Source organism: Salmo salar, chromosome ssa09, assembly GCF_905237065.1.
Source record: "Salmo salar chromosome ssa09, Ssal_v3.1, whole genome shotgun sequence".
Classification (NCBI taxonomy): Eukaryota; Metazoa; Chordata; class Actinopteri; order Salmoniformes; family Salmonidae; genus Salmo; species Salmo salar.
Window position 1 is genome coordinate 140,149,731 of NC_059450.1, and position 60,948 is coordinate 140,210,678.

Consider the following 60,948-nt stretch of genomic DNA (forward strand, 5'->3'; position numbering starts at 1 on the left):
GTCTAACCCAGTGTGTTGGTCTGTCTCTAACCCAGTGAGTTGGTCTGTCTCTAACCCAGTGTGTTGGTCTGTCTCTAACCAAGTATGTTGGTCTGTCTCTAACCCAGTGAGTTGGTCTGTCTCTAACCCAGTGTGTTGGTCTGTGTCTATAACCCAGTGTGTTGGTCTGCCTACAACCCAGTGTGTTGGTCTGTGTCTATAACCCAGTGTGTTTGTCTGTCTCTAACCAAGTATGTTGGTCTGTCTCTAACCCAGTGTGTTGGTCTGTCTCTAACCAAGTATGTTGGTCTGTCTCTAACCCAGTGAGTTGGTCTGTGTCTATAACCCAGTGTGTTGGTCTGTCTCTAACCAAGTATGTTGGTCTGTCTCTAACCCAGTGTGTTGGTCTGTGTCTATAACCCAGTGTGTTGGTCTGTCTCTAACCAAGTGTGTTGGTCTGTCTATAACCCAGTGTGTTGGTCTGTGTCTATAACCCAGTGTGTTGGTCTGTCTCTAACCCAGTGTGTTGGTCTGTGTCTATAACCCAGTGTGTTGGTCTGTCTCTAACCCAGCGTGTCAGTCTCTGTCTCTAACCAAGTGTGTTTGTCTGTTTCTGAACCAATGTGTTTGTCTTTTTCTTACCCATTGTGTTGATCTGTCTCTAACCCAGTGTGTAGGTCTGTGTCTCTCTGGCCCTACTCTGCATCTCACACTGATAACAGTGGGTATAGTACAGACCCCAGATCCACAACGTTCATCATATTTACCTCTCCTCTCTCTCCCACACATAAACTCCTCTTTCCCACTCTTCCTGTCCCTTCTTGATTTCTTCCTATACCTCCTAATATCATATCTACACATGTTCAGATGTGCATGTGTTCTCTCACCTTGAGTCTGGTCTCCAGTAGCTCTCTGCTGGTTATGATGTGACTAACCTCTGTCTCGTTCAGACCGTGAGTGATGGCCGGACCCCCCAGGGTAGAGTACAGAGTGACCACTGCAACACACACACACACACACACACACACACACACACACACACACACACACACACACACACACACACACACACACACACACACACACACACACACACACACACACACACACACACACACACACACACACACACACACACACAAGGTAAGGTAAGACCAATGAGGTATCATCAGATAATACTGCTGATGATAAGATGTCGTATGGATAGAGTTAGATCTAAGGGGTGTATTTCTGGTCCTGTTTGGGAGTGAGGCCACATGGTAAAGCCCTCATGATTCGTATATTCTGTTTGCTTCAGGGCTGTGGTAATGTCACACTGTGTTAGTGTAACGCTGCAGCGATGGCATCATGTCTGCTCTGGCTCTGTCACTGGCGTGAGTGAGTGGCCTGGGACTGGGCTAAACCAGACTGAACTGGGCTGGGCCCAGGCTACATTACATTACTATATGTCTGACTGGTTGAGATGGGTATCACTCACTTCAGGGACCAGGGGCACGTGCAGAGATGAGGGTGTGTGAGTGTGTGTGAGTGTGTACGTGTACACGTGCAAGCATCCCCAATCCCCAAACCAGTGGTGTGAAGTACTTAAGTAAAAATACTTTAAAGTACTACTTAAGTAGTTTTTTTGGGTATCTGTACTTTACTATTTATATTTTTGACAACTTTTACTTCTACTTCACTAGATTCCTAAAGAAAATAATGTACTTTTTACTCCATACATTTTCCCTGACACCCAAAAGTACTCGTTACATTTTGAATGCTTAAAATGGTCCAATTCACGCTGTCACGTCCTGACCAGTAAAAAGGGTAATTTGCCGTTGTAGTATGGTCAGGGCGTGGCAGAGGGTGTTGTTTTTGTGTGTTTTGGGGTTGGTTTGTTTCATAGGGGTTTGTTCTAGTTGTAATTTTCTATGTTTAATTTTTCCATGTGTGGCCGAGTATGGTTTCCAATCAGAGGCAGGTGTCTTTCGTTGTCTCTGATTGGAAGCCATACTTAGGCAGCCTGTTTTTTCCTGTGGGTTTGTGGGTGGTTGTTTTTCGTATAGTCCGTGTACCTTACGGATTGTTTAAGTGTCCACTTTACTCTAATAAATGAAGATGAGCACTCAACACGCTGCGCTTTGGTCCAATCCTTCCGACAGCTGTGACACACGCACTTATCAAGAGAACATTCCTGGTCATCTCTACTGCCTCTGATCTGCTTCCATTGGTATATTATGTCTGGCTGTTGGAGTGTGCCCCTGGCTGTTGGAGTGTGCCCCAGGCTATCCGTAAATTTAAAAAACAAGAAAATGGTGTCGTCTGGTTTGCTTTATATAAGGAATTTGAAATGATTTATACTTATACTTTTGATACATACAGTTGAAGTTGGAAGTTTACATATACTTAGGTTGGAGTCATTAAAACTTGTTTTTCAACCAATCCACACATTTCTTGTTAACAAACTATAGTTTTGGCAAGTCGGTTAGGACATCTACTTTGTGCATGACACAAGTTATTTTTCCAACAATTGTTTACAGACAGATTTTTCACTTATAATTCAGTGTATCACAATTCCAGTGGGTCAGAAGTTTACGTACACTAAGTTGACTGTGCCTAAGAACAGCTGGGAAAATTCCAGAAAATGATGTCATGGCTTTAGAAGCTTCTGATAAGCTAATTGACATCATTTCAGTCAATTGGAGGTGTACCTGTGGATGTATTTCAAGGCCTACCTTCAAACTCAGTGCCTCTTTGCTTGACATCATGGGAAAATCAAAAGAAATCAGCCAAGACCTCGTAAAAAATATTGTAGACCTCTGGTTCATCCTTGGGAGAAATTTCCAAACGCCTGAAGGTACCACGTTCATCTGTACAAACAATAGTACGCAAGTATAAACACCATGGGATCACACAGCCGTCATATCACTCAGGAAGGAGACGCATTCTGTCTCCTAGAGATGAACGTGCTTTGGTGCGAAAAATGCAAATCAATCCCAGAACAACAGCAAAGGACCTTGTGAAGATGCTGGAAGAAACAGGTACAAAAGTATCTATATCCAGGTAAAACAAGTCTGATATCGACATAACCTGAATGGCCACTCAGCAAGGAAGAAGCCACTGCTCCAAAACCGCCATAAAAAAGACAGACTACGGTTTGCAACTGTACATGGGGACAAAGATCGTACTTCTGGAGAAATGTCCTCTGGTCTGATGAAACAAAAATAGAACTGTTTGGCCATAATGACCATCGTTATGTTTGGAGGAAAAAGGGGGAGGCTTGCAAGCCGAAGAACACCATCCCAACCATGAAGCACGGGGGTGGCAGCATCATGGTGTGGGGGTGCTTTGCTGCAGGAGGGACTGGTGCACTTCACAAAATAGATGGCATCATGAGGAGGAGAATTATGTGGATATATTGAAGCAACATCTCAAAGATCAGTCAGGAAGTTAAAGCTTGGTTGCAAATGGGTCTTCCAAATGGACAATGACCCCAAACATACTTCCAAAGTTGTGGCAAAATGACTTAAGGACAACAAAGTCAAGGTATTGGAGTGGCCATCACAAAGCCCTGACGTCAATCCTATAGAAAATTTGTGGGCAGAACTGAAAACGTGTGTGTGAGCAAGGAAGCCTACAAACCTAACTCAGTTACACCAGCTCTGTCAGGAGGAATGGGCCAAAATTCACCCAACTTATTGTGGGAAGCACCCAACTTATTGTGGGAAACATTTGACCCAAGTTAAACAATTTGAAGGCAATGCTACCAAATACTAATTGAGTGTATGTAAACGTCTGACCCACTGGGAATGTGATGAAATAAATAAAAGCAGAAATAAATCATTCTCTCTACTGTTATTCTGACATTTCACATTCTTAAAATAAAGTGGTGATCCTAACTGACCTAAAACAGGGAATTTTTGCTAGGATTAAATGTCAGGAATTGGGAAAAACTGAGTTTAAATGTATTTGACTAAGGTGTATGTAAACCTCCGACTTCAACTGTAAGAATATTTTAGCAATTACATTTACTTTTGATACTTAAGTATATTTAAAACTAAATACTTTTAGACTTTTACTCAAGTATTATTTTACTGGATGACTCACTTTTACTCGAGTCATTTTCTATTAAGGTATCTTTATTTTTACTACAGTATGACAATTGGGTACTTTTTTACACTCCTCCACACAGACATACATACTTATCTTCTACAGAAAAACATGACCAGCCCCTGTCTGTTTCTCTGGCTAGATAAGTGTGTTGTACATCAGCCTTTCTTGATAGCAGTTGGATTTTTAGGTTCTTGGAATACTGTGGGCCAGACAGATGACAAACTCATATGAAGCAGAGTAAAGGCAGTGGAATTTGTACACATGCCTATCTACTCTGAGTTAGGACTCTGACAGTAGGACTCAATGGGACCCAGGTCCAGGCTCCCCCGTGTCCAGGCTCCCCCATGTCCAGGCTCCCCCATGTCCAGGCTCCCCCAGGTCCAGGCTCCCCCATGTCCAGGCTCCCCCAGGTCCAGGCTCCCCCGTGTCCAGGCTCCCCCAGGTCCAGGCTCCCCCGTGTCCAGGCTCCCCCAGGTCCAGGCTCCCCCATGTCCAGGCTCCCCCAGGTCCAGGCTCCCCCGGGTCCAGGCTCCCCCGGGTCCAGGCTCCCCCGGGTCCAGGCTCCCCCGGGTCCCGGCTCCCCCGGGTCCAGGCTCCCCCGGGTCCAGGCTCCCCCAGGTCCAGGCTCCCCCGTGTCCAGGCTCCCCCGGGTCCAGGCTACCCCGGGTCCCGGCTCCCCCGGGTCCAGGCTCCCCCCGGGTCCAGGCTCCCCCAGGTCCAGGCTCCCCCAGGTCCCGGCTCCCCCAGGTCCAGGCTCCCCCAGGTCCAGGCTCCCCCGGGTCCCGGCTCCCCCGGGTCCCGGCTCCCCCGGGTCCAGGCTCCCCCGGGTCCAGGCTCCCCCGGGTCCAGGCTCCCCCAGGTCCCGGCTCCCCCAGGTCCCGTCTCCCCGGGTCCAGGCTACCCCGGGTCCAGGCTCCCCCGGGTCCAGGCTCCCCCGGGTCCAGGCTACCCCGGGTCCAGGCTCCCCCAGGTCCCGGCTCCCCCAGGTCCCGTTCCCCCAGGTCCCGTTCCCCCAGGTCCAGGCTACCCCATCATTCACAGGCAGTAGAGGAGAAAGTGAGGGGTAAGTGCTCTCTGTCTGTGTCTACACAGCTCACCAGCCATGTCCAACTCAGATGACATCCCCACCCACCATCAGTGGGCTCAACATGGACTCTATCCAATCAGATGAAGATTCTGGCTCTTGGGGATGTGGTGGAATTTGTATAGAATGTGTATGTGTGTACGTGTGTGTGTGTGTGTGTGTGTGTGTGTGTGTGTGTGTGTGTGTGTGTGTGTGTGTGTGTGTGTGTGTGTGTGTGTGTGTGTGTGTGTGTGGTGGACAGTATCAGCAGCAGGGCTCATGCAGGGCTGTGAAGGGGTCACACCAGAAGCTTGCAAGGGTCCAGACACCCTGGCCAAAATCCACACTCATAACCCCGCTCTGACAGGACAAAAAGAGGAGGAGGGAGAGAGGGGAGGTCTGGCTGACAGAGAAAGGGCTTATGGGACAGGGCCAGTGACATCACTGCCATGCGTCATGGACGGCTGAGACTTCCTGTTGTGTATGTGAGGACACAGGGTGTGACATCTCCATCCGTGAGATACTAACACACTGTCAGGTCCTGTCACGTTCACACATACATTCTCTCCCCTCTTCTTTTATAAAACATTTATACAATTATGAGGTGATTGAATAGCTCATACTCTGCAACCATCCTATTCCTTCTGAGGTTTAGAACCAAGAAACAAACACAAACAAATTCCTGGCAAGGCCAACCAATCAGGTTGAGTCAGACTCAACTTGACATTACAAACACAGAGTGAACAAAGAAGAAAGAAGAGGTGGAGGAGGAAGAATGAGAGATGGATGAATAGAGAGCCTATGGAGAGAGGAGGAAGGCTGAGAGATGGATGAATAGAGAACCTATGGAGAGAGGAGGAAGGCTGAGAGATGGATGAATAGAGAACCTATGGAGAGAGGAGGAAGGCTGAGAGATGGATGAATAGAGAACCTATGGAGAGAGGAGGAAGGCTGAGAGATGGATGAATAGAGAACCTATGGAGAGAGGAGGAAGGCTGAGAGATGGATGAATAGAGAACCTATGGAGAGAGGAGGAAGGCTGAGAGATGGATGAATAGAGAACCTATGGAGAGAGGAGGAAGGCTGAGAGATGGATGAATAGAGAACCTATGGAGAGAGGAGGAAGGCTGAGAGATGGATGAATAGAGAACCTATGGAGAGAGGAGGAAGGCTGAGAGATGGATGAATAGAGAGCCTATGGAGAGAGGAGGAAGGCTGAGAGATGGATGAATAGAGAACCTATGGAGAGAGGAGGAAGGCTGAGAGATGGATGAATAGAGAACCTATGGAGAGAGGAGGAAGGCTGAGAGATGGATGAATAGAGAACCTATGGAGAGAGGAGGAAGGCTGAGAGATGGATGAATAGAGAGCCTATGGAGAGCCTATGGAGAGGCTCTCACTACGCAGTCAAGCCTGTGTATGGAGAGTACTCACAGGGGAGGTTGTACATGAACCAGACTTGGGGTGTGTGCATGTGGACACTCACAGGGGAAGTTTTGCATGAAGCAGGCCTGTGCGGCTATTACCCACTCGGCCCTGGTCTCACAGAAGATGGCAATATTGTTGTGGGCCCTCTGGCCAAGTGCTGCCAGACCAATGCCAAAGCAGGCTGCTGCCCTATGGGTCTCAGCATAGGACAGCCAGCGGTACTGCCCAAGGATCACCTACAAGGGGGCACAGAGAGCACACAGGATGTCAGAGAGGGAGGGAGGGAAAGAGAGAGAAAGAGAGACACAGAGAAAAATAGAGAGAATGAGAAAGAGCGAGAAGTACCAGTGGGGAAAAGCAGAGAGGTGGAAAATAGTAGAGACACACAGAGAAACAGAGATTTAGAAAGAGTTTTAGAGAAACAGAATGCGTGGGAGAGATGCAGGAGGGCAGAATAGTTCACAGTGTTTGTTTTATGCGAGGGAGAGATGCAGGAGGGCAGAATAGTTCACAGTGTTTGTTTTATGCGTGGGAGAGATGCAGGAGGGCAGAATAGTTCACAGTGTTTGTTTTATGCGTGGGAGAGATGCAGGAGGGCAGAATAGTTCACAGTGTTTGTTTTATGCGAGGGAGAGATGCAGGAGGGCAGAATAGTTCACAGTGTTTGTTTTATGCGAGGGAGAGATGCAGGAGGGCAGAATAGTTCACAGTGTTTGTTTTATGCGTGGGAGAGATGCAGGAGGGCAGAATAGTTCACAGTGTTTGTTTTATGCGAGGGAGAGATGCAGGAGGGCAGAATAGTTCACAGTGTTTGTTTTATGCGTGGGAGAGATGCAGGAGGGCAGAATAGTTCACAGTGTTTGTTTTATGCGAGGGAGAGATGCAGGAGGGCAGAATAGTTCACAGTGTTTGTTTTATGCGAGGGAGAGATGCAGGAGGGCAGAATAGTTCACAGTGTTTGTTTTATGCGAGGGAGAGATGCAGGAGGGCAGAATAGTTCACAGTGTTTGTTTTATGCGTGGGAGAGATGCAGGAGGGCAGAATAGTTCACAGTGTTTGTTTTATGCGAGGGAGAGATGCAGGAGGGCAGAATAGTTCACAGTGTTTGTTTTATGCGTGGGAGGGAACCAGGAGGGCAGAATATTTCACAGTGTTTGTTTTATCCACAGTAAAGCTTACAGCTTGAGGTTGTGTGATTTTTAACTTTTGGAATTTGAATCACAACACCCATAATAAACAGTGGTGATACTGTCCTCTACTGGTATAACAGTGGTACTGCACACACCCAGACCTGGCACAGGCCAGGCTAATGCACATTCACACAGTGTCAGTGAAACAATGACAACATTTAAATACATTTATTCAACGTGTTTTTCACTGTAAGTCTCATTGTTTAGGAAGTCAAGAGGTGGCCAAGCACACTCCATTGTTTTATTACAGCAACATGAGTTTCAACAGCACTGTGATTAGACTAGTGGGATTAGCCTGAGGATTGCTGTGTAATTAAGTCACACACACACAGCGACAGTGTTTTAGATTGGCCTATATTCTGTATGTTGGTGAGCTGTGTGAGGTGACGTGAGGCCTTTCTGTTGGGCAAGAGAGGTGTGTTTTGTATGAGTGACTGTTCTCTCCTGTTTTGGCTAGACTGACTTGGCAGAACAAGGTCTTGTGTTTTCACTGCAAACAGAAAACACACCTGAGTTTCTTGCCCAACAGAAAGTCCTCACGCTGTCCTTCCTGTCCTCACCTTCTTGAAGAACTTTCCGTTGCTCTGCCTCTCATCCTCCTCCATGACTACCTCTCTGGTGCCCAGGCAGTCTCTGTCATGGAACCTTCTAGATGCGTCCTCAAACACCTTATCCAGTGTGTCCACCCCAGGGTGCAGGGACGACACCAGCCTCTTGGTGGCGCCCATGGCCCTGTAGGGCCCCGCGGGGCGACCCGTCACAGACCGGGCCTTGAGTCTCTGAGCCCGCTCCTGTTCTGAGCCGAGGCCTGCGTCTGATTCTGACACAGAGCTGAAGAGGTAGGAGGGGATGAAGGCTAGGACAGAGTACAGCCACACCGTCACCTGGAAGAGCAGCAGCAGCACTGGGTTCAGATCCTCTTTCAGCTTCATCCTGACTGGGTGTGTGTGAGTGAGTGGGGAGGGGGGTGGAAGGTGGGGGTGGGTTGCAAGGCTTATGCTCTGAGCAGGTAGTTTATCACTGAGACAGCTCCTCTAACCCTGAGATGTGAATGGTAGGAGAGAGAATGATGGGTCGTAATCCTGCTACCACTGACGGGGGAAGTTATTCATTTCCTGGTCCTTCTTCTTCTGCTCTTTTGTGTGATGACAATGGCAGCAGCACCTTACGCCTAGACAAGAGACGACAAAAAAACAACATTCGAACATAGTACGAGAATATGCTATTTATAACATGTCTATCGTATGTTAGCTACAATTCCTTTGACAGCATCTGAGCTTTTTAACCCAACAGTCAGCAGACTCCATACTCTAAGATAATAGGTTTTAATGGATTCTTCTCATGTTTTAGTGGGGGTTTCTCAAGCATCCACCAATGGTAATGCATAGCATGATGGCTTGGCCTACATAATAAGACAGACAGCTGTGTGCTGTAGGCTACAGCTCTGCCTGAATGCTCTTCACTCACTCACTGTCCCCCTGCAGCCAGCCAGAATGCTGGAGCTCAGAGCTCCCTATCTAACCCCATCTCCCACACAGCACTGTACAGCATGCTCTCTCTATCACTAACCATCAAGGCATAGACACAGACAGACAGACAGCAGACTGACTATGACAGGAAAAAGAGATAGAAAGAAAGAGAGAAAGTGTGACAGCGTGAGAGGGAAGGGAAAGAGAGAAAGAGAAAATATATTGTGTGAGAGGGAAAGAGATGGAGGGAGAGTGAAGGGAGGGGTTGGGTTATGTGTGAGAGAAAGGCCTAAGGAACATGCGTCTTTTACCCCCATGTACCCATTACAACCCACGATGCAATGACAGATGACAGGGGGAGAGAGAGAGAGAGAGAGAGAGAGAGAGAGAGAGAAAGAAAGAGAGAGACTGAGAGAGAGACAGACACAGAGAGAGACAGAGAAAGAGAGACAGAGAAAGAGAGACAGAGAAAGAGAGTGATAGAGAGACAGAGAGAGAGTGATAGAGATACAGAGAGAGAGAGACAGAGAGAGAGAAAGAGGGAGAGAGAGAGACTAAAGAGAGGGAGAGAGAGAAATAGAGTGATAGAGACAGAGAGAGAGACAGAGAAAGAGAGGGAGAGAGAGAGAGAAAGAAAGGGAGAGAGAGGGAGAAAGAGAGAGAAAGAAAGAAAGAAAGAAAGAAAGAAAGAAAGAAAGAAAGAAAGAAAGAAAGAAAGAAAGAAAGAAAGAAAGAAAGAAAGAAAGGAGAGAGAGAGAGAGAGAGAGGGCTGTGGGGGTGAGGAAGAAAGAAAAGAGGGGGCTGACACTGAGTCATGGTAACTCAGAATGGATTTCAACACAAATCCTCAACTGAGTGAAAGGTGCGTTACTACTGTATATCAGATTTAAAACAAATGTGTGTTAAAATTTCACTGAAAGGGATTCTGTGTGTGACATGTGAGGATTATGTCTGTGAAATAGGGTATGTGTGTGTGTGTGTGTTAACAGGGATGACGATAGCTACCTCCAACTCGTGAGGATAGTAGAGATGGGTAACTGTCCATGGCACTGGAAGCCATGCTCCTCCTCCCTCTCCATGGCCATCTTTGATGGTTCCCCCAAAGAGGCTAAAGACATTGAGCTACAAATTACAGCGATGATATGCTATCCTGCATGGTTGGGCGCTAATGCTGTGCCATGTCTGTCCCTGTTGCACATTTTCTAGGTAATTTCCCTAGCCACTGATCAATAGCATTGTCCTGCTGCTCAAACTCACTCTGTAACTCTCTGTCCTTCAGACATGAGCTTCAACTGAGAAATACTAACAAACAATAAATCCTACCAACACACACACTTCCACTGAATTAAACCTAGACCACAGCAGACTATTTTAGCAGCAGTCATCCATTATTCATATGAGAGAGCTGCTCATCTTCAACTCCTCTCCAGCAGCACGACATTCTTCTCCCATCCTTCCAAAACACACCCACACCCTATCCCCTCTCCAAAACGCTCCCTAAAGGCTCAGGAATAACCCAGAGTGAGACAGCAGAGCTCTGCCAGCAACTCCCATTATCATCTCTCGGTGCTGTACAATTACCCAGCACACCTAGCAGTGTCAGAGGTCACTTACAGTCACTGTACTGGACCGATACACTGCTGAAGTTAATGACCGGGTCTCAGTTTCCTGTTCTTTCTCTATGGACATGTGGGAACACACACAATCTGGGTTTGTTGGAGTTTGTTTAAGTAGTCTTTTGTTTTCTTGGAGCTTATAGGAGTAGCCTTTGGGTTTCTTGGAGTTTGTTGGAGTAGTCTTGGAGTTTGTTGGAGTAGTCTTGGGTTTTGTTGGAGTAGTCTTGGGGTTTGTTGGAGTAGTCTTGGGGTTTCTTGGAGTTGTCTTGGGGTTTGTTGGGGTAGTTGTTGGGTTTCTTTGAGTTTGTTAGAATAGTCTTGGTGTTTCTTGGAGTAGTCTTGGGGTTTGTTGGAGTAGTCTTGGGGTTTCTTGGAGTAGTCATTGGGTTTCTTTGAGTTTGTTAGAATAGTCTTGGTGTTTCTTGGAGTAGTCTTTGGGTTTGTTGGAGTTTGTTGGTGTAGTCTTGGTGTTTCTTGGAGTAGTCTTTGGGTTTGTTGGAGTTTGTTGGAGTAGTCTTTGGGTTTGTTGGAGTTTGTTGGTGTAGTCTTTGGGTTTGATGGAGTTTGTTGGAGTAGTCTTGGGGTTTCTTGGCCTAGTCTTGTGGTTTGTTGGAGTAGTCTTTGGGTTTGTTGGAGTAGTCTTGGGGTTTCTAGGAGTAGTCTTGGGGTTTCTTGGGGTAGTCTTTTATAGACTTGGGGTTTGTTAGAGTAATCTAATGGGTTTGTTGGAGTTTGTTGGAGTAGTCTTGGGGTTTCTTAAAGTTTGTTGGAGTAGTCTTGGGGTTTGTTGGGGTAGTCATTGGGTTTCTTGGAGTTTGCTGGAGTAGTCTTGGGGTTTCTTGGAGTAGTCTTTGGGTTTGTTGGAGTAGTCTTTGGGTTTCTTGGAGTAGTCTTGGGGTTTCTTGGAGTAGTCTTTGGGTTTGTTGGAGTGGTCTTTGGGTTTCTTGGAGTAGTCTTGGGGTTTCTTGGGATAGTCTTTTTGTATAGTCTTGGGGTTTGTTAGAGTAGTCTAATGGGTTTGTTGGAGTAGTGTTTGGGTTTCTTGGAGTAGTCTTTGGTTTTCTTGGAATTTGTTGGAGTAGCCTTTGGGTTTCTTGGAGTTTGTTGGAGTAGTCTTGGAGTTTGTTGGAGTAGTCTTGGGGTTTGTTGGGGTAGTCGTTGGGTTTCTTTGACTTTGTTAGAATAGTCTTGGTGTTTCTTGGAGTAGTCTTTGGGTTTGTTGGAGTAGTCTTGGGGTTTGTTGGAGTAGTCTTGGGTTTTGTTGGAGTAGTCTTGGGGTTTGTTGGGGTAGTCTTGGGGTTTCTTGGCGTAGTCTTGGGGTTTGTTGGGGTAGTCGTTGGGTTTCTTTGAGTTTGTTAGAATAGTCTTGGTGTTTCTTGGAGTAGTCTTTGGGTTTTTTGGAGTAGTCTTGGGGTTTGTTGGAGTAGTCTTTGGGTTTCTTGGAGTTGTCTTGGGGTTTGTTGGGGTAGTCGTTGGGTTTCTTTGAGTTTGTTAGAATAGTCTTGGTGTTTCTTGGAGTAGTCTTTGGGTTTGTTGGAGTAGTCTTGGGTTTTGTTGGAGTAGTCTTGGGTTTTGTTGGAGTAGTCTTGGGGTTTGTTGGAGTAGTCTTGGGGTTTCTTGGAGTAGTCTTGGGGTTTGTTGGGGTAGTCGTTGGGTTTCTTTGAGTTTGTTAGAATAGTCTTGGTGTTTCTTGGAGTAGTCTTTGGGTTTGTTGGAGTTTGTTGGAGTCATCTTGGGGTTTCTTGGCCTAGTCTTGTGGTTTGTTGGAGTAGTCTTTGGGTTTGTTGGAGTAGTCTTGGGGTTTCTAGGAGTAGTCTTTGGGTTTGTTGGAGTAGTCTTGTGGTTTGTTGGAGTAGTCTTTGGGTTTGTTGGAGTAGTCTTGGGTTTTTTTGGAGTTTGTTGGAGTCGTCTTGGGGTTTCTAGGAGTAGTCTTTGGGTTTCTTGGCCTAGTCTTGTGGTTTGTTGGAGTAGTCTTTGGGTTTGTTGGAGTAGTCTTGGGGTTTCTAGGAGTAGTCTTTGGGTTTGTTGGAGTAGTCTTGTGGTTTGTTGGAGTAGTCTTTGGGTTTGTTGGAGTAGTCTTGGGGTTTCTAGGAGTAGTCTTTGGGTTTGTTGGAGTAGTCTTGGGGTTTGTTGGAAAAGTCTTTGGGTTTGTTGGAGTAGTCTTGGTGTTTCTTGGAGTAGTCTTTGGGTTTGTTGGAGTAGTCTTGGGGTTTGTTGGAGTAGTCTTTGGGTTTCTTGGAGTTGTCTTGGGGTTTGTTGGGGTAGTCGTTGGGTTTCTTTGAGTTTGTTAGAATAGTCTTGGTGTTTCTTGGAGTAGTCTTTGGGTTTGTTGGAGTAGTCTTGGGTTTTGTTGGAGTAGTCTTGGGTTTTGTTGGAGTAGTCTTGGGGTTTGTTGGGGTAGTCTTGGGGTTTCTTGGCGTAGTCTTGGGGTTTGTTGGGGTAGTCGTTGGGTTTCTTTGAGTTTGTTAGAATAGTCTTGGTGTTTCTTGGAGTAGTCTTTGGGTTTTTTGGAGTAGTCTTGGGGTTTGTTGGAGTAGTCTTTGGGTTTCTTGGAGTTGTCTTGGGGTTTGTTGGGGTAGTCGTTGGGTTTCTTTGAGTTTGTTAGAATAGTCTTGGTGTTTCTTGGAGTAGTCTTTGGGTTTGTTGGAGTAGTCTTGGGTTTTGTTGGAGTAGTCTTGGGTTTTGTTGGAGTAGTCTTGGGGTTTGTTGGAGTAGTCTTGGGGTTTCTTGGAGTAGTCTTGGGGTTTGTTGGGGTAGTCGTTGGGTTTCTTTGAGTTTGTTAGAATAGTCTTGGTGTTTCTTGGAGTAGTCTTTGGGTTTGTTGGAGTTTGTTGGAGTCGTCTTGGGGTTTCTTGGCCTAGTCTTGTGGTTTGTTGGAGTAGTCTTTGGGTTTGTTGGAGTAGTCTTGGGGTTTCTAGGAGTAGTCTTTGGGTTTGTTGGAGTAGTCTTGTGGTTTGTTGGAGTAGTCTTTGGGTTTGTTGGAGTAGTCTTGGGTTTTTTGGAGTTTGTTGGAGTCGTCTTGGGGTTTCTAGGAGTAGTCTTTGGGTTTCTTGGCCTAGTCTTGTGGTTTGTTGGAGTAGTCTTTGGGTTTGTTGGAGTAGTCTTGGGGTTTCTAGGAGTAGTCTTTGGGTTTGTTGGAGTAGTCTTGTGGTTTGTTGGAGTAGTCTTTGGGTTTGTTGGAGTAGTCTTGGGGTTTCTAGGAGTAGTCTTTGGGTTTGTTGGAGTAGTCTTGGGGTTTGTTGGAAAAGTCTTTGGGTTTGTTGGAGTAGTCTTGGGGTTTGTTGGAGTAGTCTTGTGGTTTCTTGGGGAGTCTTTTAGACTTGTGGTTTGTTGGAGTAGTCTGGTTTGTTGGAGTTTGTTGGAGTAGTCTTGGGGTTTCTTAATGTGGAGTAGTCTTGAGGTTTAAAGTTTGTTGGAGTAGTCTTGGGGTTTCTTAAAGTTTGTTGGAGTAGTCTTTGGGTTTGTTGGAGTTTGTTGGAGTAGTCTTGGGGTTTCTTAAAGTTTGTTGGAGTAGTCTTGAGGTTTCTTAAAGTTTGTTGGAGTAGTCTTGGGGTTTCTTAAAGTTTGTTGGAGTAGTCTTGGGTTTTTTTGGAGTTTGTTGGAGTCGTCTTGGGGTTTCTTGGCCTAGTCTTGTGGTTTGTTGGAGTAGTCTTTGGGTTTGTTGGAGTAGTCTTGGGGTTTCTAGGAGTAGTCTTTGGGTTTGTTGGAGTAGTCTTGTGGTTTGTTGGAGTAGTCTTTGGGTTTGTTGGAGTAGTCTTGGGGTTTCTAGGAGTAGTCTTTGGGTTTGTTGGAGTAGTCTTGGGGTTTCTTAAAGTTTGTTGGAGTAGTCTTGGGGTTTTTTGGAGTTTGTTGGAGTCGTCTTGGGGTTTCTTGGCCTAGTCTTGTGGTTTGTTGGAGTAGTCTTTGGGTTTGTTGGAGTAGTCTTGGGGTTTCTAGGAGTAGTCTTTGGGTTTGTTGGAGTAGTCTTGTGGTTTGTTGGAGTAGTCTTTGGGTTTGTTGGAGTAGTCTTGGGGTTTCTAGGAGTAGTCTTTGGGTTTGTTGGAGTAGTCTTGGGGTTTCTTAAAGTTTGTTGGAGTAGTCTTGGGGTTTTTTGGAGTTTGTTGGAGTCGTCTTGGGGTTTCTTGGCCTAGTCTTGTGGTTTGTTGGAGTAGTCTTTGGGTTTGTTGGAGTAGTCTTGGGGTTTTATTGTGGTGTTGGAGTAGTCTTTGGGTTTGTTGGAGTAGTCTTGGGGTTTCTAGGAGTAGTCTTTGGGTTTGTTGGAGTAGTCTTGGGGTTTGTTGGAGTAGTCTTGGGGTTTGTTGGAAAAGTCTTTGGGTTTGTTGGAGTAGTCTTGGGGTTTGTTGGAGTAGTCTTGTGGTTTCTTGGGGTAGTCTTTTATAGACTTGGGGTTTGTTAGAGTAATCTAATGCTTTTGTTGGAGTTTGTTGGAGTAGTCTTGGGGTTTCTTAAAGTTTGTTGGAGTAGTCTTGGGGTTTCTTAAAGTTTGTTGGAGTAGTCTTGGGGTTTCTTAAAGTTTGTTGGAGTAGTCTTTGGGTTTGTTGGAGTTTGTTGGAGTAGTCTTGGGGTTTCTTAAAGTTTGTTGGAGTAGTCTTGGGTTTTTTTGGAGTTTGTTGGAGTCGTCTTGGGGTTTCTTGGCGTCGTCTTGTGGTTTGTTGGAGTAGTCTTTGGGTTTGTTGGAGTAGTCTTGGGGTTTCTAGGAGTAGTCTTTGGGTTTGTTGGAGTAGTCTTGGGGTTTGTTGGAGTAGTCTTGTGGTTTGTTGGAGTAGTCTTTGGGTTTGTTGGAGTAGTCTTGGGGTTTGTTGGAGTAGTCTTGTGGTTTCTTGGGGGTAGTCTTTTATAGACTTGGGGTTTGTTAGAGTAATCTAATGGTTTTGTTGGAGTTTGTTGGAGTAGTTTTGGGGTTTCTTAAAGTTTGTTGGAGTAGACTTGGGGTTTCTTAAAGTTTGTTGGAGTAGTCTTGGGGTTTCTTAAAGTTTGTTGGAGTAGTCTTTGGGTTTGTTGGAGTTTGTTGGAGTAGTCTTGGGGTTTCTTAAAGTTTGTTGGAGTAGTCTTGGGTTTTTTTGGAGTTTGTTGGAGTCGTCTTGGGGTTTCTTGGCGTCGTCTTGTGGTTTGTTGGAGTAGTCTTTGGGTTTGTTGGAGTAGTCTTGGGGTTTCTAGGAGTAGTCTTTGGGTTTGTTGGAGTAGTCTTGGGGTTTGTTGGAGTAGTCTTGTGGTTTGTTGGAGTAGTCTTTGGGTTTGTTGGAGTAGTCTTGGGGTTTCTAGGAGTAGTCTTGGGGTTTCTTGGGGTTGCCTTCTATAGACTTCGGGTTTGTTAGAGTAGTCTAATGGTTTTGTTGGAGTTTGTTGGAGTAGTCTTGGGGTTTCTTAAAGTTTGCTGGAGTCGTCTTGGGGTTTGTTGGGGTAGTCTTTGGGTTTCTTCGAGTTTGCTGGAGTAGTCTTTGGGTTTCTTGGAGTAGTCTTGGGGTTTCTTGGGATAGTCTTTTTTATAGTCTTGGGGTTTGTTAGAGTAGTCTAATGGGTTTGTTGGAGTAGTGTTTGGGTTTCTTGGAGTAGCCTTTGGGTTTCTTGGAGATTGTTTGAGTAATCTTTGGTTTTCTTGGAATTTGTTGGAGTAGTCTTTGGGTTTCTTGGAGTTTGTTTGAGTAGTTTTGGGGTTCTTGAAGTAGTCTTGGGGTTTGTTGTTGTAGTCTTGGGGTTTCTTGGAGTAGTCTTGGGGTTTGTTGTTGTAGTCTTGGGGTTTCTTGGAGATTGTTGGAATAGTCTTGGGGTTTGTTGGAGTTTGTTGGAGCAGTCTAATGGGTTTGTTGGAGTTTGTTGGAGTAGTGTTTGGGATTCTTGTAGTTTGTTGGAGTTGTCTAATGGGTTTGTTGGAGTTTGTTGGAGTAGTGTTTGGGATTCTTGTAGTTTGTTGGAGCAGTCTAATGGGTTTGTTGGAGTTTGTTGGAGTAGTGTTTGGGATTCTTGTAGTTTGTTGGTGTTGTCTAATGGGTTTGTTGGAGTTTGTTGGAGTAGTGTTTGGGATTCTTGTAGTTTGTTGGTGTTGTCTAATGGGTTTGTTGGAGTTTGTTGGAGTAGTGTTTGGGATTCTTGTAGTTTGTTGGTGTTGTCTAATGGGTTTGTTGGAGTTTGTTGGAGTAATCTGGGCTGCCACTGGAACCCAAGGTCAAAAGCATGGCGGCTGACATGAATAATTATTAGGCTAAAGTGAACTGTCCCAATCAGATCGGCTTAAGCTGATGACTCTGCATATTGGGAGGGAAGAATAAACAAAACATGACCGATAAAACATTAACTGTTTGCACCGTGGCATTCGAACTCATAACTTTGACCACACTTCCGTTATTGTTGTAATATTTGTCTAGCTAGCAATAAAATGGATGATTAAACTTCTTTCATGTGTGACTGTTCCAGTGGTTGGATACACTGAGTGACCGATGCCTTTTCTGTCTGCGACTGGGTAATGACTTATAACATCACACAGGAGAAGGGGCTAACCACTGTGGGAGGGGCTGTCTGGTATTAAAACACAAGTGAGATTGACTGTACAGGTGACAGGTGAGAGTACAAAGGTAGTGTTGTATGAGGAGGAGAGGAGGCTGTGTCACACCGTGACTTGACCCATGTGTGAGCCGTGCCAGGTGCCCAGCGTACTAAGACTCAGAACAAAGACCTGGTGAAGGAGGCCATGAGGAGACCTGGTGAAGGAGGCCATGAGGAGACCTGGTGAAGGAGGCCATGAGGAGACCTGGTGAAGGAGGCCATGAGGAGACCTGGTGAAGGAGGCCATGAGGAGACCTGGTGAAGGAGGCCATGAGGAGACCTGGTGAAGGAGGCCATGAGGAGACCTGGTGAAGGAGGCCTTGAGGAGACCTGGTGAAGGAGGCCATGAGGAGACCTGGTGAAGGAGGCCATGAGGAGACCTGGTGAAGGAGGCCATGAGGAGACCTGGTGAAGGAGGCCATGAGGAGACCTGGTGAAGGGAGGCCATGAGGAGACCTGGTGAAGGAGGCCATGAGGAGACCTGGTGAAGGAGGCCATGAGGAGACCTGGTGAAGGAGGCCATGAGGAGACCTGGTGAAGGAGGCCATGAGGAGACCTGGTGAAGGAGGCCATGAGGAGACCTGGTGAAGGAGGCCATGAGGAGACCTGGTGAAGGAGGCCTGACTAACAAGTCAAACCTCTCTCTCGCTCTCTTCCACTCAATTCTCCCCCTCTCTCCAGCAGACGGGTGAGGCTGCAGGTCACGAGCCCTGTTTTGGAACTCACACTTGCGATAGGAGCAGGCACGACAGGCTAAAATGACATTTTATTTGTACTAGGTTTTTTGGTCCATTAATATTAGTATTTTCCAAAAAGTTATGAAAATGTATATATTCGTTAGTTTATCATACTACCGTCATCAAAATGGTGAATTGTAACCACTTTAAATGGACATACATCCATAATTTCAAAGCTCACTCCATTGAATTACACATAATTTAAAAGGCTATTTTAAAGAGAATGTTGTCTAAATAGGTGTTTGTCATTTGGTAGTCTAAATTCCTTGTCTTTAACTGCCATTTCCCAACTATATTTTCAAACTCATTTTTCTCTGCTTCATGCATCTGCATTCCCCAAATTTTGTACGGTTATCCTTAGATGTATTTTCCAGACTTATACATAGGGAACTGTTGACAGGTTGTCAAATGTTTATTCTAGATTACATTTTCTTCTGAAAAATGCACCAAAACTACATTTCACATACCTTTCTTTAGTGTTTTACAGATAGAAAGAAAAAAATATGTATTTCTTCACAATCGGTTATTATGTGTAAGTCCTGTCCTGGAGTGTCTTATCAAAAGGAAACCAAAATATTTAGGCTGACTTCTTCCTGTGTCCAGAAAAAAGGATTTGCATGATATGCTAATATTTAATGAGATATCACCTAATTTGCATATTTTAATGAAATATTTCTGTCAGAATTATACAAAAAAATAATATTTGTGTCCACATTCAAATTGATTGTGATATGATTAAGGGGGGATACCCTATTAGGGAGTGATAAGTCCATTATAAAGCTTCAACCAATAGAACAATCAAAAGAACATCAAGAATGAATCGGGGGGGGGGACAATTGGTCAATAATTGAGCTTTGTGTAACAGGGCAGAAGCTTTGGAAATGGAGTACGAACATAACACAGTGGATTAATTCAGTAATATCTTGCCATCCCTCCTCCCATAGTTGGTGGGCAGGCAGGCAGGCCACAGTAAGAGTGAATCACTGCTTCCTTAAACGATTGTGAATGGGGCCTTTTGTGTGACCAACACCACCCTCTCCTCTCGCCTCCGCAGGCAGTCCTCCTGGAGAAAGCTCAAAGTCACCATTGTGCCAGTAGCCCAGCACACCACATAGTGCCACATCTAGGAAGACCACTGGAGGGGTCAGACTGTGTGTGTGTGTGTGTGTGTGTGTGTGTGTGTGTGTGTGTGTGTGTGTGTGTGTGTGTGTGTGTGTGTGTGTGTGTGTGTGTGTGTGTGTGTGTGTGTGTGTGTGTGCGTGTGTGCGTGCGTGTGCGTGTGCGTGCGTGTGCGTGCGTGTGTACGTGTGCGTGTGTGTATGCAGACATCTCCAAATAATGGCGTAAGCATACTTGAAAAGCTTTGAGTAAGCATGATTTCACTGAAAGTGATAAGACAACACACAATGGAATGGATATGTGGCTCAGACTACAGCTTTTCTTCTTAAGGTCTGAGGGGTAGCAGAAGCAAGCAACCAGACAGTAAACATACCAGACAACCACCAAAACAACTAGCCTAATCTGAAACTAAGGGTTCTCTATGATATCTTCCTTTCTCTGCCATCTCCCTCACTGCTGAGTGTAGGATACATGAGCCTGGACGCAGGGCTGCAGGCCATCTCCCTCACTGCTGAGTGTAGGATACATGAGCCTGGACGCAGGGCTGCAGGCCATCTCCCTCACTGCTGAGTGTAGGATACATGAGCCTGGACGCAGGGCCTCACTGCTGAGTGTAGGATACATGAGCCTGGATGCAGGGCTGCAGGCCATCTCCCTCACTGCTGAGTGTAGGATACATGAGCCTGGATGCAGGGCAGACCATGACATTGACCCTATCTATGCCATGCTGACAAGCTGATAGACCTCAAACTTCTGGTTCAACCAAAAGATATAACCATACCCTCTGGTGAATGATATAGGCCTATGACAAACCCTCTGAAACCTATTACATAAAAAGAATGCTCCACAGAAGAACGCTCCACAGAAGAACGCTCCACAGAAGAACACTCCCCAGAAGAACACTCCCCAGAAGAACACTCCCCAGAAGAACACTCCCCAGAAGAACGCTCCACAGAAGAACACTCCCCAGAAGAACACTCCCCAGAAGAACGCTCCACAGAAGAACACTCCCCAGAAGAACACTCCCCAGAAGAACACTCCCCAGAAGAACACTCCCCAGAAGAACACTCCCCAGAAGAACACTCCCCAGAAGAACGCTCCACAGAAGAACACTCCCCAGAAGAACACTCCCCAGAAGAACACTCCCCAGAAGAACACTCCCCAGAAGAAAGCTACTGCAGACAGAAACATGGCATAAGAGACAAGGGCGTAAAACTGTGCATCTGTATGCACACATCCTATCGGACCATCCCTGGCAGACAATAGATGCACTGTGTATAAGTACAAGCTCTCTCCAATAGACCACCCTGATTTGATTATAGTTGCTACAAGCCAAGTAAATGACTTCAGCAGTACAAACAAGCTTAACAGTTGACAAGATATTCACAACTTGAGTGCACAACATTTGTCAATGGTACAGTTCAAACTTTGTCAACCAAAATGTTGATTATGGTGTCCATACTAGGGTTGGGGATATTACAATATAATCGTAAATCAACGATGTTTGACAAAAATCGTCATGATATTGTGATGTGACAGACGATAGTTTTATATATTTGTATTTTTTTACAGACAATAGTTTAACCTATTTGAATATGACTGGCACCTCCGGAGTCGGGCAGCGCACAACAGTGCAGCTCACAGCCGGGCGACACGCCAAATGACCTATTCCTATTTGCCATAGACTTTCTCAATAGATATGTAGGTAGACTTAGCCTAATAGTAACATAATGCAAGAGCAGGCCTACAACGTACACTCTAAAAATTAGGGGTTCAACAACGGTTCTCCTAAGATCCTTCAAGTTTTTCAAAGAACCTTAGGGTTCTTAGCACTGAAAGTTGCCCCCAAAAGGTTCTTCCAAGAACCCCATAGGAGGTGGGGTTCATCGAGGAACCTCCTTAGTTGGAGGGGGTTCTTACAGGAACCTAAGTGCCCAACTGAAACACTTGGATTTGAATTTGAATGGACAGCAGGTGCAGACACTTAAGTGACAAATGTAAAGATCTCCTCAATTTAAGGTAAGGGTTGTCCCTTGTATGAACTAAATTGATATTGTTTTATGATTATACCATCTATTATTAATAATAATATTAATAACAGGGGTGGGAGTTAAAAAATTTACCCCAAAAGTTTCTTTGAGGATACATTAAAAGTGGTTCTTTGAAGAATCATTTTAAAGAGTTCTTCAAAGAACTTATAGTGGTTCCTCTACAGTCTCAATTTGAAGAACCCCTAAAGGATACTCCAGGAACATTTTCTTTTTAGAGTGTATGTAGATTGTATGTCTGATGATCAAGGGCCTTTTGCAGCGGACACTCCGTTGTCTGGCTTGTTTTAAAAGCTTAATTTCCCTTTTTGTCCCAATCCTCATTTTACTCGTGACTTGTTGGTCTAAGCATATCTTTCATGTTCAACTTTCAAATGAATCTAGGAGGCCAGTAACAGAGATCTATCTCAGAAAGTTGTTTGTGAATAGCTTAAATAAAAACATGACATTGTAATAATGAAAGAGAACCAACAATTGCTAAATATAATAATCGAATGGGAAATGTAAACAAATCTTATACGTTTCTGGCCTCCACTTGACCAAAGCTTTAGGAAAAACAAATTGTGTACACCAGAAAATCCTTGCAAAACTAACATCCAATAATATAGGCCTACACTAAATAAAAATGTAATTCAATACAATTTGCAGTAAACATTTGGATTCTGTTCTATTCTGTCAGATAATGAACAAAGGCACATCAGCAAGTAATTATTTATGGAATTATGAATTAAAATCAATGTTAAACTTATTTTTGACCATTTGAAGTCACTGCTGAGAAATGTTATCTGCAAGGTGTGCCATTTGTACACTCAGCCAGCCAGCAACGGGGATAATGAAAATCATTTTAAAAAGGGAGTAAAAATGGCCGAGCAGAGAAGATACAGGCTTGTCAAAAAGCCATTATCTCCTATCTGGAATATATATTATGTAGCTTACAGATAACAATTTACTCTAGGTGACCAGGACGCTCAGTCTTCCATCCTCTGCTCTGCCCCGTAGCCTACCGCGCGCAGCAACTGGCTGGATGCACAGAATCAAGCACATCTGGACCGCGCGCATCACCGAGAAAGAATACTTTATCAAGACACTTACCTTGAATAAAACAGATGGTGTATCAGCGACGAAAGGGAAAGCGTTCTTTTATTTCACGAATTTGGTATACAATTGCACGAATTGCAATTGAATTCCCGCATCGTCTGTCTGATGATATTGGTCGCTGCTCTCAGCCCAGCAGTGACAGGCGCGTCGTCATGGTATCATTGCACAGGAGGCATTCCCTGGCTTGTGATTGGACTCGATGAGGTGGCGCGTGCTGAGGGCCGGTAGGTGATGGAAATGAAAGGTTACTCTCAGTCAGAGCGCACTGAGTGGAAGCTGAGAAGTGTTTCAGACAGTAGCCTACTGTCATAATAAAACGTCGGGTATATACTGTATTAGACAGACTACACATAGGTTTGTCAATGGTCGGGTTTTTGTACCGCAGAGTGAAGTCATACATATGTGCATGATGCTGCTTTGGGGACACGTGTCGGATTAGATCAACCGTCAAATTCAATCACACCGGTCAGCAGGGATGTCACCACAGTTTCAGAACATTCGGCGCTCAGCCACTGATGTATAGGGCTCAGCCCATTGTCTGATGATAGATGGCTTCACTCCTGCAATAGCTCGTCCCTCAACTGATCTGTCTTGTAGGAGGTGGAATTCAGCTCTAAAAATCGAGATTTCCCTTCTTTTAAAAATAAAATAACTCTCGTTAGCTAGGACTCACTGGCAACTAGTACTTTGGCAAAACATGCTCGATCAGCTGAGCAAACTTCTGTAGCTAGCAGCCTAGTGCAAGCTTGTTTGAATGGCCATAGAGTAGCTAGTGCTAATGTTCTTTACCATTCGGCCATCAGATTTCACCAATGCTCCTTATAGGACACATCACTGCACTCTATACTCCTCTGTAAACTGGTCATCTCTGTATACCCGCTGCAAGACCCACTGATTGATGCTTTTTATAAAACCCTCTTAGGCCTCACTCCCCCCCTATCTGAGATACCTACTGCAGCCCTCATCCTCCACATACAACACCTGTTCTGCCAGTCACATTCTGTTAAAGGTCCCCAAAGCATACACATCCCTGGGTCGCTCCTCTATTCAGTTCGATGCAGCTAGCGACTGGAACGAGCTGCAACAAACACTCAAACTGGACAGTTTTATCTCAATCTCTTCATTCAAAGACTCAGTCATGGACACTCTTACTGACAGTTGTGGCTGCTTTGTGTGATGTATTGTTGTCGCTACCTTCTTGCCCTTTGTGCTGTTGTCTGTGCCCAATAATGTTTGTACCATGTTTTGTGCTGCTACCATGTTGTGTTGCTACCATGTTGTTGTTATGTTGTGTTTCTACCATGCTGTGTTGTCATGTGTTGCTGCCTTGCTGTGTTGTTGTCTAGGGTCTCTCTTTATGTAGTGGTGTGTTGTCTCTCTTGTTGTGATGTGTGTTTTGTCCTATATTTATATTGTATTTATTTTATTTTTAATCCCAGGCCCCGTCCCCGCAGGAGGATGCCTTTTGGTAGGCTGTCATTGTAAATAACAATTTGTTCTTAACTGACTTGCCTAGTTAAATATAAAAACATTGTAGTTTGCCAGGTTGTTGATAAAGTTGTACTACAGCAAAGTTAAGGGACTGTTCTCAGAAATCAGTAAGCATGCAGTGCTATAGAACTAGGTGCACCAATCACAGCAGAACAGATATCATATTTGCGGGTCGAGTTTTCTTTTTAATTTTCTTAAATTTTAGTAATTTAGCAGACGCTCTTATCCAGAGCGACTTACAGTAGTGAATGCATACATTTCAATTCATACATGTTTTTTTTTTTTCCTGTACTGGTCCCCCGTGGGAATCGAACCCACAACCCTGGCGTTGCAAACACCATTGCAAACACCATGCTCTACCAACTGAGCCGTGCAATTCCACATCATTTTACACAACTGGAGACATTAGAAGGATCTTTTTTAATAGCACACAACTGGCCAAAATGACAGGCTACTCTAACACTGACATAGGCTACTGAAATCAATAAAATGAAGAACCCTGTCTTAAATGCCAATGAAAAGAGTGGAGACAAATTTTACAGTATGAGGAAATTATAGTCCACAAACCTTCCAGGGGCATTGACACATCTAAACTGTTTTTCCAGCAATTGTATTTTGAAATATTGCAAAAGGCCTTTTAGCTGCTGCCTGCTGTTCATTGACAGCCACAACTCAACAATCAGCTGTCTGATATTTTCCAGTCATGCGACCCAATTGCAGGTGCTGCCAACAGTAGGCTTACATGTGCCTACTTTTATCATGATGTGATAAAACACAATCCACAGCATTTAAAAAAAAACATCTATTGATCCTCTGTGGCTAAATTATGTTCTTGTGTAGTATTTTCAATGATTTCATTTATTTATGTACAGACAGGAGTTATTATAGTATTTGACAAATTCATTTCAATGTATCTGCAGCACCAACATGGCACCTTCCCAGGCTGTTTTCTTCCATACGCTGTGCTCTCTCCAATGCCCAAAAATCAACACTTTGTATTAGTGATTCAATGGATTGTGGTCAGTAATCCCATATGAGGTTATTGTGTAGGGATACGTAGGCCTAGTGTTAAAATGCTATTTCAAGTAAATCAAATCAGCAAGCAGCCTACAATTACCAGTGAATAACTTCAGTAAGTCAATGAACAAGTGTTTCTATCTAATCACTTTTTCCCCTGTTTAGCCAATAGTGGTTTTAGCTCAGTTGTTATAGAAACGATGTGGGCCCAGTGGCATTTTTAACCATTGTAGCACAGAGACCGCACCAAGTTTATATGCTTATAAGGCTAATAAGAAAATCTTTCAAATGACTTGAATAGCCTATGGGAAAAATGTAAAAATGTGTATTTGCGTCTGTAGGCTAAGTGACTGAAAAGCATCAGAAAAGTATTGGAAAGTTCAGGAAAACATCATGGAAGCTCATCAGGTATTAAGCCTAATTGTGTGTGTAGAGAAGATCTGCATTGCTTTCAATTGTGGTTGTCACAGTCCCTTTAGATTCGTTTTTTATTCAGTCACGTGCACCACATCGCAGATGTAATTGCAGTGTACAGTGAAATTCTTAAACTCCAAGCTCCAGCAGTGCAGGTGTGAATGAAACAATAATAGTAAACATAATAATACATACTAATAGTACTACTACTACTACTAACAATTATAATAAACACATGTTTACAACTGTGACAATGACATTAAGGACAGCTGTGCTTTCCATGACCTAGACTGACCAGGAAAGTCCAGGTGAAAGCTATGATCTCTTATTGATGTCACTTGTTAAATCCACTTCAATCAGCGTAGATGAAGGGGAGGAGACAGGTTAAAGAAGGATTTTTAAGTCTTGATACAATTGAGACGGATTGTGTAGGCTGGGTGTGCCATTCACAGGGTGAATGGGCAAGACAAAATATTTAAGTGCCTTTGAACAGGGTATGGTAGTAGGTGCCAGGCTCACCGATTTGAGTGTTTCAAGAACTGCAACGCTATCATGGATTCTGGCCCATGATGACTACAATGTTTCCTACACTTGCATCAACTTGGCTGGATGTCCTTTGGGTGGTGACCCATTGTTGATACACACGGTAAACTATTGAGTGTGAAAAACCCAGGAGTCAATTAACAGCATTGTCACATATTCATTCCTCTTGTCCAGGTGTGTGAGGGCAATGACTACCAACCCGTAGCACTCACTTCCGTCATCATGAAGAGTCTTGTCAAAGACCACATCACCACCTCCCTCCCCAACACACTCGACCCTCTCCAATTTGACTACCGCCCAACAGATCCATGGACGGTGTGTTGGGGAGGGAGGTGGTGATGTGGTCTTTGACAAGACTCTTCATGATGACGGAAGTGAGTGCTACGGGTTGGTAGTCATTCAGTTCAGTTACTTTCCCTTTCTTGGGCACTGGGATGATAGTGGACATCTTGAAGCAGGTGGGTTAACGGCCTGAGCTAGAGAGAGATTGAAAATGTCCAAAAACAACTAACTGATTTGCACATGCTCTGAAGGGGACGGCTAGGGATGCCGTCTGGGTCGGCAGCATTGCGAGGCTTAACATGAATGACTTCCATACGTCCTCCGTGGAGACCGTAAGCACGTAGCCCTTGTTGTCCTCAGGGGCTCTCGGCAGCTCAGAATAGTTTTCCTCGAAGCGTGAGAAAAAGGTGTTTAGCTTGTCCGGTAGGGGGGTGTTGGTGTCCGCCACATGACTGGCTTTCTTTTTGTAATCCATAATTGTTAGAAGCCCCTGCCATATATGCCTCGTATCCGACCCGCTGAATTGCTCCTCCACTTTGTCCCTATACTTGTGTTTCGCCATCTTGATCGATCTGCGTAGGTCGTATTTGTACGTTTAACCATACAATTGTTCTCGGTCACCTTGCCGTGTTAATAAGCAGCATCTCTCTCTTTCCCAACAAGGCTGCCATCAATCCACGGTTTTTGATTCAGATAAGTGTATAAAGACACCATCGGTATCACATCATCTATGCATTTATGCATCATCATCTATGCACTCCGACGACTGAGTTGGCGTATTCATTGATGTTATCCCCAGAGGCGACCCAGAATATATTCCAGTTCATATGATCAAAACAGTCTTGGAGCATGGAATCTTATTGGTCAGACCAACGTTGTGTAGACTTGACCACAGGAACTTCCTTCTTGAGTCTTTGTTTGAAGGCGGGGAGGAGCAAAATGGAGTCATGATCAGATTTGCCAAAAGAAGGAAGGGAGATGGCCTTATACCCGTATCGAAAAGGTGTGTAACAGTGGTTCAGCGTAGAATCTCTGCGAGTTGGACAGTCAATGGGATGATTGTAATTCGGGAGCACGGTTCGGGAAATTACTTTTGTTAAAGTCCCCTGTGACAATGAACACTGCCTTTTATACACGGCCTCCAGTTTATTCAGGGTCCAATGAAGAACTTTAAAAGCATTTATTTAGTTCATTCGCTTGGTTTTTGGTGCATTAGGGGGTTCTTGGGGGTGGGGAATGGAATTAATTTTATTTTTTATTTTTCTTCTTGGGGGACTGTGGGAGGGGTCTCAAATGGTTGAGGGACAGCTATTGGGGAACTGTGGGGGGATCTTGGAGGGTTCGGGTTCACGTTTTTTGGCCTGGTGGGAGATCTGTCAACGTGCCCTTGAGCAGGGCATTGACCCTGGATGCTTCTGTGTGTTGCTCTGAATGGGAGTCTGTTGGATGACTGGTATGATGTAGTTGTTGAGCGGTTTCACTGCAAGTATATTGTATGTTTCGGATATTCAATAAAAAACATTTTTTTAAAGCATTTATGGGGTTGGCTTGGGGCGGGATGTACACAGTCACGGAGATAATCCCTGAGAACTCTCTCGGAAGTTAAAAGGGTAAGATTTGATGACCATGTATTCCAAGTCAGGAGAGCAGAAGCTCGCAAGTTCCTGTACGTTTTCCCCATCGCACCACTTGTTATTAGTCATAAAGCAGAGCCCTCTGCCTTTATTCTTGCAAGAGAGAGCACTCTGGAAGGAGATCCTCACACTAAATTTTGTCAAGTTTACTCACTAATGATTGAACATTGGGGAGTTGTAAGCTCGGTAATGGAGGACTGGTCGCCCGGGGTCTCAATCTCACTAAGACTCCCTCACGTCTGCCTCTCCATTGGTGCCTTCATTTCCTACTCTCCAGTAAGGCTCCCAGGCAAACTGGCACCTCACCGAAGAAGCTAGACCATTGTTCCATTGTTCCGCTGTTTCTGGGAATTCGGGAAGGTCAGGTGGACGGTGAGTACCCAGCGATTCATATTCCAATAGTTCTATCCGGGTGTATGAAGTAATGCACAAAACAAATTGCGTAAGAACATATAAGAAAAACACTAGAAAAAAAAGACTAGAAAAAGTAGAAACCTGCAATGTTTTGTAGCGCCATCTTAGCCTTCTAGCGTCTCGTACGTGGCTGGTGAGGATTGTAGAGAGGAACAAAAGACACTTAGGCCTATGTGTTCATGAGAGTCTTACCTTTCAGGCATGGGGTCATGACTACTATGCGAGGGAAGAACAAAGTAAGCCACTAGGCTATACTGTAGCCAACATATTGTGTGTTCAAGACAACTGGGAACTCTGAAAAAAATGAGGTCAAATCATGATGTCAGTGATCTTCAGGTTGAAATGTCGGAGGAATAACATGCTAGAAAAATGCTCTGAAAGTCCTGCTAAGCAAACTCGACTAATGGCCCACTGGGCAAAAACTGGTTGAGTCAACATTGTTTCCACATTATTTCAATCAAACCATTTAATGTGATGACTTTGAATGAATGTGGAAAACGGATTGGATTTGCAAAAAGTCACTAACGTAAGGGACTATAGTCTTTTTTTCACCCAACTTTTTACCTAAATCCAATGACAAGGTGACATTTTTGGTTGATTTCACGTTAAATTCACGTTAGTAGACAACTCAACCAAATGTAAATCAAAACTAGACTGAACTGACGTCTGTGCCCAATGGGGAGCACTCACCGTAACTTAGCTAACGATTCCCAGCCTAATTGTAACCAAATATTCAAACAGAGACTCAGTGAAAACAAAAATCTGACATTGATTGATTTATCAAGACAAGTCCCCATGTTTGTCTTAAAGCAGCGCAATGATGCTGTCCCAATCAAAACGGTGCTGAAATGATCACCTAGTTGACCACATGCAACAATTGCTTTACATTTATTGTAACAGTTGGATGACTGAGAGTTTCACGTACGCCTAACCACAGCTCTATGAACTAACTAGCGGCGCTTTCAGTTGACCTTTTTTTTTTTTTACAACATCGCATCAGTGCAAAAGATTTGGGGCTGTCCCAAAATCATTTGGTGCAAAAGCCCCAAAAGCCTGGTCCTGGTGAAGTCCCATAGTCAATGATGTGTTGAATCGAATAATGCATTGAAGAGTTGTTAAAGGCTCAATGCAGACATTTTTATATCAATATCAAATCATTTCTGAGTATTAAGTGCCTTACTAAAATAGATTTCCATTAAAATGGGCAAAAATAGCTTTTTAGCAAAAAACTATTTCTCAAGCAAGGATTTTGCTAGGACTGTCTGGGAGTGGTCCGAGTGGAGGGGAAACTGAAAATATACTGGCAGAAAGGTTGGGAAATCATTGTTATTGGTCTATTAACCAACTAACCGAATGGTGATGTCACCATGGAAAGCCGTAACTCCGGCCTTTGCAAACCTGCTGATTAGAAGGTCTTGTATAGAGTGTATTTTCAACCAGCGACTATCAGGAAATAACACTAATAAAAACAAAACCACACTTTTACAGTGTTAGTTTCTTCAGCTGTTGTACAATGTGATACAAAACACAGGAAAACAGAATTTTGACTTCACTGGGCCTTTAAAGGTTTAAGTAAAGAAAATATGTTGAGTAAATAGATTACAAGAGGACAACTCAAAATCTGACAACAGTATCTATGTATTTATACAAAATTAATAACATTTGGACTTTAAAACACAGTTATGCACACATCAGCCCTACATTAGTTTATTCTCACATATAGAAATATATTAGCCAATCCATGTCTTGGGAATTTAGTAATATCTTTGAGAGAGTAACCACCTATGACGTCTACACTTTCCACAGAATTCTGTCCATGTCATGATCCACTGGGTCAAAGATCCCCCCCCCCACATGTTTCTAAATGTTAAATCCAAATCCCATTGCTCAATGTTCAATCCCTTACAATGCAATCCTGACCTGATTCCCTTTCCAATCCGTATTTCATGCCATTAACAAAATCTCACAGCACATTACCTGCGATCTTACAACCTATATGTGGCACTGTCTATTTATCATACAGGTTTAAGACAATGGCATAGCAGGGGTTCATCTTGGCAGCATCTCTGTGCAGTAGCTCAGACAGTGTGGTCTAAATTTAATGCTAACATCATGTGACATGAATGTCTGCTCTATTTTAGAATTGCTGCCTGCTCCCCTCAGGCAGAAAGAAAGAGAGACTAGGAATAGAGAGAAGCACGACACACTCCCCAGGACCGCAGAGAGACTAGCACGCAAACATCACCTGTGAAGCCCTGCATGCATTCCCTTGGTGCAGCAAACACAACCTGACATGCCCCATTTGTGTCTTGAGGTTAGCAGGAGGAAAGAGCTGGTTATGAATGGAGCGTGATATCAAATGATTTTCACCCAACTGTACAATATTCCTCTACACTATATACCTATGCTGACTATAAGAGAGTGAAGGATCAGAGTGATGGCCGTTTGACTGTGTTTATATGTGTGCAGACAGTGCATTTGGAAAGTATTCAGACCCCTTGACTTTTTCAACATTTTGTTACGGTTGAGCCTTATTCTAAAATGTAAAAAAAAAATCCCCCTCATCAATCTACACACAATACCCAATAATGACAAAGCAAAAACTGTTTTTTAGAAATGTTAACCCATAATTTTTACCCCTTTACTCAGTACTTTGTTGAAGCACCTTTGGCAGCGACTACAGCCTCGAGTCTTCTTGGGTATGACTCTACAAGCTTGGTACACCTGTGTTTGGGGAGTTTCTTCCATACTTCTCTGCAGATCCTCTCAAGCTCTGTCAGGTTGGGTGGGGAGCGTCGCTGCACAGCTATTTTCAGGTCTCTCCAGAGATGTTCGATCAGGTTCAACTTCGGGCTCTGGCTGGGCCACTCAAGGACATTCAGGGACTTGACCCGAAGCCACTCCTGCGTTGTCTTGGCTGTGTGCTTAGGGTCGTTGTCCTGTTGGAAGGTGAACTTGTGAGGTGTGGAAACACTTTGTTGCTTTTATGGATTTTGTCTTGTTGCTTTTTGTGCTATGTTCTCTGTCTGCCTGCTATATCTCGCTTGTCCTATGTTGCTCTGTGTGTGCCCACTGCTCATTGATTGTCTGTATTGTTAATGTAATTGTTTTTAATAACCTGCCCATGGACCGCGGTTGAAAATTAGCCGGCTGGCTAAAACTGGCACTTTTACTGAAACGTTGGTTAATGTACCCTGTCCCTGTAAAAATTAACTCAAATAAACTCAAATCTTCTTTCCCTTGATCCTGACTGGACTCCCAGTCCCTACCGCTGAAAAACATCCCCACAGCATGATGCTGCCACCACCATGCTTCACCTTAGGGATGATGCCAGGTTTCCTCCAGACGTGACGCTTAGCATTCAGGCCAAAGAGTTCAATCTTGGTTTCATCAGACCAGAGAATCTTGTTTCTCATGGTCTGAGAGTCCTTTAGGTGCCTTTTGGCAAACTCTAAGCAGGCTGTCATGTGCCTTTTACTGAGGAGTGGCTTCTGTCTGGCCACTACCATAAAGGCCTGATTGGTGGAGTGCTGCAGAGACGGTTGTCCTTCTGGAAGGTTCTCCCATTTCCACAGAGGAACTGGAGCTCTGTCAGGGTGACCATCGGGTTCTTGCTCACCTCCCTGAGCAAGGCCCTTCTCCCCCGATTGCTCAGTTTGGCTGGGCGGCCAGCTCTAGGAAGGGTCTTGGTGGTTCCAACCTTCTTCCATTTAAGAATGATGGAGGCCACTGTGTTGTTGGGGACCTTCAATGCTGCAGAAATGTTTTGGTACCTTTCCCCAGATCTGTGCCTCGACACAATCTTGTCTCGGAGCTCTACGGACAATTCCTTCGACCTCATGGCTTGGTTTTTGCTCTGACATGCACTGTCAACTGTGGGACCTTATATAGACAGGTGTGTGCCTATCCAAATCATGTCCAATCAATTAAATTTACTGCAGGTGGGCTCCAATCAAGTTGTAGAAACATCTCAAGGATGATCAATGGAAACAGGATGCACCTGAGCTCAATTTCAAGTCTCATAGCAAAGGGTCTGAATAGGTGTGTTTTTATTTTTAATACATTTGCAAACATTTCTAAAAACCTGTTTTCGCTTTGACATTATGGTGTGTTGTGTGTAGATTGATGAGGAAAAACACTTATTTAATCAATTTCAGAATAAGGCTGTAAAGTAACAAAATATGGAAAAGGTCAAGGGGTCTGAGTACTTTCTGAATGCGCTGCACAATATGTGTGTGCAAGTATGCACATGTGTCCATTTTCTGTGTGTGCTTAAATGTATGTTTGCATTATGTTTGTTTGAATGTCTGTATCAGTGTATATGGGTCAGGAACTGGTTGAATGGTCCAATCCTACAGTGTAGTGGTATCTGAGCTTATCTGGTCTGGTCAGGTGAAGATGAGGTGCTGGTTCTCTAGGATCCCGTACTCAGCCTTGTGCTGCTCAAACAGCTTAGCCAGCGCCCCCAGGTAACAGCCATGCAGCCTGTCCACCTCATCTGACGAGGGGCTCACGTTCCTTTCCACCACTATGGGCTCTCCCACTGAGAGAGATAGAGGGAGGAAGGGAAGGGGGTGGGATGGAGAGAGGTAAGGAGGGAAAGATAGAGTAGAAATGCAGAGGGGATTCATTGAGAGCAGAAAATGAAAGGCAGCGGAATTATAGAATGTTAAAATGTAGTGACTCAGAGGAGGAACTGGAGAGAAAGGGAGAGGAAGGATAAAGGAAGTGGAACAGAGGGCAAGACTGAGGACAAAACACATGAGGTTACAGCTCTGAGGTAATTTCATTGGCTGTAGCCCAGTGACCCTTCACCGTGGGTGGCTCTGTTCCAGCTGGTCATGATGTCCTTGCTGACTACAGCTGCTGCCACGGTTACTGTTACCCATAACACAGTCACCTATGAACCAGTTTACCAGATTGTCATATGTCGGCCGTTCTCTCAGTGAGCTTTTATTTGACCATCTGGGTGATGACTAGCTAATTCATACAATCAGAGCAGTGTGACTGCACATTGTTTCTGAATGTTGTTTGTAAACAGTTTTCGGAACATGTTTCCCCATAGACAGAAATGGGTCATATTTTAGTCTCTATTCCCTCTCATCACCCATCTCTTCCTGTCACTTTCCCCCCCACATTATCCCCCATTCCCCACCACTCACCGATGGTGTAAATGGGTTGTCTGAAGGGCATGAAGCCCAAGCTGTACTGGAAAACCCCCCGGGCGTGGAACAGAGGCAAACTGAAGCCCAGGGTCTTCCTCATGCCCTCCTGGATGGTACGGACCAGGGAGCCCTTTGGGTTCTTCAACTGATTAAACAGATCATTCTCCCCAAAGGAGAACACTGGCACCAGATGAGCTCTGCACGCAGGAGAGGGTGAGAGAAGTCTGAATTTTTACCAGAGGCATAATTTCACGTTTGACTGCAACCTTGTAATTTTACATTTGTGGTTGTTTGCAAAATCTATGTATTTTATTGTAATCTGATCCTTTTTGGATGTTTTGTTATGAAAAAAATATATGTTCCTGTCATTATTGCTCTAACTCCCAAGTCATCTTCAGCTCACACCAATCTATCTGAAGTGGAATGTGGAGTGCCTACCCATAATCCTCCTGACCCGAGTGTATCTTAGTTCCATTTTTAACAACTAAATGCCCAGTCAAATGAATGATTCTTTCAAATCTCTGAGCAGAGGCATAAATCTGTTATTTTAGCAGGTGTGTGTACTGTAAATATTACAGTGCATTTCCTTTCACCTCAACACATCTGTCATTAAAAGCCCTGGGGTTAAGATTCATAGTTCACTTCGTGGCCTACAGTACATTCAGTAATGGCCTTTACGGAGGAGGTTTCAGTCAACATGAACATTTCTAATACTTGATTATAAACGAGACGGTTATAGATGAGGAGTAGTTGATAGGAAATAAGGCAGGAACGATGCACTCACCCACACCTGAGAGCAATCTTGACGAAGCCCTTCCTGTTGAGGGCCTCCAGGACGAGGCTCCCAGGCCTGGCCTCCAGGGACTCTGCCGCCCCACCAATCACTATGATTGACACGTTTCCCCCTCCCTTCTGGCTCAACACGTGGGTAAGACTCTTCTTGGAACAAGAGACAACCCCTTAGGGGAAGTGCAGCACAGTATATTTAGAACAAATGTGGACAGGGTTTATTAGAAAACTTCTAATATCCTCAATATGAAGAAAGAATTGTTGGCAAACTAAAAGTGCACTACAGTGTGCACACACAATGTTTGGACCTTTAAATGTAATTTACCAAACCTTAAAAGCCTACTGAAAGTGTTTAAATCAGAAAAAAACAGAAGCATTGTGGTGGAATAAATAAATCCCTAACAAGGTTCACCTGAGGACATGAGATACTCCCGGAAGAATGGGAAGCTGAACCAGATGCCGAGGGTATGCAGGTAAGGAGTCATTCCTGGATAGAGCTCCCGGAAGCCTGTGTATTCAGTACAGAAATTCCCAAACGCTCCGGCGACCAGGATTCCGTGAGGATGGAAACCCATCAGGTAGTTCCTCTCTGGGTCTAGGTCACATGTCTTAATCAGCTGACCACAGACAAGACACGAATAGTGAGAGGACAATGGATAAGACACAGGTTGAGTTCCTGCCCGACTAGATGTACAGGCGTTGCATTGTGTCAACCAATGGTTGTGTGCCACATCATTGACTGTGCAGTCGGGCATCAGATGGTTATGTCATATGATGGGGTTAGATAATATGTTAAATACATAACCAGGCCTTGTAAGATCAGTGGAGGCTCCTCAGAGGAGGAAGGGGAGGACCATCCTCAGTGAATTTAATTTAAGAAAGTGATAGTTTTAGATAAAATTATACTAAATATATTCACGTCACCAAATAATTGATTAAAACACTGTTTTGCAATGAAGGTCTACAGTAGCCCCAACAGCACTCTAGGGGCATCTAGCTTCCGTCCACTGGGTATATTGACTTCAATACAAAACCTAGGCGGCTCATGGTTCTCACCCCCTCCCATAGACTTAAACAGTAATTATGACACTTCCGGAGGACGTCCTCCAACCTATCAGAGCTCTTGCATCATGAACTGACATGTTGTCTCCAGAATCAAATGATCAAAGAATTAATCTAGTACTGAATGCATAAGCTACAGTTAGCTAGCACTTCAGTGCATTAAATGTGGTAAGTAGTTGATTAAAAGAGAGAGAATGAACAAATTAATTTCTTCCAAAATGAAGGAAAAGCAAGAGATCTGTTTTTTTTCAGTTTCACTTACTTAGCTATCAAATGCAGCTAGCTAGTTTAGGCTTTGTCTTGGAAAGGTTTTTTCACCTGGTCACATACGCCTGGTCACATCAAATGTTGTGCATTGAAGTCCACAAGCGAAGGGATAAGGTAAGAGGAGGGGAGCGCATAGATGCGAGAAGGAATACAATGTGACTGCTATGAAAGTGAACTGTGTTTACGTGTGATCAGGGGTGTATTCATTCCGCCAATTCTGTTAAAAAAAGTTTCTTAAACAGAACGAAACGGGGATAAACATACCAGGTTTTGTCACGTCCTGACCAGTATAAGGGGTTATTTGTTATTGTAGTTTGGTCAGAACGTGGCAGGGGTGTGTTTGTTTTGTGTTGTCAGGGTTTTTGGGTAGTGTTCTATGTTTTGTATTTCTATGTTCTATTTTCTAGTTATTCTATTTCAATGTTTAGTTTATTGTTTTGACCTTCAATTGGAGGCAGCTGTTCCTCTTTGCCTCTAATTGAAGGTCCTATTTAGTAAGGGTGTTTTTCTATGGGTTTTGTGGGTAGTTGTTTCTTGTTTAGCTCTGTGCCTGACAGGACTGTTTTCGTCGTTCTTTTTGTTCAGTGTTCATTTATTTAATAAAGAAGAAAATGAGCATTCACATCCCCGCTGCATTTTGGTCCAATCACTACAACGCCCGTGACAGGTTTTGTCCATTAGAAACTTTCGTTTGCAACTGTTGGACTAATGATTACACCCTCAGCTAGGTGCAGGCAAGAGTGTGCAAGGCGGTATTTATTGTGTCACTGTCTGTCCATGTGTCACTGTCAGTCACCTCAAATGTTTTTACACTGCAATGTAGTCGGGCAGGAGCTCAACCACAGAATGGCTGGATGTGACAGGGGGCTAGGCCTTTAGCCATGGAAATACCATGATGTACTGGCCAATGACCTCTTTACAATGGCTTTGACCTATTTGAGCTATTAATACACCAAAGGGCAGTGGATAAAGAGTAGGTAGGCAGTCATGCTTGCCTTGAGACAAACGTCCTCAATTATATTTTCATCAGTCAGTTAATCGGCATTTGTATACAAATTGTGTTATTGTTGTATACAAGTTGTGTTATTATTAATCCAACATGGAATTCAATAAGGAATTCTGAGAGTCTTTACACACAGTCTAAATTATGCAAAGAATGGTGTAATAACCTATTACTGTTGATAATAATGAGGCTTTATATTAATTGGCCTCCATGCATCATTAAATGTATAGGCTAAACAACCAGAAAACGTCATAAGCCTACTTACATGGATGGGGAAATAGTCTCTGAAGTGTTTCCACACGGTCCAGTGGCGTACCCAGTCAGACCTGCGGCCCCCAGCCTGAGGTGTGTCCCAGTCCAGGTAGAGCCACAGGGCATACAGAGCAGCCACGTGCCAGTATCCATTCAACACGATCACAACGTACACACAAAAACAACACTGCGCTAGACAGATGGATGTGCAGAAAAATATGGGCATCACATAAGCAAGCACTGACTTGAATTGACCCCAACCCTGGGCCACTATGGTTATGATTTGCTGAAGATGAGGAAGTGCGCAGTAGTCTACCAGTTACCTCCAAAGAGAAAGCAGAAGACCCATTGAAGAACTGCAGCTGTCTGGAAACGTCGGTTGAGCGGGATATTCAAGGGTGCAAACTCAATCTTCACCATGTCTGCGGTTCCCACTCCCGGGTTCTAAAAGGACATCAAGGGAACAGAGCAGAGGAAGGGTCACTATCTTATGCCCCTGTCCTTGCCAAAATCTTTTTATACTTAGCCACTCTAACAAGGCGGTCGTCCAAGTTCGTGGCATTTTGGCGAGACTTCAGGCGCAGGACTATTCAAGTCAAATTCAAATGATAGGCTATACTCATTCATGTGTCCCTGGGTGCTTACAAAACACTTTACTTTATCAACTTCCAAAACACTGCTCTAAACGTGATTGCTGTCCTCACTGATCTGGTTTCTTTGTTCTAGCACCATCTTGTGGAAAATGTACAAGCAAACAGTTTAATTAAGTACACCCAGAGAGGAAGAGGCGAAGCAAGGTTTTACTCTGCCTAAACTCTGTCTACAAAAATAAGTACACGAATGAGGAATTTTTGAATGGAGGTCAATGAGAGTGCGTCTAATTTGGTCTAGAAAAATGTAATTGCCAATTTGCTAAGGGAGTCTTATTTGATTGAATAGAAGTTTCGTAATGGTTAGGTTGTTATGAATGCACTGATGCACTTGGCATTTTGGCGACTTACCCAAAAATGACTTTATATCGGAGTTGTACCTGTTGTCATCATGGATATAAACCATTTTAGCATGGACATTGCCATTGAGGGCTTCCACCATTTTAAAGTAGTCAATTGGGTGGGGATTCCTACGAGTTGAGAGCATTCAGCCAATGAAGAAGAAAATTGACTACATTAAAATGGAGGTAGCATCAATGGCGCTGCCCATACTGTCACAGATGCTATAATGGCACAGACACAAAGATGAGTCCTCTATCAATTTATATCAAATGGCTTTATTGGCATGGGAAACATGTGTTTACATTGCCAAAGGAAATGAAATAGATAATTAACAAAGGTGAAAAAAACAATCAGAAATTAACCTTACGTTCACAAAAGTTTCAAAAGATTAGTGACATTTCAAATGTTATATTAGGGCTATGTACAGTGTTGCAACAATGTGCAAATAGTTGAAGTACAAAAGGGAAAATAATATAAATATGGGTTGTATTTACAATGGTGTTCATTGGTTGCCCTTCTCTTGTGGCAACAGGTCACAAATATTTATGCTGTGATGCCACACTGTGGTATTTCACCTAATAGATATGGAAGTTTATCCAAATTGGATTTGGTTTATAGTTATTTGTGGGTCTGTATAATCTGAGGGGATCTCTGTCTCTGTCACGCCTACTCCCGCTCCCTCTCTCCCCCCATCATTACGCACACCTGGACTTCATCATCACCTTGATTACCTTCATCAGGCAGTATTGGTTTGTTTTCATGTTCAGCACACATCCCCTGTTTTTGTCACGCCCGCTCCCGCTCCCCCTCTCTGGCGCTCGAGGGCGCCAGACTGCCCATCATTACGCACACCTGTCCCCATCATTACGTGCATCAGCGCATCATTGGACTCACTTGGACTCCTTCACTTTAGTGATTGCCCCCACAATATCTGTCTGTTCTTGAGTTTGATCCCCGTGTCAGCATTATTGTCATTATGTTTTCCTTGTCCAGACGCTGTCCTTGTTTCGTTTCATATCCGTTATACATTAAATGTTCACTCCCTGTACTTGTTTCTCAAATCCCAGTGTCTGTCCTCACAGTTTTGTTCATTTGCCTTGCATCATTGTTACTAAACTCTCCTTCTGCACCTGCTTCCTGACTCCCTGCGTGACAGTCTCTAATATGGTCATACATTTGGCAGGAGGTTAGGAGGTGCAGCTCAGTTTTCCCCTCATTTTGTTGGCAGTGTGCACATAGCCTGTCTTCTTTCGAGAGCCAGATCTGCCTGCGGCGGCCTCTCTCAATAGCAACGCTATGCTCACTGAGTCTGTACATAGTCAAAGCTTTCCTTAATTTTGGGTCAGTCACAGTGGTGTGCAGGTGTGGGTTCCGTACACAGGGCCTGCTGTATGTCGGCATCCATGTCCCACACCACTAGCGCGATGATACGGAACGGAGGGATGATGGAGGTCTCCTCTCCCTGCCTCTCCTCTGCATCATAGAGGTGAGACAGGGCGTCCGCCTTCACGTTCTTTGAGCCTGGTCTATAGGAAAACGTAAATTGGAACCTGGCGAAGAATAGAGCCCACCTGGACTGTCTCGGGTTTAGCCTCTTTGCTGTCCTGATGTACTCCAGGTTGCGGTGGTCTGTCTACACCAGGAAAGGGTGTTTGGACCCCTACCTCGGAGGCATCCACCTCGACGATGAAGGGGAGTGAGGGGTCGGGATGTGCCAGCACGGGAACAGAGGTGATGCGTGTCTTCAATGTCTAGAACGCTCTCTCTGCCTCCGCCGTCCAACGAAGCCGCTTCTCTCAGCAGGGAGGTAAGAGGCGCGACCACCGAGCTGAAGCCCTGGAAGAACCTCTGGAAATAGTTGGCGAACCCCAGGAATCGCTGGACTGCTTTCACAGAGTTGGGGATGGGCCATGACCTGACTGCGTTGACGGGTTGCTCCTCCATCTCCACTCCCTCCGTGGATATGAGGTAACCCAAAAAGGACACGGAAAACAGGAAAAACAAAAATTTTTCTTGTTTAACATATACAGTTGAAGTCGGAAGTTTACATACAGCTTAGCCAAATACATTTCAACTCAGTTTTTCACAATTCATGACATTTAATCCTAGTAAAAATGTCCTGTCTTAGGGAAGTTAGGATCACCACTTTATTTTAAGAATGTGAAATGTCAGAATAATACTAGAGAGAATTATTTATTTCAGCTTTTATTTCTTTAGGACCACCACATAATTCCCTTCCCCCAGTGGTTTAGAAGTTTACATACACTCAATGCGTATTTGGTAGCATTGACTTTAAATTGTTTAACTTGGGTCAAACGTGTTGGGTAGCCTTCCATAAGCTTCCCACAATAAGTTGGGTGAATTTTGGCCCATTCCCCCTGACAGAGCTGGTGTAACTGAGTTAGGTTTGTAGGCCTCCTTGCTCGCACACGCTTTTTTAGTTCTGCCCACAAATTTTCCATAGGATTGAGGTCAGGGCTTTGTGATGGCCATTCCAATGCCTTGACTTTGTTGTCCTTAAGCCATTTTTCCACAACTTTGGAAGTATGTTTGGGGTCATTGACCATTTGGAAGACCCATTTGCGACCAAGCTTTAACTTCCTGACTGATCTTTGAGATGTTGCTTCAATATATCCACATAATTCTCCTCCTCATGATGCCATCTATTTTGTGAAGTGCACCAGTCCCTCCTGCAGCAAAGCACCACCACAACATGATGCTGCCACCCCCGTGCTTCACGGTTGGGATGGTGTTCTTCGGCTTGCAAGCCTCCCCCTTTTTCCTCCAAACATAACGATGGTCATTATGGCCAAACAGTTCTATTTTTGTTTCATCAGACAAGAGGACATTTCTCCAAAAAGTACGATCTTTGTCCCCATGTGCAGTTGCAAACCGTAGTCTGACTTTTTATGGTAGTTTTGGAGCAGTGGCTTCTTCCTTGCTGAGCGGCCTTTCAGGTTATGTCGATATCGGACTCGTTTTTACTGTGGATATAGATACTTTTGTACCTGTTTCCTCCAGCATCTTCACAAGGTCCTTTGCTGTTGTTCTGGGATTGATTTGCCCTTTTCGCACCAAAGTACGTTCATCTCTAGGAGACAGAACGCGTCTCCTTCCTGAGCGGTATGACGGCTGCGTGGTCCCATGGTGTTTATACTTGCGTACTATTGTTTGTACAGATGAACATGGTACCTTCAGGCATTTGGAAATTGCTCCCAAGGATGAACCAGACTTGTGGAGGTCTTTTCATGAGGGCTTGGCTGATTTCTTAAATTCTTCCCATGATGTCAAGCAAAGAGGCACTGAGTTTGAAGGTAGGCCGTGAAATACATCCACAGGTACACCTCCAATTGACACAAATGATGTCAATTAGCTTATCAGAAGCTTCTAAAGCCATGACATTATTTTCTGAGTTTTTCCAAGCTTTTTAAAGGCACAGTCAATTTAGTGTATGTAAACTTCTGACCCACTGGAATTGTGATACAGTGAATTATAAGTGAAATAATCTGTCTGTTAACAATTGTTGGGAAGATTATGTTAGATGTTCTAAACGACTTGCCAAAACTGTAGTTTGTGGTTGAAAAACGAGTTTTAATGACTCCAACCTAAGTGTATGTAAACTTCCGACTTCAACTGTAGATTATGCTCCAACATTCTTTCCAGCACAGACCTGACTAACGAGACATGCTGGGCGTGGTCAGCAGAATAGACCAAAATGTTGTCTATATAAACCACTGTGCACCTTCCCAGTATGTCCCGAAACACTTCGTTAATAAAGGCCTGGAAGACGGAAGGAGCATTAGACAGGCCAAAGGGCATTACGAGATACTCGTAATGCCCCGTGGTCATGGAGAAGACCGTTTTGCATTCGTCGCCTGCACGAATGCGCACCAGATTGTTGGCGCCCCTCAAGTCCAGTTTTGTGAAGTGCTGCCCCACGTGCATTTGTTCGATGATGGTTGAGATGAGGGGTAAAGGATAGCTGAACTTCACGGTGGCTTCAGTGTTCGATAGGTAATGCAGGGGCGCAGTCCCCCATCTTTCTTCTTAACAAAAAAGAAGCTTGAGGAGGCTGGTGACGTAGAGGGGCGGATAAAACCTTTCCGGAGGCTCTTCTGTATGTAGGTCTCCATGGCCTCGGTCTCTGCATTTGAGAGGGGATAGACATGTCCTCTCGGGAGGGCTGCGTCAGACAGCAGGTCAATGGCACAGTCCCAGGTGCGATGAGGAGGCAGGCGTGTAGCCTGGGTCTTAGAGAAAACCCGGTGCAGATCCTGGTATTCCTCCGGTAAATCCACTTGAGGGGCATGGTCTGGAATTTCCACCGTAGTGGTGTTGAGACAGTGCGAGACACCTCCCCTGACACTCCTGCGACTAACCCAGCAGTCTCCTCTCGGACCAGGAAATAACAGGGTTATGCCAACTCAACCAGGGTAGACCTAAAACAACGGGGTGTAGGGGGTGTCTATAATCAAAAATGTGACCTGTTCTAAATGAGTGTCATGGGTAAGCAGAGAAACAGGAACAGTGATGTGATGTACGAGCCCTGTCCCTTTTGGACGATTATCCAGAGCTCGAACCGGAATAGGTGACTGTAGGGGAACCAAAGGAATGCGTAATGCACTGGCCAGTGCGCTATCTAAAAGATTCCCGGCAGCACTGGAATCAAGCAGAGCTAACGAGAGTGAGAGGCTAGGGTATTCAGGGATTTAATGGGGAAATACACTAGTTGAGTTGACAGAAAAGGAGAGGAGATCTTGCCTCCTACCTGGATTGGAGTAGGGGAATTCCCTGGCTTGTAACCTCCTCACCTATTATTGGATAGAGGGCAGGTAGGGGAGAAATGACCCATTTCTCCACAATAGGAGCAGAGGCCCAGATTCATCCTTCTCCTATGCTCTACCTCGGGCAAACGTGCAGAGCCCACCTCCATCTGCTTTGACTACGGAGCAGGTGTAGCCATGGGCTCCGGATTCCCGTGAAGGTCTTTGTCAGACCGCAGGAGGTTGTCCAACCGGATCGCCATGCTGATGAGCTGGTCGAGTGACAGTTGGTCATCGCGGCAGGCTAACTCCATCTGTACCTCCTCCCGCAGTCCGCTGCGGGAAACGGTGACCAGAGCCGACTCGTTCCATCCGGTGGAGGCCACGATGGTCCGGAACTCCAGGGCGAACTCCGAGGCAGTCCTAGATCCCTGGCGTAGTCGGAGTAGGCGCTCACTCTCGGCCCTCCACAGGATGATCAAACACCGAGCGGAAGAGGAGAGTGAAGCGCTCATAGGACTCAACCTCGGGTCCGCCCGTCTCCCAGACCGCAGCACCCCAGTCCAGGGCCCGTCCTGTCAGTGCCGAGATGACGGTGGCAACCCTGTCTCTCCCAGAGACAGCCTCAGCGTAGTGAGCGAGGTATAGGTCGCATTGCAGAAGGAATCCCTTGCTCTCGCTGGCGCGCTGTCAAAGCACTCAGGGGTATTCCGCAAACCGGCTCAGATGGGACAGGGGCAGGTAGTGGTGGTGTGGAGGTTGGTACCAGAACCAGTGCTGGAGACTAGAGGGACTGTACATTCCCCTCCAAACGCAGGATGGTTGCCAGCACGCTGTCCATAGCGCTGCCGAGTCTGGAGAGACAGTCCTCGTGATACTGGACTGTCCCTATGATGGTCGCCATCTCGGACTTTCCCGCTGTCTCCATTTATATTGGGTCGATCATTCTGTTGCATTGCATAAGGATGGGAGACAGGCGCAGGAATAAGTTAGGGTTTTTTAATTCTCTACCCAAAACAAAAGAGCGAGGTGTAAAACTCTAAATAATTCACGGGGCAAGACCCGTAATAACAAGTGCACAAAATACACGTAACACCAAAAACCCAAATAAAACAGCACAGGTACTAACAAGACCAACGGACATAGGACAATGATCGACAAGGACAATGGGGAACAGAGGGCACATATTTACACATACTAATCAGGGGGAATGGGAAACAGGTGTGCGTAATGAGACAAGACAGTCCGCGGTTGGTGATGATGATCCAGTTCAGTGACGCCTATAAGGCCGATGACGTAGAATGAGCAGCAGTAACAGGGGGATCCATGACAGTTAGGGACAGATGCACAAGATCAGCAACCAGTAGACATTTGACTTCAGATTCTAGTAGGGTGAGGTCAGGTGCTGCAGACTCTTCTAGTGCCCTTGCCAATTTTTTGACATAGCTATATGTTGAAGAGGGTGGGGCTCAAGCTGCATCCCTGTCTCACCCCACGGCCCTGTGGAAAGAAATGTGTGTTTTGCCAATTTTAACCACACACTTGTTTGTGTACATGGATTTTATAGTGTTGTATGTTTTTCCCCCAACACTGCTTTAAATCAGTTATAGCAGACCCTCATGCCAAAGCATGAGAAGACTTAGCTTTTCTTTTGGTTTATTTGTTTGTCTATCTATCTCTATGCCCTGTTGTTCACACGTATCTGCCGTCTCATTAGCTTGAATGGTCCACCTGACCTCACCTCCTCCTGCCTGCCTTCCATCTTTGAGGACATGCATTTCCATTGATAGAGCAGTCACTCAAATATCTTGTCAATATAATAGACAATCTTTTGTACACCGCACCACTTTTCAGCAAATAGGTGGGGTGTACTATAGTAGTAGGGGGCTTGGTCCCGCCTACAATTTTTGACACCAGCCTCCACTGGTATTCAATAGGGCATAATCTAGGGTGACCATATTTTAGTTTTCAAAAAAGAGGACATGTCCGGGAAAAAGAGGACGTATGGTCACCCTAGTATCAGAGTTGCACCCCTTCTCAAAAAACCTACACTCGATCCCTCCGATGTCAACAACTACAGACCAGTATCGCTTCTTTCTTTCCTCTCCAAAACTCTTGAGCGTGCCGTCCTTGGCCAGCTCTCTTGCTATCTCTCTCAGAATGACCTTCTTGATCCAAATCAGTCAGGTTTCAAGACTGGCCATTCAACTGAGACCGCTCTTCTCTGTGTCACGGAGGCTCTCCGCACTGCTAAAGCTAACTCTCTCTCTTCTGCTCTCATCCTTCGAGACCTATCTGCTGCCTTTGATACTGTGAACCATCAGATCCTCCTCTCCACCCTCTCCGAGTTGGGCATCTCCGGCGCGGCTCACTGTTGGATTGCGTCCTACCTGACAGGTCGCTCCTACCAGGTGGCGCGGCGAGAATCCGTCTCCGCACCACGTGCTCTCACCACTGGTGTCCCCCAGAGCTCAGTTCTAGGCCCTCTCCTATTCTCTCTATACACCAAGTCACTTGGCTCTGTCATATCCTCACATGGTATCTCCTATCATTGCTACGCAGATGACACACAATTAATCTTCTCCTTTCCCCCTTCTGATAACCAGGTGGCGAATCGCATCTCTGCATGTCTGGCAGACATATCAGTGTGGATGACGGATCACCACCTCAAGCTGAACCTCGGCAAGACGGAGCTGCTCTTCCTCCCAGGGAAGGACTGCCCGTTCCATGATCTCGCCATCACGGTTGACAACTCCATTGTGTCCTCCTCCCAGAGTGCTAAGAGCCTTGGCGTGACCCTGGACAACACCCTGTCGTTCTCCACTAACATCAAGGCGGTGACCCGATCCTGTAGGTTCATGCTTTACAACATTCGCAGAGTACGACCCTGCCTCACACAGGAAGCGGCGCAGGTCCTAATCCAGGCACTTGTCATCTCCCGTCTGGATTACTGCAACTCGCTGTTGGCGGGGCTCCCTGCCTGTGCCATCAAATCCCTACAACTCATCCAGAACGCCGCAGCCCGTCTGGTGTTCAACCTTCCCAAGTTCTCTCACGTCACCCCGCTCCTCCGCACACTCCACTGGCTTCCAGTTGAAGCTCGCATCTGCTACAAGACCATGGTGCTTGCCTACGGAGCTGTGAGGGGAACGGCACCTCCGTACCTTCAGGCTCTGATCAGTCCCTACACCCAAAGAAGGGCACTGCGTTCATCCACCTCTGGCCTGCATGCCTCCCTACCTCTGCGGAAGCACAGTTCCCGCTCAGCCCAGTCAAAACTGTTCGCTGCTCTGGCACCCCAATGGTGGAACAAGCTCCCTCATGACGCCAGGACAGCGGAGTCAATCACCACTTTCTGGAGACACCTGAAACCCCACCTCTTTAAGGAATACCTGGGATAGGATTAAGTAATCCTTTTCTCTGTAAATCGTCTGTGAATTTACATTTGCGTTTGGGTATTTTTACACTGTTCTGGAGCCATGTGCCACTGTTGACAAGCAAGCTGCTGCTCTGTCTCTTGGCTGTTGCCATGGTGAGGGTAATAATTGAGATGCAGTTTGACCAATGTTTGCCTAGGCCTACATGACTCACCAATGGTGGCGTGTGAGAAGGCGGGACCTAAAGAGAATGGTCAAAGCAATGCAAAACCCCAAAAACGCACACGATGAATGGCGACTGTAGAAAGCAAAAGCCGAATCCCTGACATTTTGGGCGATTTAGAAATCCCGTCCGGACGCATTTTTTTTAGGTCCAAAAAGAGGACATGTCCGGGAAAAAGAGGACGTATGGTCACCCTACATAATCTAACCGCTTTTACTATCACAGTCTGATGAATTAGGCTAGGCATAATCCAGTGTGATTGTGGATTAAGAGGCCTAATATTTGATAGCCTATGACAATTGTATAACATCAGATATGTTCCAAATACCCTTAGCAATTTAAGACAACTGGGACATGGGGGAAAAAAACGAGCTCTGACTGGGAAACATCTTTCAAACGGTCATCTGACTCGGAATTCCAACTCGGGAAGTCAGGCCTCTTTCTCGAGCTCCGACTTTCCGACCTGAAAATCACTGACGTCATGATTGGACCTCGTATTTTTCCCGAGATCACAGTTGTCTTGAAAGCACCTAGGTATCACCAACAAAGGTGCGTTCACAATACATCAACGGTTCTACACTGTTATACTTGGTCTTCGATAATCCAGTGTGACTGTGAATTAACTATTTGAAATGGCCATTTAATTCGATACCAAATGTCAATATGAGACTTTTGGTACGAGTAGTACTTTATACCAATAATTCAGACTGGCATTATCCCGGACAGCTACAGCTGGCTTCGGTGGGTCCTTCAGTCTTGGAGGAAAGATTAGTAGCTAGCGGTTAGCCGTGGTCAACATGCCGACTGTCAGTGTCAAAAGGGATCTTCTGTTTCATGCCTTGGGCAGAACATACAGTAAGAAATGTTACTTACCTTTTTAAGTAATATATATTCAGTAAATTGTAGAATTTTTCGGCGTTGTATTTTCAGACAAAAGGTACCTATATATATATATAGCGAGATGGCTGCTTAAGTTAGCTACTGTGGCTACCTAGCTAAAAGAGTGGCTGATGCCGTGGCAATAACAGCATATCACGCTTTTTTGTGGGTTGTTTAACAACATATCACATATGTTACATACAAAACGGCATATACTCTGTTTCTACTGAATAGTGATTGAAAACATGATTTGATAGTTGACAGAACTGATGATGCTTGTTATTTCACGACGATTGCATCATTTCCCTATCCAGACCTATCCTACCCTGCTAAGTTACTGTACTGACCACCACATAGCTACGTCCATTTAACTAGTACAATTTGATTTAAATGAAGAATGGAGGTGGGACCATAATATACGAATTATTCCAACATATTAAAATGATTTTCTCTTTCCCTTCATTTCAGCTGATGAGGAATTTGATGAGTTGTGTTTTGAGTTTGGGCTGGAGCTCGATGAGATTGTGAGTAGAAGACAGTGAGGATGAACCTCAGCCATATCCACTTGTTTGTGTGATAGCCCAAAAACAATACATTGGTTAACTATTCTAACCCTGTCCTTCAGACCTCAGAGAAGGACATCATCAGTCGTGAGCAGGGGGACACCAAGGCACAGGGGGCGTCTGATGTGATTTTGTATAAGATCGATGTTCCAGCTAACCGCTATGACCTTCTGTGTCTGGAAGGGCTGGTCAGGGGCCTGCAGGTCTTCAAGCAGAAGTATGTAAAAACATCTATATGGAGAATTGTGTGCTTAAACATGACTTTTACATTGCCAAAGTACTTCAGCTTGTGCTGCTTTATTGTGTGTGTTGTGTCTTCAGCTGTGTATTGACATGTCCATGTGTGTCTGGCTCCAGGATGGAAGCCCCTCGCTACAGGCGTGTGAGTCCAGCCAGCAGTGAGCCTCAGAGGCTGGTCATCACAGAGGAGGTGGGTGGAAAACATGGACCAGACTCTCTGTTTAATGACCTGGGTTTGGGGCAGAGTGTAGGGTTGGGTCATTTGGTCATCACAGAGGAACGGAGGGAACATCAAATCAAATGTTTATTTGTCACTTGCGCCGAATACAAAGCAGTGTGACAAAACAACACAGAGTTACACATAAACAAACATACAGTCAATAACACAAAAGAAAAGAAAAATATAAAAATCTATGTACAGTGTGTGCAAATGTAGAAGAGTAGGGAGGTAGGCAAGAATAACAATAACGAGGCTATATACAGGGGGCACCGGTACTGAGTCAGTGTGCGGGGGGTACAGGCTAGTTGAGGTACTCTGTAGATGGTGGCGAAGTGACTATGCATAGGTAACAAACAAACAGCGAGTAGTAGCAGTGTACAAAAGGGAGGGAGGGCGGGGAGGGGTCAATGTAAATTGTCCGGTGGCGATTTTATTAATTGTTCAGCAGTCTTATGGCTTGGGGTAGAAGCTGTTGAGGAGCCTTTTGGTCCTTGACTTGGCGCTCCGGTACCACTTGCCGTGCGGTAGCATAGAAAACAGTCTATAACTTGGGTGACTGGAGTCTCTGACAATTTTATGGGCTTTCCTCTGACACCGCTTATTATATAGGTCCTGGATGGCAGGAAGTTTGGCCCCAGTGATGTACTAGGCCATTCGCACTACCCTCTGTAGCACCTTACGGTCAGATGCCGAGCAGTTGCCATACCAGGCGGTGATGCAACCGGTCAGGATGCTCTCGATGGTGCAGCTGTAGAACCTTTTGAGGACCTGAAGACCCATGCCAAATCTTTTCAGTCTCCTGAGGGGGTACTGAAAAGGTTTTGTCGTGACTTCTTCATGACTGTCTTGGTATGTTTGGACCATGAGAGTTCGTTGGTGATGTGGACACTAAGGAACTTGAAACTCTCGACCCGCTCCACTACAGCCCTGTCGATGTTAATGGGGGCCTGTTTGGCCCGCCTTTTCCTGTAGTCCACGATCAGCTCCTTTGTCTTGCTCACATTGGAGCAGACTCTCTGTTTACTGACCTGGGTTTGGGGCAGAGTGTAGGGTTGGTTCATTTGGTCATCATGGAGGAGGGGGAGGGGGAAACATGGAGCGGACTGTTTACTGACCTGGGTTTGGGGCAGAGGGTTGGTTCATTTGGTCATCATGGAGGAGGGGGAGAGGGAAACATGGAGCGGACTGTTTACTGACCTGGGTTTGGGGCAGAGGGTAGGGTTGGTTCATACATCTTGTAATGAATGAACCACCACAGCAGTCCTTTGTGACAAGATGATGAGTTAAGATATTGAGCTGTTGATGAATTCCTCTACATTTGTTGAGGCTGTGCAAAGGAGGCTTTGGGTTTGTGTTGGAAGTAAGATATAGTGTTTAGAGATAAATGAGAGAATCCTGACTGACTGTGGGTGCCCCTGTTTGTGCCTGTCGTAGACAACTGCTGTGCGACCCCACGCTGTGGCTGCAGTCCTGAGGAACATCACCTTCACACAGGAACGTTACGACAGCTTCATCGAACTACAGGAGAAACTCCATCAGAACGTCTGTAGGTTAGTCAGACACCTAACACATCTCTACCTTCACAGAAAAATATATACAACTCACACACACAAGTTTGACCAACTCAGTGGCCTTGAGGTTAGTGTCTGCCCTTAGATTGGAATGTTGGGGGTTCGCTCCCTGTTTGAGTCATACCAAACACTCTGATGGCTCTATGCTTGGATTGTGGGTATGGCTCTGCCACAGTTCAGCATCCAATTGGTGTACTTGTACATCAAGCTGCCTTGCTCTACAAAAAACAGGAGATTGGGCCATAGGCTTCTGGGCCATTCTGGCTCGGACAAGGCTTACTTATTACACACACAATTTCACCTCTGCATATTTATTGCAATGTTTTGGTCAGAGACCTTTTTCAATACCATGCCTTCATACTTCAGTGATGGCTTTCAGTGTGTTCTTCTCTGGTAGTCTCTGAGAAGTTGTCTCAGTGGATGTTGTGTGTGTGTGTGTGTGTGTGTGTGTGTGTGTGTGAATTGACTAATCTGTGCTCCGTAGGAAAAGGACTCTGGTTGCCATCGGCACCCATGACCTGGACACCATTTCAGGCCCCTTCATCTACACAGCCAAACCACCTGGTGACATCCGCTTCAAACCTCTCAACCAGGCAAAGGAGTACACCGCACAGGAACTCATGAGCCTCTACAAGGTGAGCAGGGATTGGCTACAGAGGTCATGAGCCTCTGTAACATGAGTTGTGATTGGGTATGGCTAGAGGTGTTTTATTTCTGTCATCCAATCTTTCAATTTGTATTTCTCCCTCTCAGACAGACAGCCACTTGCGACACTATCTGCACATCATTGAAGATGAGCCTGTATATCCTGTCATCTATGACAGCAACGGCATTGTTTTGTCTTTGCCTCCAATCATCAATGGTGAGGACACACACATACAGTGCATTTGGAAAGTATTCAAACCCCTTGACTTTTTACCCATTTTGTTATAGCCTTTTTCTAAAATTGCTGAAATTGTTTTTCTCTTATCAATCTACACACAATACCCTATAATGACCAAGCAAAAACAGATTTTTAGAAATTTTAGCAAATATATTAAAAATAAAAATGACATTTACATAAGTATTCAGACCCTTTACTCAGTACTTTGTTGAAGCACCTTTGGCAGTGATGGGGAGCGTCGCTGCACAGCTATTTTCAGGTCTCTTCAGAGATGTTCGATCGGTTTCAAGTCCGGGCTCTGGCTGGGCCACTGAAGGACATTCAGAGACTTGTCCCGAAATCACCCCTGCGTTGTCTTGGCTGTGTGCTTGGGTTGTTGGCCTGTTGGAAGGTGAACCTTCGCCCCAGTCTGAGGTCCTGAGTGCTCTGGAGCAGGTTTTCATCAAGGATCTCTCTGTACTTAACTCTTTTAATCTTTCCCTCAATCCTGACTAGTCACCCAGTCCCTGCTGCTGAAAAACATCCCCACAGCATGATGCTGCCACCACCATGCTTCACCTTAGGGATGGTGCCAGGTTTCCTCCAGACGTGACGCTTGGCATTCAGGCCGAAGAGTTCAATCTTGGTTTCATCAGACCAGAGGGTCTTGGTTTTTCAAGATCGGAGTCCTTTAGGTGCCTTTTGGCAACGTGAACATTGGGTTCTTTCTCTCCTCCCTGACCAAGGCCCTTCTCCCCCGATTGCTCAGTTTGGCTGGGCAGCCATCTCTAGGAAGAGTCTTAATGGTTCCAAACTTCTTCCATTTAAAAATTAAGGCTGCTCTCTTCTTGGACCTTCAATGGTACCCTTCCCCAGATCTGTGCCTGGACACAATCCTGTCTCTGGGCTCTATGGACAATTCCTTTGACCTCATGGCTTGGTTTTTGCTCTGACATGCACTGTCAACTGTGGGACCTTATATAGACAGGTGTGTGCCCTTCCAAACCATGCCCCATCAATTGAATTTACAACAGGTGGACTCCAATCAAGTTGTAGAAACATCTCCAGGATGATCAATGGAAACTGAATGCACTTGAGCTCCATTTCAAGTCTCATAGCCAAGGGTCTGAATACTTACGTAAATAAGTTATTTCTGTTTTATTTTTAATACATTATGAAAAATGTCTAAACCTGTTTTTGCTTTGTCATTATGGGGTATTGTGTGTAGATTGATGAGGAAAAACAATTTAATCCATTTTAGAATAAAGCTGTAATGTGATAAAATGTGGAAAAAGTCAAGGGGTCTGAATATTTTCTGTATGGACTGTAAATGCCCAAACTATTAACCTCGTGGACTTCCAATATTGATTTACCCATGGTATGCTATAGATACTGTTCTGTGTCTTGTTTTTCAGGGGACCATTCCAAAATCTCCTTGAATACAAAGAATGTTTTTATCGAGTGCACAGCCACTGATCTTACCAAGGCAAAAATTGTGTTGGACATGATGGTGACGATGTTCTGCGAGTATTGTGAAGAGCCTTTCACGTGAGTCCAGGCAACAGCTGTTTAGATTTCTATGATTGAAATGACTAATAGTTAAACCTAATATGTTATTGTGTGTAAAATAAGACCATGAATTAGTAGGAATCTGTTATAGTAATAAGAATTTCCTTTGCCCTGCCCCACTTTAAGACTCCTCTTGACCTATCTGACATTCTGTCGCTCTCTCTCAGGGTAGAGGAGGCTGAGGTGGTGTACCCAGACGGAAGGACCTGTCAGTACCCGGTACTGTATTCCCTCACCATCACCCTGCAGTCTGTTTCCTTTTGTGGGAAAATATATTAGAACCCACTGGTCAATATGTACATTCTGATTATCCCCATTCTATTTGTAACCCTCAACCTTTCTGCTATACCATGTGACCTCAGGAGCTGGCTTACAGGAAGGAAACTCTGTCAGCCGACTTCATCAACCGCAAAGTTGGCATCAGGTAACGAAGTGACTTGAAATGATATCCAACCTTGTTCGTGTAGAGCTACCCTCCTGTAGGTTTTCACTCCAACCCTGTTCCTGGAGAGCTACCCTCCTGTAGGTTTCAACTCTAACCCTGTTCCTGTAGAGCTACCCTCCTGTAGGTTTCAACTCCAACCCTGTTCCTGGAGATCTACACTCCTGTAGGTTATAACTAACCCTGTTCCTGTAGAGCTACCCTCCTGTTCCTGGAGTTATAACCTACAGGAGGGTAGCTCTCCAGGAACAGGGTTGGAGTTGAAACCTACAGGAGGGTAGCTCTCCAGGAACAGGGTTGGAGTTGAAACCTACAGGAGGGTAGCTCTACAGGAACAGGGTTAGTTATAACCTACAGGAGGGTAGCTCTCCAGGAACAGGGTTGGAGTTGAAACCTACAGGAGGGTAGCTCTACAGGAACAGGGTTAGAGTTAACCTACAGGAGGGTAGCTCTACAGGAACAGGGTTAGAGTTAACCTACAGGAGGGTAGCTCTACAGGAACAGGGTTAGTTATAACCTACAGGAGGGTAGCTCTACAGGAACAGGGTTAGTTATAACCTACAGGAGGGTAGCTCTACAGGAACAGGGTTGGAGTTGAAACCTACAGGAGGGTAGCTCTCCAGGAACAGGGTTGGAGTTGAAACCTACAGGAGGGTAGCTCTCCAGGAACAGGGTTGGAGTTGAAACCTACAGGAGGGTAGCTCTCCAGGAACAGGGTTAGAGTTAACCTACAGGAGGGTAGCTCTCCAGGAACAGGGTTGGAGTTGAAACCTACAGGAGGGTAGCTCTCCAGGAACAGGGTTGGAGTTGAAACCTACAGGAGGGTAGCTCTACAGGAACAGGGTTAGTTATAACCTACAGGAGGGTAGCTATACAGGAACAGGGTTAGTTATAACCTACAGGAGGGTAGCTCTACAGGAACAGGGTTGGAGTTGAAACCTACAGGAGGGTAGCTCTACAGGAACAGGGTTGGAGTTGAAACCTACAGGAGGGTAGCTCTCCAGGAACAGGGTTGGAGTTGAAACCTACAGGAGGGTAGCTCTACAGGAACAGGGTTGGAGTTGAAACCTACAGGAGGGTAGTTCTCCAGGAACAGGGTTAGAGTTAACCTACAGGAGGGTAGCTCTACAGGAACAGGGTTGCAGTTGAAACCTACAGGAGGGTAGCTCTACAGGAACAGGGTTGGAGTTGAAACCTACAGGAGGGTAGCTCTCCAGGAACAGGGTTAGAGTTAACCTTCAGGAGGGTAGCTCTACAGGAACAGGGTTGGAGTTGAAACCTACAGGAGGGTAGCTCTCCAGGAACAGGGTTGGAGTTGAAACCTACAGGAGGGTAGCTCTCCAGGAACAAGGTTAGAGTTAACCTACAGGAGGGTAGTGCTCCAGGAACAGGGTTGGAGTTGAAACCTACAGGAGGGTAGCTCTCCAGGAACAGGGTTAGAGTTAACCTACAGGAGGGTAGCTCTCCAGGAACAGGGTTAGTTATAACCTACAGGAGGGTAGCTCTCCAGGAACAGGGTTGGAGTTATAACCTACAGGAGGGTAGCTCTCCAGGAACAGGGTTAGAGTTATAACCTACAGGAGGGTAGCTCTCCAGGAACAGGGTTAGTTATAACCTACAGGAGGGTAGCTCTACAGGAACAGGGTTAGTTATAACCTACAGGAGGGTAGCTATACAGGAACAGGGTTAGTTATAACCTACAGGAGGGTAGCTCTCCAGGAACAGGGTTGGAGTTGAAACCTACAGGAGGGTAGCTCTCCAGGAACAGGGTTGGAGTTGAAACCTACAGGAGGGTAGCTCTCCAGGAACAGGGTTGGAATTGAAACCTACAGGAGGGTAGCTCTCCAGGAACAGGGTTGGAGTTGAAACCTACAGGAGGGTAGCTCTCCAGGAACAGGGTTAGAGTTAACCTACAGGAGGGTAGCTCTCCAGGAACAGGGTTGCAGTTGAAACCTACAGGAGGGTAGCTCTCCAGGAACAGGGTTGGAGTTGAAACCTACAGGAGGGTAGCTCTCCAGGAACAGGGTTAGAGTTAACCTTCAGGAGGGTAGCTCTCCAGGAACAGGGTTGGAGTTGAAACCTACAGGAGGGTAGCTCTCCAGGAACAGGGTTAGTTATAACCTACAGGAGGGTAGCTCTCCAGGAACAGGGTTGGAGTTATAACCTACAGGAGGGTAGCTCTCCAGGAACAGGGTTAGAGTTAACCTACAGGAGGGTAGCTCTCCAGGAACAGGGTTAGAGTTAACCTACAGGAGGGTAGCTCTCCAGGAACAGGGTTAGAGTTAACCTACAGGAGGGTAGCTCTCCAGGAACAGGGTTAGTTATAACCTACAGGAGGGTAGCTCTCCAGGAACAGGGTTGGAGTTGAAACCTACAGGAGGGTAGCTCTACAGGAACAGGGTTGGAGACCTCTCCTCTAAATGCTAAACAGAATTCTACCAACATGCCTTACATTTACATGACTCTCTTATCCAGAGAGTCTTACATGAGCAATTAGGGTTAAGTGCTTTCTCAATAAAAAAAATTATAATCACCTAGTCGGCTTTGCGATTCAAACCATCGACCTTTCAGTTACTGACCCAATGTTCTTAACCGCTAGGCTACCTGCCGATGTTTAAAGTTTGTAATGCTTTAACGTTTGTAATCTCCAGTGAGTCGACTGAGCAAATCGCTCAGCTGTTGACCAAGATGTGCTTGCGCTCAGAGGTCATGAGTGACGGCGAACAGATTGAGGTGGAGATCCCGCCCACGCGCTCTGACGTCATCCACGCCTGTGACATCATGGAGGACGCCGCCATGGCGTACGGTTTCAACAATATTCCCCGCACCACGCCGCGCACATATACCGTAGCCAGTCAGGTGAGGGTTTCTTCAGCTGGTTATTCATTAATGAAGTTGATTGGTTGTTGACTGGAGCTGCTGGTTGGGTGCTATTAAGTGGTGAGGTCTTATTTTCCCTCTCATGACTGTTGTGTTTTTAGCTCCCACTTAATAAGCTGTCAGAGCTACTGAGACAGGACCTGGCTGCTGCTGGATTCACAGAGGCCCTCACCTTCGCCCTGGTAATGACACCTCACTCTCTCTACCTTTGTGGACCCCAAGAAGAGTAGCTGCTGCTTCTGCAAAATCTAATGGGGATCCAAATAAATAAACACATTTTCATGTGTTGTATCTGTCTTCCTGTGCAGTGTTCTCAGGAGGACATAGCTGACAAGCTGTTGAAGAACATCTCAGAGACCAGAGCATGTCACATCTCCAACCCCAAGACAGCTGAGTTCCAGGTGGACCACCATTACCGTGGATTAATCATGTCTCTCTGATAACATTATAAACTGTCCCCCTTTGGTCTCTGAATGATCTCGTACAGTTGCTATACACTACAGCAATTTCCCCCTCTGATGTGAGGGTTTTTCTCCACTGGAGGGTGCTGTGTGACTGGGTGGGTGTGTTAACAGCAGTGCTCGTCTTCTCCACCAGGTGGCGCGCACCACCCTGCTGTCAGGCCTGCTGAAGACTGTGGCGGCTAACAGGAAGATGCCTCTGCCTCTGAGGCTGTTTGAGATTTCAGACGTGGTGCTCAAGGATGAAACCAAAGGTGTGTTTGTGTGCGGGTTTGACCTAAGTATTCATAATAGACAGTATTCATGGATATGTGTTTAAGTAATGTCATTGTATGCCTGCCTTTCCAATTTCTTTATTAGGACAAACATGAATTTACATATTGATTCCCTCATACTCAAGAATACACACACTGTCATTATCTGTTTTTATAGACATCCTACAGTATATTCTGATGCCCATGTTGTCCTCTGCTCTCCCTCTCAGACGTGGGGGCCCGGAACAACCGTCGCCTGTGTGCTGTCTACTACAACAAGAGTCCGGGGTTTGAGGTGATCCACGGTCTGATGGACAGGGTCATGCAGCTGCTGGAGGTCAAACCAGGCCAGGGAAATGGCTACCACATCCAGGCTGCTGACGGTAAGACAACCAGGGAGCCATCTCAGTGGTTTAAACTGGACTCCGTTTCTTTCAATGGCAACTGATTGGTGAATGCTCTGGATAGGTTTTCAGTTTTCACCATGGTGCTTTCAACTGACGTGTCAAGCCTGTCCAACTAGCCTCCTGAGTGGCGCAGTGGTCTAAGGCACTGCATTGCAGTGTTGTGGCGTCACTACAGCCTGGGGTTCGATCTTGTGGCTGGTCATCTGCAAGCTGATTTCGGTCGTCGGTTGAACAGCGTTTCCTCAGACACATTGGTGCGGCTGGCTTCCGGGTTAAGCGAGCGGGTGTTAAGAAGCAGCGCGGCTTGGTGGGTCATGTTTCGGAGGACGCATGACTCGACATTCGCCTCTCCCGAGCCTGTTGGGGAGTTGCAGTGATGAGACAAGATCGCAATTGGATATCAAAACATTTTGGAGAGAAAAATTCAAAACAAGCTTGACCAACTCAGTGGTCATAAAGGAAAGGAGGCAAGGAAAGGAAGTGGTATAAAACTAAAACCCATATCATGGTTTCACAGTTCACACCTATCCTCAACCTACAGTACAGCTGTGGCTGTATTTCCAGTGGAAACGATTCTAGGGGGTATTTTGTCCACTAGTGAAGTGAATGTTTTCCCATGGCACTCATGAAACTTGTTCCACAAATCAGTGTTTTTATTAGCTGTGGGTTCTGCAGGGCTCAATTAGCTCCAATCTCTCCCATCTGTGTCTCTCACTCCACCTCACTCACTCACCACAGGATGTGTCTCCTGTCACAATCAGTGGGGAAATCGATGGGCTCAAGGACCACCGAAAGAGAGGGATGAGGAGGGGGTGAGGAGGGAGTGCAGGGGTGTGGAGGATAGAGAAACGGGGAGGTGGAGGGTAAGAGAGCGTGTCGTCAGCAGTGGGAGGCAGACTACTGCTGCAGTGCGCTTCCCTGGGTTGACAGGGAGATCCATGGGCATTTAGACTGCCTGAAACAAACACTCAGAGCTACAGAAAACGCGTAGACTGTCACATTTACACACTGTTATGCAGAGAGCGAGAGCTGTCAGTTGTCTCACTCATAGCCATGCGGTGTAGGGCTGAGTGGTTAGGGAGTTAGCGGAAGGAGAGCCTCTTAAGGAGCAGATGCCCACGTTTCACTTAACAACTGTGTCAAATTCAGCCCTTCCCATTCACTGTTAAAGGCATGCTGTACCCCCCTGACTGTGGTTAGTGTTGACCTTGGCTCAGTGAGAATGAATCTGAAGAGGGTTTTCAGGGTTGGTGGAATAGGTTGTCACTTGTCAGGCTGGCTGTCTGGCTATTAGTGTAGCATTTTTAATGACTGGTTGTCAGGGTGCTGCCCTGGAAGACAGACACACACACACACACACAGATCACGCAGAGATTTGTCTGTTGCTAGTTATGAGTAAGTATCTGAACAGTGGCTCAGGAGTACATTAGCTTTTACGGGCAAAGCAGTGTGGGAAGAACTGAAGCACCATGGGAGCAGAGAACAGAACAGCATAGGAACGGAATGTAACATGTCTGTGGAAGTGGAGTCATGGCAACCCTGAGCCTAGCTCCTCTTGAACAGGCTCTAGAAGTCAGTGTTTTAAAAAACACATCAATGAGTTGTCTCTCACATTTGAGAATAGTTCTGTCTCATTTTGGCTTGATCTTAGGTGTTTCGTCTGTGTAGAAACATTCAGAGACTACATTTTTTATGTTTATTTTCAGTGGACCACTGAGAAACCTCTTCACCTCTTCTTCCTTACCACCCTCCTCTGTTTCCCCTCTTTTCTTTCAGATTCCACCTTCTTCCCTGGTCGCTGTGCTGAGATCTTTGCGCACGGGAAGAGCATAGGACGCCTCGGGGTCCTTCACCCTGATGTCATCAACCGCTTTGAGCTCACCATGCCATGCTCCGCCCTGGACATCGACATCGAGCCCTTCCTGTGATGTCACACGCAGACACGCGCCTGAACCTGTAACACCACCAAACTCATCTACTCATGTTCAGTCCATCTCAACACAGGCTTTCCCAGCTCCAGCAGAGTACAGCCCAACCTGCTGCAGCTGAGCTCACATTTTCACGCAAATCTCCCATTGACATCACATTGCAAGCTTGAGATATGTGCGAAAGTAAGGATTCGGCCCCAAATGAATTGTTCAGTTTATATCATGCGTGGTATTTCTGTTGACAAATGTACAACAGTGTATGAAGTAACCATTGAAATTATAGGCTGGTATATACAAATGATGTGGCTGTATTTTTATCTCCATGGTAATTAAAGTGAATGAGATGTCAGCCTGTGACTCAGTCCTGTGTTTTTGAATTCATCTCAATCCTGCATCATTTGAGCTTTAACCAATATACTGTACTATACAATTTAAAGACATTGCTCTGAGCAATTGTATCGACTCCAGTCATTTACATTTAAAGGTTTGTCGTATACCATATAGGCCTAATGCACTGTATGAGTGTAAATAACAGGAAGCCACAAAGCTGTGGTTCAACAGGTTTCCTTGTGGTGTCCAACTGGTATGGTCTTGTTCGGTGGGTTAATGGTCCTGGGCGGAGCTTCATCTACTTGATACAACAGGACATGAACTCTGACATACCATACAGTACTGTAACTGCAGGTGTTGCTTAGGTCTGTTTCCGTGTGATAGTTATTTCGGACTTCCTCACCAAGGCAAGAAACACGTTAAATAAAATCAGTGTAACATTGAATCTTTTCATTTGTCTTCTGTCTTTCAAAGTTACACGATGTGTGAGAAATATAGAATCAATGTCAGATGTATAAAAAATGCAAATGTCAGAACATTCTTACACAACACTTGAATGATGACAGGATCCTAGCATGTTTTATACAGTATATTCACCACCGTTCAAAAGTTTGGGGTCACTTAGAAATGTCCTTGTTTTTGAAAGTAAAGCACTTGTTTTGTCAATTAAAATAACATCAAATTGATCAGAAATACAGTGTAGACATTGTTCATGTTGTAAATGACTATTGTAGCTGGAAACAGCAGATTTTTAATGGAATATCTACATAGGTGTACAGAGGCCCATTATCAGCAACCGTCACTCCTGTGTTCCAATGGCACATTGTGTTAGCTAATCCAAGTGTATCATTTTAAAAGGCTAATTGATCATTAGAAAACCCTTTTGCAATTATGTTAGTACAGCTGAAAACTGTTCCGCTAAAGAAGCAATTAAACTGGCCTTCTTTAGACTAGTTGAGTATCTGGAGCATCAGCATTTGTGGGTTTGAATACAGGCTCAAAATGGCTAGAAACAAAGATCTTTCTTCTGAAACTCGTCAGTCTATTCTTGTTCTGAGAAATGAAGGTTATTCCATGCGAGAAATTGCCAAGAAACTGAAGATCTCGTACAATGCTGTGTACTACCCCCTTCACATAAACCGTGTTTGATACTGTTTTCTAAGTGACCCCAAACTTTTGAATGGTACTGTATATACAGTGCCTTGCGAAAGTATTCGGCCCCCTTGCACTTTTTGACCTTTTGCCACATTTCAGGCTTCAAACATAAAGATATAAAACTGTAATTTTTTTGTGAAGAATCAACAAGTGGGACACAATCATGAAGTGTAACGAAATTTATTGGATATTTCTAACTTTTTTAACAAATAAAAAACAGAAAAATTGGGCGTGCAAAATTATTCAGCCCCCTTAAGTTAATACTTTGTAGCGCCACCTTTTGCTGCGATTACAGCTGTAAGTCGCTTGGGGTATGTCTCTATCAGTTTTGCACATTGAGAGACTGACATTTTTGCCCATTCCTCCTTGCAAAACAGCTCGAGCTCAGTGAGGTTGGATGGAGAGCGTTTGTGAACAGCAGTTTTCAGTTCTTTCCACAGATTCTCGATTGGATTCAGGTCTGGACTTTGACTTGGCCATTCTAACACCTGGATATGTTTATTTGTGAACCATTCCATTGTAGATTTTGCTTTATGTTTTGGATCATTGTCTTGTTGGAAGACAAATCTCCGTCCCAGTCTCAGGTCTTTTGCAGACTCCATCAGGTTTTCTTCCAGAATGGTCCTGTATTTGGCTCCATCCATCTTCCCATCAATTTTAACCATCTTCCCTGCCCCTGCTGAAGAAAAGCAGGCCCAAACCATGATGCTGCCACCACCATGTTTGACAGTGGGGATGGTGTGTTCAGGGGGATGAGCTGTGTTGCTTTTACGCCAAACATAACGTTTTGCATTGTTGCCAAAAAGTTCGATTTTTGTTTCATCTGACCAGAGCACCTTCTTCCACATGTTTGGTGTGTCTCCCAGGTGGCTAGTGGCAAACTTTAAACAACACTTTTTATGGATATCTTTAAGAAATGGCTTTCTTCTTGCCACTCTTCCATAAAGGCCAGATTTGTGCAGTATACGACTGATTGTTGTCCTATGGACAGAGTCTCCCACCTCAGCTGTAGATCTCTGCAGTTCATCCAGAGTGATCATGGGCCTCTTGGCTGCATCTCTGATCAGTCTTCTCCTTGTATGAGCTGAAAGTTTAGAGGGACGGCCGGGTCTTCGTAGAT

At 45.2% G+C, this 60,948-nt stretch overlaps 3 protein-coding genes across 3 annotated transcripts in view; 1 reads left to right on the top strand and 2 right to left on the bottom strand.

Annotated features, from left to right (window-relative positions):
* LOC106592274 (fatty acid CoA ligase Acsl3) overlaps positions 1-22,634 on the bottom strand; it is a 45,826-nt gene extending 23,192 nt beyond the window's left edge. Inside the window, exons 1-4 of the mRNA XM_045724721.1 lie at positions 22,374-22,634; positions 8,313-8,923; positions 6,621-6,798; positions 867-976 (exon numbers count right to left, since the gene is read on the bottom strand). Of these exons, the coding sequence (XP_045580677.1) occupies positions 867-976; positions 6,621-6,798; positions 8,313-8,684 (660 nt within the window). The 5' untranslated portion in view covers positions 8,685-8,923; positions 22,374-22,634. The remainder of the gene's footprint in view (positions 1-866; positions 977-6,620; positions 6,799-8,312; positions 8,924-22,373) is intronic.
* A 7,232-nt stretch (positions 22,635-29,866) lies between these two features.
* On the bottom strand, positions 29,867-37,158 carry mogt1 (2-acylglycerol O-acyltransferase 1). Its single transcript, NM_001141020.1, is given in 3 exon segments — positions 29,867-30,343; positions 34,569-34,745; positions 36,726-37,158. Coding segments are annotated over 3 exon segments (510 nt in total). The 5' UTR covers positions 36,939-37,158; the 3' UTR covers positions 29,867-30,223.
* Positions 37,159-46,850: 9,692 nt separating this feature from the next.
* On the top strand, positions 46,851-59,118 carry syfb (Phenylalanyl-tRNA synthetase beta chain). Its single transcript, NM_001139817.1, is given in 16 exon segments — positions 46,851-46,922; positions 47,415-47,470; positions 47,572-47,726; positions 47,867-47,939; positions 49,404-49,519; positions 50,025-50,175; positions 50,294-50,402; positions 51,818-51,950; positions 52,139-52,190; positions 52,334-52,395; positions 55,065-55,272; positions 55,395-55,475; positions 55,602-55,694; positions 55,891-56,008; positions 56,239-56,391; positions 58,192-59,118. Coding segments are annotated over 16 exon segments (1,770 nt in total). The 5' UTR covers positions 46,851-46,864; the 3' UTR covers positions 58,344-59,118.
* Positions 59,119-60,948: the final 1,830 nt, after the last annotated feature.